At 46.7% G+C, this 60,948-nt stretch overlaps 2 protein-coding genes and 1 long non-coding RNA gene across 3 annotated transcripts; 2 read left to right on the top strand and 1 right to left on the bottom strand.

The window, feature by feature from the left end:
• Positions 1–205: 205 nt before the first annotated feature.
• On the bottom strand, positions 206–23,424 carry LOC8043745 (Meckel syndrome type 1 protein). The gene is made up of 9 exons (XM_042290947.1): positions 23,374–23,424; positions 23,211–23,273; positions 20,794–20,858; positions 14,090–14,156; positions 10,679–10,789; positions 10,194–10,330; positions 4,948–5,030; positions 940–990; positions 206–776 (listed from the first exon to the last, which is right to left on the bottom strand). The coding sequence occupies exons 4-9, from the start codon at positions 14,121–14,123 to the stop codon at positions 680–682; spliced, it is 513 nt and encodes a 170-aa protein (XP_042146881.1). The 5' UTR covers positions 14,124–14,156; positions 20,794–20,858; positions 23,211–23,273; positions 23,374–23,424; the 3' UTR covers positions 206–679.
• Positions 23,425–36,794: 13,370 nt separating this feature from the next.
• LOC121836153 lies at positions 36,795–38,840 on the top strand. The gene is made up of 3 exons (XR_006077806.1): positions 36,795–36,930; positions 37,889–38,089; positions 38,820–38,840. It is a non-coding gene; the product is annotated as an uncharacterized LOC121836153 (long non-coding RNA).
• Positions 38,841–51,275: 12,435 nt separating this feature from the next.
• Positions 51,276–51,977, top strand: LOC121836152 (the record flags this gene model as incomplete). The annotated part of the gene is made up of 1 exon (XM_042290946.1): positions 51,276–51,977. A coding segment is annotated over one exon (702 nt), but the record flags the coding sequence as incomplete, so codon positions are not given.
• Between the last annotated feature and the right edge of the window lie 8,971 nt (positions 51,978–60,948).

The raw sequence follows: 60,948 nt of genomic DNA, 5'->3' as shown, positions 1-60,948 counted from the left end.
ATGTCACCACTGAAGCAGAAGCGCGCGTGTGTACGAAGGCACTCTAGGCGGCACGGCGGCGGCACGGATACACAGTGCCATCTGGCGGCAATCTTTAAAACTGACGCGCACCGCGGCCAGTGGGCCTCGTCGCCGCGCGCCAGCCAATGGGACCTTTGAGATCAGGGAAACTAGGTGCCGTTTTCGCGCTTCAAACTGATGACGTCGGCTCGCTCCATGAGACAGTTAATGCTTTCGCACTATAAATGACAATGGGCCAAAGGCGATTGTTTGGATGGTTTCTAAATACAACAAAGAAACATAGACCAAGTCGAGTACCCAAGCATCTTTGGCACCTCCTAAAGCAGGTCAGACTTGCTGACCACCGAAGTACGGCATGTTTCACAATATTCGTTAAGTTGCCAGCGTTTTGGGAGGTCTTTACTGCTACACAGTTTTATTAGCAATCACCATTATTTCGGTACAGAGGTGTGCTGCACAGATTATAGAGTGACGGAAACAATGAGCATCGTCAAGCAGTACTTGTGCCATCAGAATTTCATACGTATAGGTGAGCCCCAATAGGGGAGAGTACAGGAATTGGTACTACTTGAAGGAGACGATAAAGCTGCGAGGTTTGTTCCACTTGAGTGATGATGCTGAAGTTTCAGTGATAATTACGACCTTGCACACGATGCCGTTAGACTTGATGACCGGCCCTTGCTGCCAACATCCGACTTCTGGCACGGTGGAAGGAGGCCAAGACAGCGGTGATACTCGACTGCGTCGCTCGTTTTCTGGATAGTAGAAACGGTATCTCTGCATTGGCGCCTTGCACAACAAATCAAGTTAAATTCTGAATTGAAAGCACGCGAATATTGTTTTCACATCTGTTCAGTTTCTGCCTTTTAGATGCAATCAACGTTTACCTAGTTTTTACTTCGTTGCACGGTTACTTACCCAATTGTTCCCAAGAACCGGCGAATGGTCTCGTGTTCTTGGGATTTGGACCTGCAATGACACGTGATACTTTTGTACTATGTCCATCCTGAAGTTGCGCGATTTTATGAAGCTTTTTTCCTGCGTGAGCGCATGTGCAAACAAGGTATTTTTGATAGCTATACTTGCGCGCGTGTTCCTATAATCTTCACTGAACAAGGTTTGTGAAATAGTAGATGTCTGGTGCTGGCCTAGAGGTACAGTTTTATTGATCCGTCATTTCCTATTTCGGGCTATGGAGTAGTGAAAGATTATGAACATGAAAGCCACACCTGCAGGCGAGGGATCTCTCGTTATGTCCAAGTGTCTTAATTACCATGGAAATGTGTACATAGTAGGACACTTAGGTATCCATAGTGGGATACCTAAATATCCTGCTATACAGGTCTGTACATGTCTGCCCTCGTGCCTCCTTTGTGTTTAGCTTTTGTATTCTTGGTTACTACGTAGACACGCTCGTCGGAAAATTATGTATTTGGACTAGTCGTTAAAGTTAAGTTTTTTTTTCTTCGCGCATACAGCGATGCGATTGTTACGTCATTTCGGCATACTGCATACTAAATTACTTACCCGGATCCATTCTTCTACATTTCACAAAGATGTAAGGATTTCGATCCAAAGTTGTACCGAAGTGTAATTCCACTTTTTCAAAGCTAAAACCACTTGCCACAACATGTCCTAGTGCGAATTTTCATTGCTTTCGATTGTCGCTTTGAATAAACTGCTATTCTATATATATGTAATCTTAGTACCGAGCGGCGAGCATTGACACTATCCAGAAGTTCATAATATTACTCGTCGTTCGCCGTTGGCTCTCTCGGGACAGCCAAGTTCGCTCCGTTGAGTTTCCTTCTCCCCACGCACTGGCGCTATGTAGAGAAGCGACAGTCGCAGAGTAGACATTGCGATATCGCAATATGCGATATCATTGCATTCGCTGGCGGCCATAGGCGTGCTTACGGCGAGCTTCCACAGTTACTTTGCAACGTGCATTCCGCACCATCAAGATTGCCGGTCATATGAGCATGCGCTCTGAACATCGCCCTTGAGCGCTTCCCTGCAGCGCAGCCACGGCCGCTTGAAAGTTGATGCCAAGATTGAGTGGTCTTGGCACAGTCGCATACTCGGGTGAAAATCACTCCTCCAGAGCAGGATAGTGCGCGCGCACGTTTAATAATAACAATAACAATAATAAATCATGGTGAATGTTGCTGTTTTGTGTTCACTTTGCCACAGTGCAGCAAATTTTTCATAATAAAATCGCGGGAAGTGTATATTATAGACGGCGGGATCCTAATTAGTTCCTTGCATTAATGGTATTTTCTTTTTTTTGTCAAAAAGACTGACCTCACAGGAGGCAGCCGGCAGTAAACGAAACGGCTCATGCTGTCTCGTGCTTTGGACGGGCAGAGCTCCAGCGTGCTTGTCGCACGTACAAAAATATTACAGTTCCCTCGCTACATCTCGGTAGTGGTGGCATTGCCACACTGGCTGGTGAAATCGGTTTATACGGGAGGACTTGAGTGTAACGAGATCATTTCTAATTAACCTTGGGTGGGAGGCTTTGCGGGTTTTAATTTTGTATGTCAGGTACCTCGTTTAGTTTTCATCCATATACAGGGTGTTTCAAGAAACGCCGGCCCAATCGTTCCTGCGAAAACTACGCATCGCACAGAAAATTTTTTTATGCATTGGTCCGTGTCATAGGGTCTATTGAGGAAATCAATGGCGTTCGGTGTAATTAGGTCAATTATAGCTGTCCAGTAATTCACTTTTTTTATATTGAATTTAAAGCTACGGTCTCAATTAGAAGCGTTCTGGGTCCCATCGAAAACGACTCCAGATCAGTCCACTTTGCAAAAAATATAAGGCATGCGCGGTACTTTACGGCAATCTGGAAAACATTATATTTGAACCCGTTTTTAACTTTCGGTTTCCTATAAGAACGCAACGCTGCGCCAGAGCGGTCCTACTCCCCGGGGCCAAAGCGCGCAACTACCGCAACTACTGAGAAGGAAGTGATAAGCCAGCCGGCGAATTGAAACGCTGTGCTGTTTGAATGACATTGCAAAAATAAACTGGTTCTTGTGGTCACCTTCCTCCCTTCCCCGGTCCCCTCCTCCTGCAAAGAGCGTATGGTGGCGCAATGTTTAGTTTCGCGCATTGGCCACAGGGAGCAGGACCGCTGGTGCAAAGATGTAGAGAGCCTAGATTCAAGAGAAGCTCCATCTCCAACCACGGGGAGCGTTTGCGGTTTAATGGCGAGCCCCTCCCGCAGGTGCGCATGCGCTGCGTTTTCGAGGGGCGAGGAAGAAAGCGGGCGGAGACGTTAGCAGACGGTCAATACTTTCGGTACCTCCTTGCAGCTCGTATGCCGAACGTATACGTTCTGCATCTTTTGCAGGAGTTGCGATGACGTCAGAAAAACGCCGAGCTCTGATTGGCTATGATTGAAGGATAGTGGGTAGACCTCGAAGCAAGCTGCCTTGAGGTCTACCCACTATCCTTCATTCAGAGCCAATCAGAGCTCGGCGTTTTTCTGACGTCATCGCAACTCCTGCACAAGAAGCAGACGAATTTCCGCTCCGCATTGCATTGACGCGGCCCATAAGCCACATGACCACGATCGAGCAGTTGGAAACTCTCTGCAATACGGGCTTCCTACACTGATGCGCTCGGACAGAAAACCGAAACCCACGATCCGAACGAGCCAATCAAGCAGCGCCGAAATTGCATCGTCGCAGCGCGCGTCGTCTTCGTGCGTCTGCTATCAACGTTATTGATTTTCTTGAATAGGCCCTTTGGCAAAAACCAATATGACATATACTTTTTTTAATTCTTTTTGCGTAGTGTTTGCATGAACGATTCTTCGGCTGTTCGGCGCAGTATATAATGTTTAAATTGGAACCAGATAAGCTTTTAACAGTCGTTAGTGAAGCGTGTCTTTAAGGCATAATTATCCCCCGCATGCTGACTTTGCATTATCTATAACTATACAAATCTTTTTTAATATATATAAATATATAACAAAATTAGGGACGGCATGGTTTTATTGCAACCTTCAGAACTTCAACAAAACAATCAATTTCTACTAGAGCGTATTATATGAATTTCAGTATAATACTATTCGGACTACCTTTAATTCCTTGCACTCATATGTCCGCGCTATGTTCCCCATCGATTAGTCGGTTTCAAATTGCTGTCGCGCTCCAGAAAGATTTTTTGAACCAATCATATCTTTCGAGACAACTAATGAGTATTTTCTTCTCCTACTCTACTATGACTCGGGCAAACGTGACAGTTCAAATTTTGTAGTTTCTGCTTACTTCTACGCAATGCGGAGGTAGTTAGCTTTATTCCAATTAAAACCTACGAACGTGTCCGTAGCTCGCCTGTGGGTTTACTTTTCCTCCGAGCATGTGATCAACTTTCGTTTCCCCGTACGCCACGCTGCTTCCGTTTCCGTTTTCCTGTACGCCACACTTTGCACGTGACGTCACACTCCGCGAGTCACTTCGGCTAACCAAAAGGTAACGTGACCATCATTGAGCTCTGGATGGATTCCTGTGGTACCGGTGCCTCGTAGCGTCCGCATCCGCGTCGCCTCCTCTCCTTTCACAAAACACCATCACAGTGTGAGCGCGCTAACTCTGACCCGGCCTCCGATGCGCTGATTGAACACGAGCCCCAGCCGAACACTGACCCAGCACTCGTGCCCAATCTCGGGCTTCGATCGATCTGACTGTGATCACGGTGCAAAGGGCTTCCGCTTTTCTGGGTGGTGTCAACGGTGGTGTTGACTGAACACGCGGTTCTGACGTCACGCCCCTGCGGTGGCGCTGCTGTCGGCACGGCACATGCGCAGACGACACTTCACCTCACGCGAATCCGGATTCGGAGCACGCTCACTGTCCACACCTGGTGAGGGAAAACACGGGCGTGCTTGCATACAGCCTGGAGAAGACTTACGTGGTCTGGCGAACGACGTTCAGGACGACAGTTACGGTGCCGCTGGTTTCTGTCACGATGCCGTACTTGCTCAACCGCTTCCCCTGGACAAGGGAGCAAGACCTTGAGCTGAGCATGCACGACGCAGCATTTCGATAGCTGGAAAAGCGCCACTATACGGCATGTAGGGCATGTCTCAAAAATCATGTTTGTCGATTTTTTATTTTACCTAATACAAATAGTTGGGTATAATAAGAATTTTTCAATTTGCGGGCGAAATTGAGACCGTACTCCTGTGTGATGATTATGATAGCGCTTGTACCCAACTATTGTTTTATTTGGTGTGCGTTTGGGTATGGTTAGTGGGCACGGTGGAGGAAACACGTGATATCTGACGCGGCGGCCTCATTATGTTCGGCGCACCGAGCGCTTCACTCGCACAGGGATATATGGCGCCCAAGTCCCTCCCAAACCGACCGCTCCGATTGTTTCTCCGGTGGTCCCGCATTTCCTGGCTCACCGCTTCTTGTTGTTCCTCACTGCCGCCACACCACCACCAAGTCGTCAGAGTCCGTAAATTTGTGATATCTTCCTTTTCTTCTTATTCGGGTTAAGGCTCACCTTTGTGCACGATGGTGGCACCTGTGATCGACACAGCACCAAAGCAAAGCACGAGGCTAGCCACTGGCCGCACATCACCACCACATCATTGCACCGCGAAAAAGGCGAGCACGCTACGCCGCCGACACCGTGGCCGCCGAGGAGGGACCTCATACCGCAGCGCCCTCCGCGGCGGCCCAGAACTAACTACTCCTGGTTCGAGGCTAGCTCCGAACACGATCTGGTCGCTCGCTCCCCGCGGGAACAGCGGCCGGAACTATGGCTCATCACCACCTAAATATGTTTCTTCCACCGTGATCACGGGTTAGTATGGTGCCTGGAACTATGGCTTGAACGATTCTCCGACTTTTCCCCATGACGTCACAGAAGTGTGAGACGCCGCCAGTCGCGATCCTGGTGGCGTCTCAATAGCTATAATTCACGTTGGCTGTGGTGTATATGTGGCAGATGCCTGTTCTGCTGCAGGTCGTTCCAGTGTGGCAGTCCACGGAAGCTTCGTCAGCCAGAAACTGAGACACCGTGACGATCGCTTCACTCGCGTTCGATAGAGCTACTCGTAGTTTCTGATTAGCATTTCTACGACCAACCGCCAGGATCGCGACATGCAACGGTATGACACTTCGGCTTCTGTGACGTCATTTGTTGCAACTTCGGGACTCCTTTTGATGCATGGGCTATGGGCAGCATAGGACGCTAAACACACCAGTCGATGACGCGCTCCAGGCACCATAGTTAAAGTTAACTAAACTTTACCATAGTTTTCAGTTTGCTTGACCTCAGTGTTGCCTCACAGGGCACACTAGTGAGGTACAAACGCTATCATTGTCATCCAAAAGTGGTACAGTTTCGGTTTCGCCCGCAAATCCGAAAATTCGTATTGCAACATACACAGGGTGTTTCAGAAAATGCAGGCCAAATCGTTCCTGCGAAAACTAAGCATCGCACAGAAAAAAGATTGATGCCATTTGGGTGTCAGCCAAAGAGCCCATTTAGAGAAGAATAATAACGTTTAGAAAAAAAATAGTTTTTTAAAAGCTTTTTAGAAAGTAACTTTTTATTTGTTCATTTGAACGCCATAGTTTCATTTAGAAACTTACTGGGCATCATCAATAACCCTTCTATCAATTCTTTTTAGACAAGTATAAAGCATGCCGAGCATTTTACAACGTTTTGGAAAACCCTTCAATTCTGACGCGTACTTTGGTTTGGGATTTTTATCCAAGCGCATCTTGGCGGCAGCTGTCCTGCCTTCCGACGGCTGAAGCGCGGAACCAAGGTCAGCGCAAAAGTCAAAGCTAAATCTTGCAATGTCATGCTCTTTCGAACAGTGAGGCGTTCCTTATCGCCTGGCCACGCGCGCGCGCTACAGTTCTTTTCTTTTTTTTTTCGAGAGAGAGGGAAGGGAGGCGGGCAGGCGGGCGGCGAGCGCGGGCGATGGTATGAGCCGAAGGGCCAATCAAACAGCGCAAAAAGCGCAACGTCATGGCGTGCTCTTTGCGCTTGGTAAGACTAGCCGGCGGAGGAGCACACACAGAGAGACGGCGAATACCGGCTAGCCCTATCAACTGCAGCGAAAGAGGCAGAACGCCATGACGTTTGTCTCTTTCGCTGTTTGATTGGCCCTTCGGCTCATAACATCGGCCAAAGTATAGCGAATTATCGCCTGGCGCGCGCGTAGCCAGGCGATAAGGAACGCCCCGCTGTTCGAAAGAGCATGACATTGCAAGATTGAGCTTTGACTTTTAAGTTTTGCGCCGGCCTTGGTTCCGCGCGTCGCCCGTCGGAGGGCAGGACAGCTGCCGCCAAGACGCGCTTGGATAAGAACAGTGGCGTACCAACTTGGCTTTGAGGGGGGAGGGGGGGGGGGGGGGGGGGAAGGCGGGAATCAAACCAGACACCCCCCCCCCCCTCGGGGCCGGGAGGCGGTGCCCTTGGTATCCCTTGGTCACCGCCGGACAGTGTTTGCCCTGCCGTAGCGGCTGTTTCGGGGAGGGTGAGGGGCGGGGGGGGGGGGGGGGGGGGGGGGGGGGGGGTGCAAAACACATGCCTTTCCCGTAACTCTGAAAATTGGGGGGGCAAGCGACCCCCCTCGGGTTGGTACGTACGCCCATGGATAAGAATCCGAAACCAGAGTACGCGTCAGAATTGGAGGGTTTTTCAAAACATGGTAAAAGGCTCGGCATGCTTTATACTTGTCGAAAAAGGATTGATATAGGAGTTATTGATGATGCCCGGTAAGTTTCTAATTGAATCTATGGCCTTAAAATGAACAAATAAAAAGTTAGTTTCTAAAAAAAATCTATTTTTTTTTAGACGTTATTATATTTCCTAAATAGGCTCTTGGGCAGAAACCAACACGGCATGAACCTTTTTTTTTCTGTGCGATGCCTAGTTTTCGCAGGAGCGATTTGGCCTGTGTTCTCTGAAACACCCTGTATACATACATACATATATATATATATATATATATATATATATATATATATATATATATATATATATATATATATATATATACATGACCCATGACTTTGATTATCTTTGGTGGCTGTGTCTAAACAATAGAAAACGGCACGTGACACACGGAGAAGAGAGTGAGCGCGACTCAAACCGGCCAGCTCTCGATCGGCGGTTTTCGGGTGGAAAGAAAACGAATTTTGAGTCGCAAATTGTGTTCTGGGAAGTTGGGCTCTCATATGTCATGTACAAATAGAAACCTTTGTCATCATAAATACCCTGGGTACTCGCCGTTTTCTTCATAGTCCCCGTTTTGCCTAAAAACTTGCTAAAAACTCCAACACACATCGCTGAACTAGTAACCCAAATATTTGGACAAAATAACTTTTTTTTCGCGAAGTTACAGAATTTACAATTTTGGCCCTGTTTTTCGAAGTGAAAAGCACTACTGGCAACATTGAAAAAGTGACGTCATAGGTAGGCAGGGGTTCACTCTTTGGGCTGTAGACTTTGTCCCCAACTGGTTACAAACAGTTTTATGGTGCTTTTATGGTGTCAAATGAATGCTTTGGAAAGTCGCTCCAGCTCCCGCGCAGCAGCTCGATACAAATGCTCGGCATAGTTCATTCTTAGACTGCCCGCTCGAACCGCAAGCCGGCCCACCCGTGACGTCACGGCAACGAAAAGAGCGGGTATATTCGAATCTGCGTTTCGGCGTCATTTTCATTTGCCGATTTCACAATAACTATTCTGAATTTCGCGATACTAAATAGCATACCGGAAAGGCGAACAGGCACCTTAGACGGCCCGCAAAAAACAGTTTCTGAACGCATCGCGCTGTAATTTATTGCACAGAAGTGCAAGCAGGTGGTGGAAGTTTACAGTAATAAAATGAAAAAATAAACTTACCTCGTTAAGAAAAAAAAAAAAAAAAAAATTGCATTGCAAACGTTTTAGCATCAAGCACCACAACAATTCAGAATCCTATTTAGCAGGGATTCTGAATTGTTGTGTAGGTCACGAGACGTTAATTTTCCTGCTAAATTTAGCGGGGAAATTGACGTCACGTGACCTATACATCAGTTCAACTTCCCCGCCGAATTCAGCGGAGAAATTGAATTGGTGTTTAGGTCTGTGACGTCCCATAATGCAACACTGCGCGCGTTGTGTTATGGGGCGTTACAGGCCACGGCCTCACGAAATGTGGCTTCACGAAATGCGGAAAAACTAGCCAAAGAACGTTTCACGTTAAAATTGAAACCTGTTTTGGGTAATCCGCCGCCACTTCGCAGACGATGTGCGCGCAAGGATAAGTGCTGCCGACAGATGGCGTACGCCGCGTCGACGGAACGCATGCCGATTCGGGTTCTTTTTGCGGGATTATTTACTATCATAACCCAAATCGTCCGGCCGTCCCTCGACGCATCGCACGCGATCTGTGCGCAGCACTTACCCCTACGCGCGCATCGCCTGCGAAGTGGCGGCGTAAATTGCCCAAAACAAACTTTTGTCTTGTATTTTTTTTTTTTTTTTGAAGAGGTAAGTTTTTTTTTGTCATTTATTTATTTAACTTATTTTTAATTATAAAAGTCGACCACTTGCCTGCACCCCTTTATTTATTTATTTATTGATACTGCAATTCCTGAAAGGGATTCTAGCAGGTGGGTATGCATTTGATTAACAAGACATGCAGGCATACAAAATAGCAAACATGTCGCAGAAACAAAAGAACAAGTGTTTTACAAAAAGACAGAATTAATTTAGGAGGGATTCAAAACCGTAGTAAACCGTAGCGAGATATGTTGAGAAATCGACTTTTGCGGGTCGTCTAAGTGACGACGCTTGAGCCATATCTTGGCGCTTCAAATTATTGTGGCCAGTTATCATCTGAAATATCGTAAGAAACGGCTTTCCGTCGTCTATAATAGAAATGATGCCGCGACGAAGCAAAACGATGTCGCCCGAGATTTTCTAATCGTAACGATCGCCAATCGGCTACGACCGGTTCTGTACCTAGCGTTCCCGGCAGTCCTTTCGGCGCCGTGGACGGGACTGTACGCTTCTTTGCAGAAGGTCTGCTCTGCAGGAGGCGACAAAGAATGGCGGCGCTCACGAGAATAGAGTGTCGATGCGTAGTAATTCTCTAGGTGTCACGGAGGGTGCTATGTTCGGAGAGGGAGCGAGCTTACCGGAGCAGCGTCCGCTGGCACGGCGGTGTTGCTCAGGTCCCTCAGTTGGGGATCGCCGCCGGTGAAGAACCGCCGCATCCTGGAGTCGAGGCGCGTGGACACTGGACGCCACGTCTTCAGCGACATTGACGTCCGCCCTGGAAGACATCGGTGGTCGTGTGGGCGTCGCAATCGTCATGCGAGACCAGACGACCCTCCCAATATACGGCTCTGCTCTCGTCGTAAACGGTCATCAGCGCTGGTTAATTAACGCAGTCGATGACACTCGAACGCATATGTGTGAACCAGCGCCTTTACACGCATTCGTGCTTCCCTTTTCCCTTTTTTTTTTTCTGTTTCTTCCTTTTTTTTTTTTCATATATCTTTTGGCGTCTGTCGTCTTGTACCTCGCACGGATTATAGGGTATATCCCCGCCCCCGCTTTTTGACGGAACACACCACCGTGCTCCACCACCATTCGTGAGTTGTACAGCCTGTACGCTCACCGGGGTTATTGGAGACGTCGCAGTATGCGTAACCTTCCACGTGAAACCTGCTCCAGAAGTCCTGAGAGATCACCTCGAGGTAGAGCTGGGCCACGCTGTCTAAGTCGCCATCTGTGGGCGGGAAGAGCACAGTGACCGCTTTTATATGATCGTGTCAGCGCGAGTAGGCATGCATTATTAGGAAATTTTCGTAGATGGTTTCCGCTGTCTCGCAACATTCTCCGCAACCCTCTACGACATCTGGAACTCTGCAGGCAAGGCTAGCGCCGCGCATGCGCAGTTGTGGCGTCTTCGTTCCGGAGAGCGTAGCGGAGGTGGGAAAACGGTCTGCGAAAACTCCCATTACGACCACCTTTAAAAGCCACGTCGCGACGTCTCTTTACCGACACACTGGGTAGCCTACGCACAGAGAACGAGCCTCCGCGTCTGCCGCAGGCGTTTACGCAAGAGGTAGAGGTATTTAAAATGATCCACTCCGGGCAATGCAGTCACAACATCTCGCAGAGTGAGACGGCCGCACTTATAGAAAATGGGTAGCAAGCGTGCAGGGCTAAGCGTTTTCGTTAAAGACCGAAGAAACCATAATTTGACTTGTCCTTGATTAAGGGAGTACACTACCTGGGAATGTCAACTTTTAAACCGCTCACTCAATCGGCGTGATATTTTCAGGTGGTGTTTGTAGCCATGTAGAAGAAGGGCAGGCAAAGCTTCAGCCCTGTGAACCAAAGGCAAAGCTTCAGCCCTGTGAACCCCAGAACAAAGTAAAGCATAGCTTTGAACAGTGGCGTACCAACCTGTTTTTGAGTGGGGAGGTGGTGGGGGGGGGGGGGGGGTGAGGCAAACCAGACCCCCCCCCCCCCCCCCTCACAGGGCCGGGGTGCGGTGCCCTTGGTATCCCTTGGACGTCGCCGGCCAGTGTTTGCCCTGCCCAGTCGCGGCTGTTTCGGGGGGGGGGGGGAGCGGGAACAAAACACATGCCTCACCCCCCCCGCCCCCCCCCCCCCCCCCCCCCGGTTGGTACGCCCACGGCTTTGAATGAAATCTGCTCAATAAATCTATCGTCGAGAAATGGTGTTGATAACCACGTATTTGTCTGGTGGTATGCGTACTGGCATACCTGTTGCTGGTTACTATAAAAAGAAATTTCAGAAAATATGCATTTTCAGGTAAGAAAAAAGTATGAAAAAACATTTGTTTTTGTCACTTACCAAGTTTTGCAATTGACAATTTTTCATAATAAAGGAACATGAAAATGCAAAATCAAAGTTCCCCATAGTAACCGGCTTCATAAATTTCGGCATAGAAGCCGCAAATATTAAGTCTCTCGATAGGTTCATACTCAAACGATAGTTTACTAAGCTGCGATTTATGCCAAAAGGTGGATTCGAGAAAAACGCAATCAAAGTGCTCAAACCTCACTCAGCCTTTGCTTTAGCATTAATGAACTGAAAATAATTAACAATAAAAAACTAAATAACTATGCACTGTATACAAATGAAACTTTCTGGGAACATGTTGGCGGATGTAAATATGGCATTTTTCAAAATCAACTTTTTTGCAGAATTTCTTTTTCTGGGTCGTGTCACCCCTTAAAAAAAGACAAGGTTTTCAAAAATAAATATTATATCTACAGCTTCTTTTCCCCTTTTTTTTTTTTTTTTTGTTATTCCGTAAACACAGCTTGTACTGAACTGTTCGCGAGGAAACATTCTTCTTCAGGAACCGCCTACCTTGTCACGTTTGCTATGCTTGGTAGAGGGACGTTTCCCACGTATTCGGGTCACGCCACTATATGTTGAGGCTGGAGTGTCTCACAAGTATGCCCTGTTCTCTTTTTTTTTTTTTTCCATCGTAAGCTTTGATAAACGCCGACTTTTTTTCCCCGACAACGATAATAGACACCGAAAAAAATGCATGGCAAATCGCTAGGCCAATCGTGTTGCATACGTAAAACGTTCTACCATCAGAAACGTTTAGCGATACTCAGAGTTTTCAGACACCAGGCGCCTACGTTTACGATGCCCGTCATCAGTTTTTTTTTTTTTTTTTTTTTTTTTTTCTAAAATGAAGCCATAGTACCGCTAATCGGGCTCATAAACCTGCTTCCAGGGCCTTCCATATTTTCAAGAGCTTTCCCTCAGCGCGCACAGGAAGTCGAGGTTTTCCTCGCCTACTTTTCTGCAGTGGTCACATGACCTCCTCGTTGACCAATCAGTGTCGAGCATCTCACCTCCCCTCTCCCACCCGTCAACCAATCAGTGTCGAGCCTCGCGGCCACGCTTTTATCTGGGCTTCATTTTTATCTGGGCTTCACGAAATGCCGAACACCTAAACAAAAAACGTTTCAGGTTAAAATACCGATTCCGTGAAAGGGGGGGGGGGGGGGGGGCGGATGAGCCTGGAAAAAACACCCCCGAATACTAAGAAAAATAAACCTCCCGGAACCCTAGCTTGTGGTTTCTATTTATCCCTTTTCTTTGTAAACGAACGCAAAATTAATTATCGTGCACCGAAGGGAAGCCATTAGCAATCTAATTATGCGGTATAATGTCTGGTCGTTTATCGCGTGTCCAGGCGAGAGAGCTTAATTAGCTAGTAATGACCGGGTCATGGCTCTTTCTGAACCGGCGCAGTTAATTTTTCTGCGCCCCACAGCTCAATTAACTACCTGGATTCGGGAAGACCGAAACGACTGAAAAGAGTCCTTCCCGCTGCAGCATATAAATAATAGCAGATTGAACTAGAGATTTAATCATCTCTCTTTTCGATTCAGAAATAGCTGATTTGATTCCAATTTTGTTTTTGTCGACTATCATCGACGGTCTTCTTAGATTTAACTCAGAGATCAGACCAGGAAACTATGAAAAATATTTTCACAATAAATTATTTTTGTAAAACGAACGACTTTTTTTTTTTTACCTTTGCACTTTTTACTTACTGCGTCTGTTTTTTTTTTGTTTTTTTTTTGTTTTTTGTTTTTGTTTATTTTTTATTTTTGTGGATGAACTTTAAGTAACAGTTTCCCATCCTCCTTTTCCATTCTGTATAACTTAACAGCAATGTCATTGCACAATAAAAGCATGCGATGAAAGGTAAATAGCCAAATGATCGAATTAAGCGAAAGGACTCCGTCTTACCCAGGGCAAGTGGACATCACCTTTTAAGGATGCAGCTGGCTCTCATTTCTCTCGCTCTGTCTCTGTTTTCTTTCTTTTTATTTTTTTGATAGATTTATACTAACAAATATCCAACGCTGTCTTCTGAATAACCAAAGATTAAAAAGCGCAAAAGTTGTGTCGATATAATTTTTCCCTCCCAATCCATTTTCGACGCCTGCCATTCATTCTGACGCTCGCTTCGTTCCTCCACAATCTGAAAGAGAGCATACGCCAAGATAAAAGCGGGACTCGCCTTCTCGATTCGGGCCGGTCCAAGTCAAGTCCATTTGGAACGGATGAGAAAAGTGAGCGACCTCCGCCTGAAATGCGTGGCGAAGAGTTAAACGTGTACAATTTTAATTCCAACCAAAACAAAAAAGAACAGTGGTGAGAGTTACACGAATCCCGTCTCCGCCATGTCTTTATCGGGCTCGGCGGACAACTATTTATTCATTTATTTATTGCGCACACCCTCAATCGCCGAAGCATTGTAGAGAGGAGGGGTAAAGCAAACAAAAATAAAACAAAATGACAAAACAAAAAACACGCGGCGGCAAAAAAAAAAAAAAAAAAATCAAAAATACACTTGGATTGGCAAAAGCTGTAAGCAACATCTGTTACGAACAAAAGAAACAAAATAAAATGACTCATGTCGGCTCATCAAACAGAAGTGTAAACAAAGATTGGCGAAAAAGAAAATAATCGGGTATAGTTGCGATATCTGCTGGAAGGTGGTTCCAGTCGTTTGATGTATGCGGGATAAATGAATAAAAAAAAAAATAGGTGTTTGTTTGGCAACGTGTTAATCCAAATTTACTCTGATGGTCCAGACGGGAAGAGTACTAATTAGGCAATGTAAAGAAATGGTCTCGCAGCGACTGATGATGATACACTTTATGAAACAGGCAAAGTTGAAAAAAAAAAAAAGAAACTTTTTACGCAATGACAAAGAGGGTAACAACAAACTGGACTTTATTGATAATATGCTGGCTGTTCGATTATAATTAGACAGAATGAAACGAACGGCGTTATTTTGAACTAGTCCGAGAGCTTTATGTAGAAAGACGTGGTTATAGGATCCCAAGCAGAGGCTGCGTATTCCGATTTTGACCGTACAAGAGTGTTTTAAAGAAGAAGTTTTAAGTTAACTGGGGCCGTTCTGAAGTTTCGTCGTAGGTACCCCACATGCGGTTAGCGTTGGCGATTATTATATTGATACGAGGTTTCCAGGTTGAAGTCGATAATATAGTAACACCCAGATAACGGTACGAGCTTACAGATTGAAGTTGCATGTCGCTTAGTATATATGCTGAAGGGCGCGCGCCTTGCCGGGAAACCCGCGTTAGTTTGCATTTGTTAGGGTTTAGTTCCATACGCCAATTTTCGCACCAAAGAGTAATAATATTTAAATCAGATAGCAAAAGGCGTTCATGATAATCATCATGAACTTCCCGATAAATTACACAGTCATCCGCGTATAAAAGCATGGAGGAAGAAACACAACTTGGTAAATCATTAATGAGTATTAGTAAAAGAAGCGGGCCTAAAACCGAACCTTGGGGCACGCCCGATACCACATCAGTCAGGGATGAATTATTCCCATTTAAAGTTACATATTGGGAGCGGTTGGTAAGAAAGCATTCCAGCCAGGTTAACACATTAGGGTCTAGGTTTAATGAAGAAAGTTTAAGCATTAGTAACTTATTATTAACCTTGTCGAATGCCTTAGAAAAATCAAGAAAAATGCAGTCAGCCTGATAGTTTTTGTCCAGTGTAGAATGCAAAGAATGGGTGAAATGAAGCAGCTGGGCGTTTCACAAGAAAATTCACAAGAAAAACAATTATAGTGAGGGTTGGTCACGGTAAACTGGCTAATAAAATAAAATCGGTTAATCAACTTTTTAAATATGGTTTTATGGGTCAAGTTTCACTTGCAGTAATGACGGCAATCACCAATAAACGACAAACCAATTTTAAAAAAAGTAATGTTTTTTTTATATTTTTTTATTAGGTTTTTCGTTCTTTCGCGCAATAGACCGTTTTCAAAAATCCACCAAGCAACATTTGCGTTGGCCATTTGTTGGGCACGAAGCGCGCGACTGCATCCGAGGGCACGCCGAACGCTGACCAAGGCCCCGTGTCCAATACGTGCTCAGAGTGTGTGAGCAAGAAAAGGCGGACAGGCGTTGGCGCCGACTTCGGAAAAAGGGTCTGGAGCGCGCAAAAAGAGCGCCGCCGCAAGCCTTGTCCAGAATGACGCTTAGAAGAGTGACGCGTTTCAGCGGCACGTCATCACTTACGTCGTCCACCAAGGACGCGCTGCCACGACTCGGTTGAAATGACTGCGTCACTCTTCTAAGCGTCATTGTGGGCAGGGCCTGCGGTGCTCTGGTCACGCGCAATCTTGAAATCAGTCGATAGAAACGCAAAAACTGATAAATTAAAAAAAAAAAAAAGAAAACTGTTGCAGTGATGTGATTACTGAATCATTCGCTCCAAACTGCGCCCAAGTGCTTAGCCCGCTACATTTGGCCAAACTATGAAAAATTGGCGCTAAACATTGCGCCACAAGTTGACTTGTGTTAGTACTGAATTAATCTTTTAAAGTTCGCTTCTAGAAATTTTCAGAACTTTCTATTATTTCTTTTTTTAGATCTTATTTGATTTCATATATTTACCAAACGCTGCCAGTACTCGGAAGTTACGCAGTGCTTCTCACTGTTTGTTGTCTGTTCGGGCAGGTTAATTAGCTCCATTGGGGTGCAGACCCGAATCCCACTACACCGACAAACAGAAACGACAGACACCGACAAGTTTCGTGCACGTCCAGCATGAACGCGAACGGGAAGGTTTGCAGTCTCTTTAATACTTTGAAGTATAGGGAGTATTCACTGGCGGCCATAACTGTGTGCGCGAATGCTAAGCGCGTGCTGATGGCGAGCTTCCACAGTTCATTTGCAACGTGCATGTCGCACCATCAAGGGTGTCGGTCTTAGCAGCCTATTAATGTGAGCTCGTTCTGAGCATGCGCTCTAAACAGCACCCACAAATATGGCGGCCAGTGAATACTCCCTATTAGCGGCGAGATGTTTTGGTGGCGCCCTCCTGGTTCCCCCTTGTGACGTCATTACCTTGCGAACAACAAGTTCGATGGTGTTTGTAAATAGCATGGTGGAAGCCTGAAATCATTGCGCTCTCAAAGCAACACTGCCAACACCGTCGAAATTAAAGTTCTTTCATTCCTCTTATTTCCGTCGATGGTATACCCTTTCCGACGTCATAAGTCAGCTTTTGGGCCAATCGTGGAAGGCCGACCACAGCGACGCTTTCGGTCGCGCACGTCGCCAATAAGCACGAGTAATTGCCCGCTTGCCAAAGACACCTTCGCGTGCATGCTGCATGTGCACGAAATCGCCTGTCCGTGTCCGTCATTTTTGTTTGTCGCCCTAGGGCATTATAACTCCGTCCACCCAAGGCCACAACCACGATAGCTCGAGGTCGCTGCTTTGAAGCGTTCTTCGCAGAATGAACACTCGCGCTAGAAATGTATGTCTTAAAGCCAGGAGCGCGGGCTAGCTCGCGTTTGTTGCTTTGGGTGCAGTCTCGGCTTAAAGGTCCCTACGCACAGTTGCGTTTGAGAGCGTTTGAGTGCGTTTGACTGCTTTGCGGCTGCGAGAAACCAGGACATCCCCGCTTGGATTCCACGCTTCATACGAAGCACAGGTGTGCCGGTGACTCGCTTTCGGTTCTCGACGCAACGCAGTCAATTGCTTTGAAACGTAAATGTGCGCAGGGGGAAAGTATAGTGCGTGCCTCTGCACTGCAGAGAAGCGTCATATGCGAAATAGACATCGCGGCTCTGCGTGTCTCGCTTCGCCGCAGCGCGCCCGCGTGAAAAAAGAGAGAGAAAAAAAAAAAAAAAAAAAAAAAAAAACAGTCCAAAGCGAAAGTGCACACTCGTAAAAGTTTTTTTTTTTTTTTTAATGAAGTTTGTGAACGTTGACGTAACATCGTACACTTCCCATTAAAACTTTCAAAATGAAATCCTGGCTATATTTGATAAACTGCGATATCCTGACACGATGTGCCATCCCTGACCTTTTTTATTTATATATTTATTCTATTTAAATTTAAGATTTAAGGAAGGTTCTGGGTAAAGCGATAGAATGTATATGGGCTAAGTTATAAGACTGTTCTTACTTCAAATCCGTGATTTAGTTATCACATCTAAATGCCTCCACCTATTCGTAGGCACAGTAAATCAAGTATTTGTGATGTATTTGTTTTTTTTTAATTTCAATTAATTATTGAGCCGATTTACTGCTACCTTTAAAGGGATACTTCAACAAAATTTGAAATATACCCGTCGTGTTCAAAAATAAGTTGAATATGATCCACAATGTCTGTAAATGGCAATCGCACGTTTGTATTTTGAGCTTGGTGGCTGTATTTTTCGTTATAAACGGCCCACTTTGGCAAGTGCTCGGAGAACAGCCAGCGGAGACCACGTGACATCCAACGCAAGCGTGAAGTAGGTCGTCTCGGGACGAGCAAAGCTACGGCGATGCTGACGTCGAGAGGATGACCTAGTTGTTCCAGCCACCGAAGCTGCTGCTTTTGTACGGATTTTGAGTGACGGTTTAATCTTCTATAACCTTGTAGAGGGACAATAGCGAGCGACTTCTGGGACGCATAAAAGGGATTCTCGGGAAGAGGGGAGTTCCTCCTTCCCCTCTTCTTGCGTCGTGGCCGGAGGCGAGACAACCTCCGTCACTAGCTGTCAAGGTTCTTAGGGCATTACAAAGGAGGCGTTAGCGACAACCACCAGGTGCTCTTTGCTAATCGTTTAATTCGGTTTAAAATTCATTTTCGTGTCTTTGTTAACATTGGTGTGTCTGATGTGATAATGCTTCTTTAAAAAGGTCTAGACGAAAAAATAAGCGCCGAAATTCCGTTGCAGTATCCCTTTAAACCTTGAACAAAGATAATTTTGGTACTCAAAATTCTAATGTACTTTTTTGTTTTCATCTTACCACAATATTTGCGGTGGAATGAAGGGGATATGGAGCGTATGCTTGTGCTCCATGAGTTCTTTTGACTGCTCCGAAGGTGCACCAATGACTCGAGCCAATCACATCACTGCTATTGCCGTTTTTTTTTTTCATTGTCATTGGCTTTAACAGTAATTGTCACAAATACTGCAATTGCGACATGACCCGTAAAACCAATACGTGAAAAGTTAATGAATCAATCTTACTTAATTAGCCAAATTACCTTGACAGTTATTCCCTCATTTAATTTTCGCCGAGCCCGATAAAAACAAGGTGAGGACAACACCCTCGTAATTCTCACCCCTGTTTTTTTTTTTTTTTTTTTTGCTTAAATTAAAATTAAACGTTTTCTATATTTAGGATTGATTAAGTCCAGCGTGTTGAAATTTTGATACTTAAAATTGAAAGAATAAAACGAAAGAGTGTTGTTGTCTCGCCGTCGTCCTTCCTGCTTTAATTCTTTTAATTTTAAGTATGTATATCTAAGATCCTGCGCGCCCTTGGTATTTACCGAAAAAAACAAAACAAAACAACTGCTAATCACAGTTTTCTTTTCTCAAACTTGATCTTTTTTTATTGCGAATCATGTAAATGGTTAACGTCAGGAGTCTCAAATGAAATTTTACAAGAAATCCGATCATTCGGAGTTCATTCTCGGTCACTTTTCGGGGACGAGGGCGAAGTTTCGAAATCAAATCAGGGCAAACCCGCACAAGGCAGGAAGGGGACTGAGCCAGAAGTGTTTCTGCTAAATGGCATTTCGAGATCAGAGTAACGAACCTATAGACAGGTGAGCCTCGCCAGCTTCTGGAGAGCCTTTACTCTTTTCGGCAGCAACATTTGCTGGCTTTCATTGCCCCCCCCCCCCCCTCCAAAGGTCAAAAAAACAATGCCGGAAAGGTTTTCTTGTGATCTGCCTTATAGGGCTTTGGAACGGAACGATGTCCGAGTGAGCAATTTTGGCGTCGACGCCATGCATAACCGAGCAGACGAGTCACACTGTCACGTACAGAGAGAGGATGGCGTGACCGACGGCACTGCGGCTTAGAAGCTGTTTATTAAGGCAAAAGCCTTATATGTGTCATGTTCAGTCGACCTTCAAAGTCCTTGAGCGAAAACACGTCGGCGACACGAAAGGTACCAAAACGAAAGCTTCCAATGAAACGGCGCCGAAAGTGTGTCGTCAGAGAGCGCGCTGTCTTCGGAGGTTCGCTATCACGTTTACATCGGCGTTTGGGCTTTCGCTTTCAAATCGTCTTAAGGATAACATAAGGGACCCTGGGAATTTTCGTTTTGTTTTGTTTACTGCGAATACAAACAGCTCTCCGCTTTAGTAGTGCTTTCATCACACAAAAACTTAAAGCAAAAAGAAAAAGCACAACTTATACTTTTTTAAATAAACTAAAACAGCGAGAGATGCACTTCGGCGACGATTACAGCTATTCCTGGTTAGTTGTTCAACGAAGGGTTTTTAGCACTTACTCAAGGAGGGCATTGGCCAATGGATCTCAGTGGCAGTCACTGATAGAATTAGAACGAGGGGGAGGACCTTCAGTTGCCACGCTTTCGGCGCCAGCTTCCTACCTTCGGCGACACTTCGATGTCTCGCGAGCCTCGAGCGCATGCGCGCGCAACCAAGCGCGGCGGAAGGCACCAAGCACGGCGGAAGGCACTGCGCATGGGCAAACTAGTTTCTGCACACGGGCAGTGCCCACACCTGGAGTGGGCAAACGGTCGCTTGTTTTCTAAACAACGGCTTGGTCTCTAAAAAAAACACGATTTTTTTTTTTTTGCGATTTGTGCAGGTGAGTTGTACGACAAGGGGGACACGATATATAGAGGTCATTTATGCACTGATGCACGCGCGTACGAGTATGCTTAATATACTAGTCAAATGTGTACTCACTCGTCCAGTGCCTCTGGTTCGTGAGCAGTGAGTTACGCCGAAGAGCGGGCACGAGGAGGTCCAGCCTGCGAGAGACGACGGCAGTAACAATGACGGGGACGATCTTCCGAGCCATTGAGCCTCGTCGGAAGAAAGAGCAGGCTCGCAGAAGCAGAAGAGCTCTTAGCCCGAGAGTCGCTTGTAGGAGGCCATAAATAAGGACGGCGGCCTCCTAACAATGAGGGAGATCGGTGGTACCCTTTTTTATGTTCTGTTGTCGGGGGCTAGAAACGGTGTTCCCAAATTATTGCAATGGGTCTGCCCGGCATGCCAACTCGTCCACTCGAATAGCCCGTCGGAAAGCGATGGCATTTATGGAAATCAATACCGTGTTTTCGGGGTTACAGTCCACACCCAGTGCTGTATTCAGAGAGGGTTGTGGAGTGAAGTCAACAGGTCGATTTCGGAGCTCTAATTCGGGCCTTTCTGCATCGTCACAAACACGCCTATGATTCACACGCTAGCCGGCTCCCAGATTTGAAAAATATACGAAAGAGTCAGACAAAGAGGACGGACAGGAAGAAAATTAGGGAGGCGGCTAAAGGCTAAGCAGAAACAGTACGCACAGGTAACCGCTTGAACTTGAGCCCAAAAAGAGCACAACACGTAACAAATGCGGCAATAGTTGAGGCCACATACGTTCGAAAACACCGGCGTCGACGAGGTAAACAAACACGAAGTCACAAGTGTGTTTGCCGCCTCGAAGCCACGGCTGCGACGTCGCCGAATGTGACATCCGACTACATTGTCACCACAGTTACGGATAACACCCCACTCGCGCAATGAACTTCCGCTGCGCCCACCGACCGTGCCGACGTCCGTCTCCCTGATTCAGCGGCGGGTCGCAGAATCGCCACCGGCATGCAATGCGCGCTATAGGAAGGCACATGCACACAGAGATGGGCTTCCGAATTCGGGGACATCGGCGGAACGGGATTGGGCGATCCGAATCGAGGTCTGGGGGTCTGGAGTCTGCGCCGCTTCAAAACAACGAGCGAAAGACATTCGTGTTGGTCCCAAACGCCCAGTGGAGGACGCGTGCCCCCAGGAACTAAAAAGCGTTGTGAATGAAGATGGAAAGGGGGGGGGGGGGGGGGGGGGGGGGGGGGGGGGGGGGACAATAGTGTATGCGCGCTGGGCGCTTTTGTCACTCTAGATCCCGGAGCGCAAGCCAAAACTTCGAGTTCTGGGATTCGCCATGAGGAAAGTTTGCCCGCCCTCCTCTTTCCTCCCGCAAACCAGACGATCTCACGTTAAAAAAGAAACGCGCCAATCAGAATGCCGAAGTTGTCCCGTTGACTAGCTCAACAGGCTTCTCCGATTACGCAAGGTTTGACTGAAAAAACGGTTTTTCTTTGGATAGTTTCCACCTAACGCCACTGCGTAAAAAAAAAAAAAAAAATCGTTTATAACACATTTTGACAAATGCCTACTTCATTCGCTCGCAAAAAAAAAAAAAAGAAAAAAAAGCTTGCAATATACGTAAAGCATACTCGTTCATCCTCTCAATCTGTCACGTATCGTCATAATGAACAATCTTATAGTCCGCACAGTGTTACATTTCAACTTTAAAACCCATATAGTCCACGCACTGTAGTCCGCAAAATACAAAATTATTGTTGTTATTATATTTTTTTAATCTTTCCGTTGATACACCAGCTTTGATGTACGCATAGGCAACGTAAGCTGCTGACGTGTGAACACCTCGACATGATCGTCACGGTTTCATCGTCACGCACGGTCACAAGACTTCTCCCGATGTCGCAATTGTCTTTTAAACGTCCATGGCTATTAACTCCTAGGTCCAGTTTCGTGCGATGCAACAACAGTGTGCGCACTTATTTTTCCCGTGCTATATGCCATATACTAATTAAAAATAAAAACCCACAGGTGCCAACTGGACTCTCTGACGTCAGGCCAACGCGACGGGGCTGCTGTCGGTGCGTGTGCAGACGCTTCATCTCACGCGACTTTGATTTCTGCGCACGCCCAGTGCCCGTACCTGACCGGACGTGGGCTTGTTTGTATAAACTGCGTGTGTTATTCGCGTATTCGAGTCTTGTAGGCTTACGAGAGACTCGATACATACATACATACATACATGCATACACACACGCGCGCACACGCGCACACACACTCACGCGCGCGCGTACGCATAATAGATGCACGCCGCCCATATTTGTACGTGCGGCGTGTATACGTATGTATGTGTATGCGGCGTGTGTGTATGTATGTACGTACGCATGTATGTATGCATGCGCGTGTGTGTGTGTGTTTGCGTGCGTGTGTGCGTGGGTCTTGCTATTATTTTTGCCTGACTCTCGCGAAGCACTTAGAACGGGGAAACGGGCAATACATGAATGCGTAAAACCACTCACCTTCGGAAAGGTGAAAAAAGTAGTGAACAAAAAGGTCCTCCTTCTCGAAATCCTGGGCAGCCACTGAAACAACGGCGTAAAGAAGCATGCCACACCTTTTCGCTTCCACCGTTTGTTTGTGGATACGACTTTGATACCTTATCAAACTACTTTTTTACAATACCTCGCCTTTTCTGGGACGCTCTAGATGTCGTATACTCATTAATGGCAGGTCTTCTTCTTTGGGGGTTTGAGAAAATACTTTACTGTAGGAGAATACATTCTACGCTCATTTGTATTAGACAGCGTGTACCAGATCCTTCCCTATCTGCGTGGACAGACCGAGCTAACGCATGCACATCGCGCTCCATGTCCACGCCGTCGCCCTTCCGTGCTGCGCCGAGGGTGAGGGCTGACGTCTAAGCACCGAGATAACAGATTCGTCCAGACGGCAGAGGCTGCTGTCCCCGTTGCCTTCAAGCCTGTCTGCGACCATAGATGGCGGCAGCCATCTATCGTCGTGAAACCCCTGACACTGCGCCGTATCCATTCATTCCAACTACACAAGAACTGTCGGCTCCAAGGTGTAGTCCCCAGGGACGTATTTCGTCTGAACCTCTTACTGTCTTTCTCATATCCCTAGCTACTGGCCTAAAAGTTTACTGGCCTAAAAGTTTGTGCTTGTATACTGTTAAGGCGATGAACCATTTGTTTTCTTTCCCTTCTGTTGAGTTCCGCATAAAAAGGACTCCAATCAGTGTATCAATTTAGTTTTACATACTTCCGATTTGTTAAATTCATCCCATGCTGGACTGTAAGTACTCACGCACAAGCACGCAAGTGCTTTTGTGAGACTAAGTATATTGTATGTATGCTTTCTTTGTGAATAAACTTATTATTATTATTACTGCAATGAGTGTCGCTGTTAGTCTTGAGCCATTTCTCGCGTGCATGGTACGAAATAATTATCATACCACTCCACGGTACTTCGAAACGTTGAGTACACATAAAATAACAAATAAACAATAAATTACCGGCTTGTTTTCGGCTTCCTGCGCCGTACGGGTATAGGGTGTTTCCACATTACGTCAATCCGCCATTTTGTTGTTAGAGTGAGTGAATAAGAAATGTTTTATTTATCGGAAGATAAAAAGAAAAAAGAGGCGTGATGTGACTTATAAGCTTTTGTGCACTAGCGATTTAAGGGTGTAGATGGTTGAGCGTGTTGGTTTCTAATTTACGATAAGGAAAGAAGGACATTGAAGACAAACAGACAAGACAGGCTTGCCTGTTTGTCTTCAATGTCCCTCTTTCTTTATCGTACATTTAGGGGTGTCGTGTGAATCTTCAGAATGCTCGCTTTTATCACGCGTCAGACAGCTCATGAAAACAAAATGGTGAACGAAATTACGTCAGTGAAAACAGCCTGCTATATAGTTGTAAGAGAGGGGGAGCGAGGCACTGGTGCAGCGTAAAGTCACAGGATCCTAGGGAAACTACCAACAAGCTCCCCGTGTGTTCGCCATTTTGGCCCATGGAATGAGCAATTTCGCCTCGGTTATACCTCGGTGGACCGATGAGCCGCCTCGGTGGCTCCGAGGCGAGAGCGCCGGCCTACGGATCCCCAGGTGGCGGGTTCGAATCCCGACCGGGGTGCCGCAATACGATGGAGGCTTATTGCGGAGAAGGCGCCGTGTAACCGAGCTCTCGGTTGCAGGTCAAAAGATCCCCAGATGGTCGAAATTAATCCTCAGTCCTCCGCTGGGGCGTGCTAGATGCCAGTTGTAGGTTTGGCACGTAAAACCCCCAAATTTGACTTTGGTGGACAGATTTGGACTCTCGGTGACGGGGTAAAGGCCCTTCTCACATACCCAGATTTTGTTAACCACACACCGGCAAACAAGCGTACATCGTCGCACCGCCATCACATCACATGCGGCATCGGTGCTTTGCGGTATTGAAAAATAATTCCCTGTCTTGAAATGTGCAAGAACAACAATGTCATTGTTGGAATCTGTGGATATAACCATGACTGATACGTTGATTGCACACAGCGTCAAAAAAAGCTTATAATGACGAGGAACACTTTCAGTACAATGACGTTCCATAGCGATCTTGGTGCGACTGGTTTGGAGCGACCGTTTCGAAGCTTCAAATGTTTGATGGGACCGAAATGGCGACTACCATGGCAACAGATACAAATTAGCCAATTTTGGTCATTTGCAAGTTAATATCTGTTTGTGTCCTGCTAGCAGGCAGGGAGAGAGAAAAATTTGTTTGTTGAAAGACCGAAGAGATTAACCAATTAATTGCAAAACGAGCGTGTTGGTAACACTACTTAAACTTGAGGAAGATACACAGAAAGATTGCTACTTCGTGCTCGGGAAGGGGGGAAGAAGGATAAAGAAAGTACAGATATGTATAGAAAGAAACTTAAAAAACAATCATATACACACGAAAAATAATATGATATAAAAATACGAAAGTCAAACATAAAATCAATCATAAAAAATTAGTCAGAGCATATGCGTCCCATAGAAAAAAACAGGGACAAAAAGGAAATAGGCACATAAGCTATGTTAACTTTTTTTAGTTAATATTTAGTGAATTGGTAGCCACATCGACTTATTGGCAGGTTTGCCATGGGCAAGAGCCATTGAAAAGACAATGGTTGACCGGAAAGATTTGCTGCTTGATCCTAGCTCGTTCCTTGTCATGCATGCTGCACTGACATAAGAGATGATGTTTGTCTTCAACCGATGAGCCCGTTTGACAGAGTGGTGATGGCGTCCTGCCGATCACGTGAAGGAACTTCTCGGTGTACCCGACACGAAGGCATATGCGGTGGAGTGTGGTTTGAGTACGTCGGTTGAGTCCTCGCGGTACACGAAATTGGAGAGGGTGTCGATGCCATAAAGCCGCTTGTATAGTGACACTGTGAGTTAGACCGAAAAGAAGAGCGAATGGGGTCTCCGATGTGATTTGCCAATCGCCTGGCATCTTGTCTTGAGTACGGAATAATGATTATAGATTCGGAAGTCTTCCATTTTTGATTACAATACCTGCAGACTCGTTACCGGCGATTCCGCAATGGTTAATCGAAAACTATTAGAAGACAACCGTATGTCCAAATCAGATCGCCTCATGACGAAGATGGCCTATGTCCTGTATTAGCTGCCAAATTAATTTTTTTTTTTTTTTTTTTGCGTTTGAATTTAATAAGTTTTGAAGTGCTGAGTTCGAATCAGTACATATTGTCCACTGCGTTGATGCTGTTTGAATGATGAAATGTAGAGCTTTCCGAATCCTGGTTAGTTCAGCCGCGGTAGAAGATGTAGCGTGGCTTAGTCGTGCTTGAAGGGTAAAGTTAATAGATTGAACGTGTAGTCCTATGCCTTGTTATCTGACATATAGTGGATCCATCGGTAAACATGTGTCGGTGACTAGAATAGCTGATCCCTAGAATGTCGTGATAAATATTAAATCCCGAATATGGGCGTCGGAAACGACCTGAAAGATGCAAATGGCGTGGGTAGCCCACCACTGAGGATGTTTAAAACTTGAGCAAAACTAGGAACTTTTCTAGTGTAGCCCATTGTGGCGAGATGATGTGCCTTATGAGTTATGGCGTGTGCGATGTCGCAGATCCTTGCGTATTGGTTCCTGAGTCCTAATGACAACGAAGAGTTGTCTCTGGCTTCTGCAACGTTTCCAACGTTAAGGCCCGTTCACGCACTTGCAACCGAGTAGGACTGATTGAAGGGCGATTCAGACACTTGCGTTGAGTCCGACCGACTGCGAGGGTTGCAAGGCAACAGCTGCGTCGGCTTCAATAAAACAGGTTTTTACCTCGTTTTGTTGGAGCCGACGCAGCTGTAGCCATAGCCACCCTCGCAGTCGGTCGGAATCAACGCAAGTCTGTGAATCACCCTTGAGACAAGACCAGTTTTAAGCCTCTTGCGACGGCTTAGGATCGGATGTGCTGCTGCGGACCTAGTCCTAAGTAGAGATGCCGCGAACTTTCTACGAACCCAAGGTTCGAAGATTGAACCAATCGAAAGATTCGCGAAGTTTCGAAATGTCAAACATATTACATAAAAAAATTCGACGAGTTTCGAACTTTCGAATTCTTCGCGCTCAGATATTCTATTGTTTTCAAACTTCTGATTTTCCGCGATATGAAATTCAAAATTTTCAAACTTTAGAATTTACCACGCTAAGAAAGTCTACGATTTTCGAACTTTTGACCTTTTCAGGTTCAAAAGTCCGACGAAGTTCAAACCTCTGAACAAAAGTTTGACGAATTTCGAACCAAGTTCACCCCCATAGGTTCAGAGCTACAAATATAAGTAACACAAGATATCACCAATGTGTGAACGGTGGTGAAAATTGCACTTAGCTGATGGCGCATCAAACGACTCGCTTCTAAAGCGCTGAATGATCGCTTTGGAGTGGCCTCGGCCTCGTACCTTTTGCAGCGATAGCTGTTATGGGCTCTTTCCACCCCTGGGCTATTATTCTTACCGTTGTTGATGTTGTAGTTGTTGTTGCAGTTGGCGTCATAGGGCAACCTTCGCCGATGTTGCCAAATCCTTAAAAAAGAACGCCAAAAGCCCGCGGGATCGAACCTAGGTCCGCTGCGTGCGAAGTGAAAGCGTTACCACTGAGCTACTCCACAGCTTTTTGACGTAGAACTACGTCTTTCTCCTCGCTTAGAAGAAGTTGCAAAGTTGGGAGATCGATGTCACGAAAACGAAAACAGATAACACCGAAGGTCCGACCGATTGGCATCGCCGTGCTCCCTGACGGCGCGCCGTGCCCGCTGCCGAGAACCGCGCAGTGCGCACGCGCGTCCTTTAGCTGCGATATCATTCTTGAGCTACCTGTCCCCCCCTCCCCCCTCCCCTACACGGATTTCTTGGAGTTTCTGGCCTCGTGCAGTAGACCATTTCAGCTCACATTCTCACACTCCTTCACATTCGCACCCTCTCCGAAGGACCTGACGACCTTGACGTCGTCGGTCGTCCTAGACGTCGTCCTCGACATCGTCCTCTTAGACGTTGTTCTCGACGTCGTCTTTGAGATCGACCTAGAGGTGGTCCTTGAGGTTGTCCCAGAGGTTGTAGACGTCGTCCTCGGCGTAATTTTAGACGCCGTCCTTGAGGTCACCCTAGAGGTCGTCCTTGAGATCGCCCTAGAGGTCGCTATAGAGGTCGTCTTAGACTTCGTCACTGATGTTGTCCTCGACGTATTCCTAGACAAATGCGATTGCAATTCATAGACAACCAACAATAGTCGTTTCTGCAGAAATTTCTTATCTGCTGGCTTGTTCGTTTGCTCGCTTCAACGCGACGCGCTACTGTCTGATTGAAATGGCGATAGACGCCGCCCCGGCAGCCGTGATTCCACAATCTTCGCTCATCGCTCTGGAGAATGGCCGAACGGCCGAGCTCACGTCCTCTACGGCACGGGCAGTTTACGCGACTCTCAAGCGCGACTCGGCCGCAAGCGTTTGCTCCCCCCCCCCCCCCCTCCTCTCTCATTTCTTGTGCCATCCGCATGTAGTTCTACGGATATTCATGCAGCATAGAACACCTATGCCCCGACCAATTATTAGTTTTGCGGAATTTCTGACCCACAATCGCTTAATTGGTATCTTCAAAATTACGTTTGTTGCCTTCAAAACCAAAAGTTTCTAGCCACTAACAAAATAAAAGTAAAATTAAGAAAAAAGCAGTGTTGCCATTTTTTGGCATACCCTCAAACTAAGCCATGTGTGAGCATGATTCGTCCAAAGTGATTGAGTGCGTGAACCGGGAAAAGCAAGCGAGCTATACTCGTCCAGAACGGTTTGGGGACGGTTCCCCGTTGACGAGCTATGCTCGTTCAAAACGGTTAATTAAGGGGTTAAGCACGCTATTGGAAACGGAATCTCAGTCTGATATTACAAACGAAGAATTCGTAAATGCTTTCAAAAATGCAAATTCTGGCTTGACAAAAAAATACTACACATCATGTAAAAAGACCTGCAGCCATCAATGGTGATTATGAGCGATTGTGTGCGCACCGTCGCCAATCAGAACGATGGGCCAGAAGAAAACGAAGATTATCGATGAGATTCGTTAGGCACGACGGCTTCAAAAAGGATCCAACGTTACTTTGGTAAACTTTTTTGGATACGCTGGACAACACTTTGTGGAACTCTTGACCCTCGGAAACGTCTCTCGATGGTTTGGATTATTGCTTGTGACAGCTCCTCATCAGTTGCACCTTTTCCTAGCGCTAACATTAAGACGTAGCCAGCCGGAGATTACCATAGCTGAGGAATACTATACAAAAGACTGACATGTAACTCAGCGAGCACAACTTTCAAAGCTCGAAAATCCACATGTTCTTAAAATAGCACTATTTTTTTTTTTTAATGAATCGTTTAGCCTAGAGCCACTAAATGAGCTGCGCTTAGAGTATCGGCACTTCATTCCCGGACATTGTTGTGGGCGCCGCCATTTTGGTGCTTGTGCAGAGCAGACGCAACTGCCGATCATCACGATTCAAAAGTGCGACAGTATCAAAAATGCTGACATTGACGAGAAATTTTAAAAGTGATATGACAGCACTTTGTGCTCTATAAGGCGCTTGTTTAGGGTGATCCAGGTGTTCGCTCAGACATTGTTGGGACGTCTCGCGCTCAACGTTCAAAGAACCTCCAGAAAAAAAAAAAAGAAAAAAAAAAACGTAGAGCTGCCGTCGAATAATGTCGATGACGTCAAGGTGTTGCTGAGGACATTGTTGGGACGTCTCGTGCTCGACGTTCAAATAACTTCCCGGAGAAAACGTAGAACTGACGTCTATTATTGCCAATGACGTCAAGGTGTTGCTCAGACATTGTTGGGACGTCTTGCGCTCAACATTAGAAGAACCTCCCGAAAAAAACGTAGAAATGACGTGAAATATTGCCGATGACGTCAAGGTGTTGCTCAGGACATTGTTAGGACGCCTCGTGCTCCACGTTCAAAGAACTTCCCGGAGAAAACGTAGAACTGACGTCTATTATTGCCAATGGCGTCAAGGTGTTGCTCCGGCATTGTTGGGACGTCTCGCGCTCAACGTTCGAATAACTTCCCGGAAAAACGTAGGACTGCCGTCGAATAATGTCGATGACGTCGAGTTGCTGAGGACATTGTTGGGACGTCTCGTGCTCGACGTTCAAATAACTTCCCGGAGAAAACGTAGAACTGACGTCAATTAATGTCGAAGACGTCAAGGTGTTGCTCAGGACATTTTTATAACGTCTCGTACTCGACGTTTAAAGAGTTTCTCATACAAGACGTCGAACAGACGTCGATTACTGTTGAAGACGTCGAGGTGAAGCTTATGACGTCGTCACTACGTCGCGTGTTTGACGTTGTCGGAACTTCTCATGTGGACGTATCAATGCCGTCGATAAAAAGTTTGTTAAGGACTTCGACGTCGCTTAACGTCTAGGACCTTATTTCGACGCCATCTTGACGTCTTGTGCTGCCTGGAGTCCCTCGTTGGCGTACGAGGGGTGTCAGCCGCAGGTTAAAGAATTAAAAGACGGAGCCAAGAAACCAGATCTTCTAAATCACCTCGTCGTCTCCATCCTCCTCAGGCAGGGAAAGCAATGGCGCTATTATTCCAGGACCAAGTGACTTTAGTGTGCTGCCTGAGTGCTCGAGCAACCGAGGCATTTTTGTCTGCACCTTTGACAAAAGGATGAGAACGGCACCTTTGGTGACGCTCGGGCGTCTCGCGAGCCTCGGGCGTGCACGCGCTGACAAAGCATGCTGGAAGGCGACGAGTGCGTGGAGGCCGGGCATTCCAAAGAAACGCACTGCCGTTCTTATCCTGTCACTGACCATGGGACGATCAAATGTAGTCTATATGGCCCCTTCATAAACAAACATTTTTTTTTTTTTAAATTACAATTGATGAAGCCCGACACAGTTGCGTTGATTCAATTTCTTGGGGTGAAGTTGAAGTTGAGAACTTTACGGCATCTGTACGATTTACTTCTTATGTTATCATTTTGACTCTTGAACAAAACTCAGACCTCATGCGGCGCATGTACGATCTTACCAATGCCCCCGAAGAGCAGGATCTTGACTGGAGCAGTCCTCGGGGCCTGGAAGAAACACGCGAGGATAAATTATTAACAATTTATCTGTTGAGTTGTCTACAAACAGGAACATTCAAATAGCTCAACAGCTTAAGCATATACTAAAATGGCACCGCAAATCATCAACTTATATATATATATATATATATATATATATATATATATATATTAACACAAGTAATCAAAGCGCAAAAAATCAGTATTTTTATGTAAATTTGATTTATATTATTTAAATCAGATTAATTTGGTTTAAATCACTGAAGCTGCAAAATAGTGATTTTTTCCACTAAATGTATTTCTCAACATGGCAGATTGGTTGTTTGATCAATTCGTCCAATCACTTATTATAGTGCGGAATAAAAAAAATAACTGCAGATGTAAAGTACAGTATAATTAACTATTTTTATCGATGTAATCCCCAACATATACCAGAGAAAAAAACTGCATGATTTCCTTAGTTAAAAGTTTGATTGGGGTTTTCCTTCTTGTTTTGATTGCATTTCTAGTTGCCGTGTTTGTTTGTTTTTCTCTCGTTCTGATTTTGTTGCAGTCGGATGTTACGTAGCTGACGAACGACGTGGAAGAGAGAAATCAAGATCAACGCTCCGTTTACTTTTTGTTCGTGTTCAGCCTTATATAAATCTTTTTCGATTGACGATTCTTTCATTTAAATACAAAACAAATGCACATAACAAGCATAAAATAATAAACAAACGGTAAATAAAAAATATTTTTTGGTCTCGTTTTTGCGGGAAAGATTCAAATAAATCATCGTAGTAAAACTGATATAATTTAAATCACGATTTAAATCGTGCTTCAATTAAATCGCAATTTAAATCGTATCGATTTTTATTCTTTACCCTGGGCCAGCAGTTCAAGATGAACGAGCGAGTAGTGGAGACCAAAGAAAACACGCCGCACCTGCTAAAACTTTTTTACGCCCTTAAAGGGATACTACAACGAAACTTCGGCGCTCATTTTTTGGTCTATATGTGTTAAAAGGAGCAGTATCACATCGAACATGCCAATATCTTGTTAAAAAAGTCTAAAAAAAATTTCAAAACGAATTAAACGATTAGCAAAGAGCACCTGGTAGATGTCCTTAACGCCTCGCTTGTAATGCCTGTCTAGGAACCTTGACAGCTAGTGACGGAGATTGTCTCGCCTCCGGCCACGACGAAAGAAGAGGGGAAGGAGGAACTCCCCTCTCCTCCCGAGAATGGCTTTTGTGTGTTCCAGAAGTCGCTATTGTCCCCCTCCAAGATTATAGAAGATGAACCCGTCACTCCAAATTCGTACAAAAGCAGCCGCTTCGGTGGCTGGAACGATAGGCCATCCTCTCGACGTCAGCATCGCCGTAGCTTTGCTCGTCCCGAGACGACCTACGTCACGATTGCGTTGGATATGTCACGTGGTCTCCGCCGGGTTCTCCGAGCGCTTGCCCAGAGCGGGCCGTTTATAACAAAAAATACAGCCACCAGGCTCAAAATACAAACGTGCGATTGTCATTTACGGATACTGTGGATCATATTCAACCTATATTTGAACACGACGGGAATATTTCAAATTTCGTTGAAGTATCCCTCAAAGGAATGCTGAACCGAAATCCAGATTCCACAAAACATGGCGGCAAAAGCGTGCAATGGGATGCTATAAACACCAAAACATCACCGTAATTTTTCACAAAAAGAAAAAAAAAAAGAAAAGGAGGCGCATTGGACAGATATGTTCACGTCTTGTTTCTCCGAGAAGGAGAGGGAACGGCCTCGCGTCTTCTCCGCCTCGGCGCCTTGAGGGGGCGAAGCGAAGAGAGTAGGAAACGAGATATCTTGACGTCACGCGCCTCGTCGGCCTCGTTCAATCTCGACCTCTTTTTCCAAAAATACGGCCGTCCATTCGAGGAATATCGCCTTACGAGTGGTGTTGTATGGATTGTAGCGTCCCCGCCCACAGCTCCTGCATTGTTTTCTGAAATCCAAATTTCGGTTCACCATTTCTTTAAGGGTGTAAATTACGCCCTAAAAAGGGCCTAGCACACATGATACAAAAAACACGGCCGTTTACATATGACATAAGTATATCTTGTGACACGTCTCAAGCAGGTTTGACGAGCATGTTTGCTTTTTCACACATATGTGTACACTCCAAACATATCTGCAAAAAAATTTTTTTTTTTTTTTATATATATACGTCTAATGCGATAGGACAAGGTGTCCCGAAAGAAACACGCCTGAGACACTCCAGAGTTTCAGGGAACCGTTTTTGCGCATCCGATACGGTATACGATGGGCCCTCCGGTAAGAACTGCGCATATGCGAGTCTTTTTCGGTAGCGCATGCGCAGTTCGTACCGGAGGGCCCATCGTATACCGTATCGAATGTGCAAAAACGGTTCCCCGAAACTCCCTATATTATCTGCAGGCCGTCTTTGGTACGATGTATTAACGGTGGGACTGTAGGGTGCGTGGATACTCCTGTCTCGTCCCAGGGGCGCCCGTCCCAGGTGTCCAAGCTCAACCCTAATGACGTGTTTCACTCCTTAAGGGTGTTACTTACAACAACACCTCTGAGGATGCGGGGGAACACCCTAAAAATGGGTGGCTGCAGAGATCTTATCAGCTTCCTGGTGCTACTTGTCGTTTTACGAGAAACTAGTTTTCGAGCAAACAAGCAGCATACGCGTGTCTCACGTGCACAGAAAAAACCGATACGGAGGCAATGAATCCCACGCCAGAACCAGTCGATTTTTCTCGTAAATAAATCACTGTATTGATTGCCTTCCAGATATTAACTGGAATTTTTCGTTTCTCCACTCGGGATAACAGAAGGATATGTTCGAACATAAAAGTAGACTTACGGCCGTATTCATAAACGGGCCTCGACTCGACACTCCACCTCGACTCACTGGAGTGGAGGAAAGCAGCTCGCCTCCACTCGAGGAGCCATCGGGCTTCACACACGCCCCTCGGCGTTTCCTCGGCTGAGGAGCTCCTCGAGAACACTTCCTCCACTCGAGGAAACTCGAGGAGACGTGAAAGGCGTCTGGTTACGAGGTTGTAGTAAAAAACGAAGTTGAAAACAATATTGTGGTGTGAATTATGAGCATATTAGTTCATTTTATGTGAAGAGACACATTTTACTAACATTGAATTGGGAGTCTGCAAGATTTCTGCTTCGCAGCGCGCATGTTTTATGCGTTGCGGCCGGTTTTCGGACAAACAGCCACAAGCGTTCTCCAGTCTGGCAACGGTGGCGGCCGCTCTCCAGCTTTTGCCGCTTTTGCGTCGTAGAGGCAGCCAGGCAGCTGCAATGTACATATAGGCTCCTTGCACATGACGTCATTTCCGATACCCTCCAGAGAAGAGGGGGAGAAGGAGCTCCCCTCTTATCAGGACCCTCCTTTGTGCCTTCCGGATTTGCACAGGCGTCGCTATTCTCCTCCCAGAAGATTATAGAAGATTAACCCTTCACTCAAAATTCTTACAAAAGCAGCTTCCCTCTCCTCCTTTTACTTGGTGTGCAAATGTGTGCGATGTGACGTCAATGCAAGGAGCCTATACACCAACTCAACTCTCCCACGTCACGCCGCGGTGGTGGCGCGCCGGACGCACTTCCGGTCTGGGGCGGTGGGCAGAAGTCGCCGTGCCAGACATGCATTCCTGTGTTCCCTTGGAAGAAACGAGACAAAAAACCTGACTTCTCGTCAAAATGCTGCGACGGGGGTTGTACGAAGAGAGTCTGGAAAGGTTTGAAGACCAGTTTTCATGTGTTTTTGCACCCTCCGTTCGTCCGAGGACGTGGATAGCAGCCGTGAAAAGGGCAAACCAGACGCCGTCGGACTACGGTTGCGTGTGCGGGCCATAATTTGTGGTCGCCAGATGTATTTGGTTTGTTCCAACATGAACGAGAGAAAACCCCCAAGTTGTCCGGACTACCCACGGATCCAGTGCGTCTTCAAATTCAAACGGCCGCCTGATCGTTCGAACTTTCGTCTGCTCTTTCAAACTTGTCTGCTTTTTGTCGTCTGCTCGTTCAAACAAACGCGGCCCGCAGACCAAACTTTGACCCGGTAATTGCAATAAGAAGTAATTGCAGGCCTCAAAAGACTTAAGTAGGCTCGGTGTAAACAGTAGATACAAGATGTTAATTATTGGTACCGGTGGCCATCGCCTACTTGTTACTCTTGGTCTGTTCCCGCTTCCGATTTTCAGTATCGACGTCGATCATCGCCGCTACCTTTTACACTTTTACAGCACGAGCGACGTCGCGACCGAAAATAGCTACAAGAATCTCATCATGGTTTTGGCGTCCATTCTGCAGCGTTCATGCGAATGAATCGCCGCACGTCAAATTATTTACGGAAAGTTTAGCGGCGTAACGAGCCTTGATAATTTCGCTCAGGCGATTGAAGTGGTAAGACATTGCGATGAGGACGTAGAATCGACAACTCCAACGCGAAAAAGAGCATGCAGACTCACACAGACGCCGACAACGTGACATTCGAATGGTTTGTTTACGCGGGACGCGGTGCTTCTTGCCCGTACTCCATTGCGCGTGCGTTCGAACTGTCGTCTGCTCTTTCAAACTTGGCTGCTTTTTGTCGTCAGTTCGTTCAAACGACAGCGGCCCGTAAACCAAACGTTGACCCGGCAATTGCGATAAGAACTAAGTGCAGGCCTCAAAACACTTTTGAAGGTTGGTTGGGGTAAGTCGGCTAAGTGGAAACAGATACAAGAAGTTGTTGATCATTGTTACCAGTGGCCATCACCGACTTGTAATGCCCGATTCTACTTGCGGTTTTCAGTATCGATGTCCACCATCTCAGCTACGGTCCACGCTTTTGCAGTCCGAGCGACGTCGCGACTGAAAATAGCAAGCAGAATCTCATCGTGGGAATCAGGCTTTAGCGCCCATTCTGCGGCGTCCACGTGAAATGAATCGCCGCAAGTCACATTATTCACGCAAAGGTTTGCCTCGATAGTTTTGCTGAAGCCGTTCAAGTAGTCAGACATTGTCAGTAGGACGTAGAATCAACAATTCCAACGCGAAAGAGAGCGCGGGGACTCCCGCCGACGCCGACAACAACGCAATTCAATGGTTTGTTTATGGGCGACGGCGGGCTTCTTGCCCACCATCCACCGCGCATGCGCGGCGCCGGTGGCGTCCGCTAGGGGCGCTCCGGTTTGTTTGTAAACATGAGTTGGTGTATACCTTGGCAGCTGTAGCTCGCTACCGTCGTTCGTCTCTGCGTCTCGCCCGTTCTTCGCCGTCTCACCTCGTCTCACCGCTTATCTGCTTCGCTGTCACCGCCTAGAACGAGCATTTTCACCCTTCCTCTTTCTTCAGAGTCCTACTAGAGTGCCTTGCCCAACAACGATGTCATTCAACGAAGGTGACAAGAAGGGGCGAGTGGTTCCACGAAGGAGGGGAGCTTCTTCGTCGTTCTACTAACAACTCCCCGAAAGAAGCTAAAATTGACGCGTAGAAGAGTCTGCACCAAGTATAAGCGCCAGCCGCATGTCCGCCCACGAGTGTTGGGACAACGGTAAACCCAAGTGGAAGAAAACAGACTCCGAGAAGAATCGGGGCATCCACGCAACAGGTGTGTAAGCAATTTTTATATTTGGGCAGAATAACGCAACGGGTTCGCAAAATCACATGACAGGACGTATGTACTAGATAACTCTGGAAGCGACTTTGCTGTGGCCACCTGCAGCTAGTCAAGCACGTTACTGTCGAGGCCGTAGGTGGGCAGTGACGGTGAATTGGCGCTATCTTTGGTGATTCTTGTGCCGACTTGGACAACTTACTTTGCGTGTTGTGCTATATCCAAGCGAAAATTACGCTGCGAACATTCTGGTTGCGCCACACTACCTTAGCCTCCGGCCCCTTTCTTGAGATTAGAGAGGCAACCTGGACGTATAAAAAAAAAAAAAAAAAAAAAAAAAAAAAAAAACGCGACGCACGAAACTGACACTAGTGCACGTAGAAGTTACGCTAAGTAGGAGTTTCCACTATGTCAATTGGACCTAGCACCTCATCTCCTTGTGTGCTAATCTTTTGAAGAAAAAAAAAATCTTGTGCAGGTTTAATTGACTACCAGCTCTCATTTCTTAATTTTAACCTCCGAAAAAAATGCCATTATGCGTACATGAGATGTGCTGGAGTCCAGTTGTTGACAGATGCCTTTTTTCAGGTGTCCATGTTAGTGTGCAACCATTGTCATTTATTTCCTAGGTTAACCAGCGCATTGTACTGGCATGATTAAGCTGGCACAAATTTAATATGGGTAGAAGTATACATTATTGATTTGAAAAGTTGTGTCTACAGTATAACTGTTGTCGATGATCACATTAAGCTACTCCAGTATTTTCCATGCATATCAAGAAACAGCACAGGTATGACATCACTTGTTTCGCATTTATTTCTTGCAGTTAAGTGTCGAACAACAAATTGTACCGCATAAGTTGCAGTACGATTTGTTTTTCTTTCTGCGTTGTGCTTTGTACATCTCAACTCATGGATGCTGTCACAGGATATTCTTTGGCCTTTCATTGCAGGAGGGGGCACTGGTATCGCACCCGCTGAACAATGGGCCCGTCCCACCATCTTGTGGGGGCACTGGTGTCCCACATGGCAATGCGGCTGCCAAGCCCGTACAACAGTGGCAGCGCCCGCGCTGGTTGGCCGGTGCTCTCAATGCTGCCAGCCGCCTTTCCCGAAGCCACAGTGGACGAGCATGACGACTGGCATGATGCCTGGTAAAAGTTTTCGATTGCATTTGCTACGTACCCATGGAGGTTGGTTGCTACTTGATCACACAGCTTCCAATGTTTATTTATAAAAAAATCTGTCTATGCTGTTCCGTTTATTATTTCGATTTTGGCATACTATCTCGTAGGAACGCTAAAAACTGTGACAATGAGCCACAATTTCATGAATGCGACTTGTTAGGGGTGCCACGTAGGAACACGGTAAATTCCTTGGGTCTGGATAATGACATGCTTATTGACAAATACACCACACTTGTGCCCGAGGGCCAACAAGGTCCGAGATAACAGCGCTGTTTCTTTTGACGGTATCACCATTTGGACTAAGATATTGAGGTGTGCTAGTTGGATATGCATGATGTAAAAATTAAATAGCGCAAAGGTTAGACAAAGGACAGATCATGTAGACAGGACTAGCGCTTGTCCTGTCTACATGTTCTGTCCTTTGTCTAACCTTTGCACTATTTAATTTTTACATTACCATTTGGAGTCTGCCCTGCCGCTACTGACAGTATCACGGAAAGGAAAGGGGAGTCTGCCCTGCCGCTACTGACAGTATCACGGAAAGGAAAGGGTCAGAACAAGGAAGGAAAAATTTCATGTTTACCAACAGTTGGCATTTAACATTTCTGTAATGGGGTTGTTGTAACAGTTTCTACCAGTTCTCCGGTGTCTTCACCGTGCCTGTAACACTTGGCGTCAATGTGTTGTGCTTGCCTAGATTCACCTGCCTCACCGCTGCTGAACTGGGGTGGCATCATGGAGGTTGCGGTTGCTGCGTCACCAACCAAGCCCCACCTCCTCTACCTCCTCAGCCGCCACGTGTGATTGTCCGAGTGAAGACAACTAAAGGTTGCACCGACTGGAGGAGCTACACCTGCTGCAGGTGGAGCTACGTCAGTGTCAGGTTGCCTATTAACAGACGCAGGCCCAGGTCGAGCTTGAGCTACTTCAGCTCAACAAACTAATCACGCTGCAACAACTGCTTGTTCTCGGGGCCCAGCCACAACAGTAGGCTGATTTATTAGATTTGTTTCATCTTCCTCTTTAGTAATTACCATTCTCTTTTGTGTTTAAGAATGCTTTTTTAAGGTCTGTAACTTGCTTCATTTTATCTCTGACCTGAAGTTGTTACAAGTATTGACCGTATCTCGTTTGTTAAAGCCTAGCATTTTTTTAACTTGTTTCTCGATTTGCTATTTGTAGTGAACATTTTATGCAGAAGGGCAGTTACGTCAGCTTTAAATCTATTCCTTTGAAACTTAGAAAGTAACAGAGTATTTTTTTTCTTACTAATTACATTGTTTGTATGTTTAGACAACGGGAAGTTAGTCAGCCCCAGTGAGCAACTTATCTCCACTGTAGACGAGATATTCAGCCAGTGTCGTACCACAGCTATCCTGGGGTCTTTAACTTAAATCACAGTAGTGATACACAACTGCATGCTGTTACAATGTTCATCCACATCGATACAGGCAGTAGCAGAGATTGAACTCAAGATTCCTATGTTCAGCTGTGCGAGCTTTCACTCCACGTGCTCCAAGCTGTGATCCGTTAATGCAGTCGACCACCGATCCCCTTGATGGATATTAGGAATCTGTTTGAATGTACAGCCAGGTGTTTCCTAAACATTGCCACTATTATTTATGTAATGTCTCTTTTATTAGTGTGTAGTCCATGTGCAGCCTCGTTCATTAAATGCTGTTGTCATTGAGTTTTGCCATAGTTTTCATTGAGTTAAGACGTCTCATTTCCTGTCCAGGGGTTTGTGCCTCGCAATCCTCAGTGAACTTGTACCGCCTACCAGAGTAAAGTCGACACCACATTGACGAGGCTTGCCCACTGCCTTTTCATTGCGGAGGTGGCGCCGTGTCACAGAGCTTTTGGTTGCTTGTCCAAAGATCCCCAGGTGGTCAAAATTAACCCTCAGTTCTCTGCTGGGGCGTGCCAGATGCCTGTCGTTGGTTTGGCACGTAAAACCCCCAAATTTGACTTCACTGCCTTTTCACTGCACACTACTACAGTGCCGACGTAGCAATTGGGCCCAAGTTTGCAGCTGGCCACACAGTGATACAGTAATTGAGCAGCGGTTCCAGCTAAACCCTGGTACGGTGCTCACCTCATTCATGCTCGCATTCAGTAATACGTAGTGTGATGCCATCAGTTTGAGTGCATGGGCTCCGCATGCTTGTGTAAGTAACTGTTAGGTAGGACACCCTTGACTGCCTAACATCCGAAGGTGTCCTCACAAGGAATTGCTGCGCTATTGTAATATTTATTCTAACCGAAAACTTTTCATGTGGTTGCTATACACAACTAGCCCAAGTATCCACCATTTTGATTTTCATGTGGGGTCGCAGCTGCAAGACGTCATTTCAGACATTCTCATGTATAAGTTTATTTCGAACAAATGTGCACTGAACAGCTCGCTGAAAAGTCTCGAGTCTGAACACTGCAAAATTTTGAGTTATTTTAATGTAATTGCCTGAAGCTTCTCACTTTCTTTGTATCCTGCTTTGTGTGATGACAAATATTGAATTGTTCTCGAGCAAAATGTTTCCACAACAAAGAGGGCAAGTTGGTCTTGCTTCTTTTGGAGGATTGATAAAACAGCAACCACCAGCATAGTTTCAAACACTGTCGTCCAGCGGGAACCTGAGTAGAACAAAGACATTGCAACAATTTCTGGTGACCAACTAGCTGAGAAACCGGCAAATTTGTTTCGGTTCAAATTAGAAAGTGTGTGGCCATAGTATAAGGTTGATTTGTTTCTGGCCCGATTGCATTTTGAGCTTTAACATGGCCAGTGACTTGATTCTTCGGTGACTTAAGCTAAAAAGGACATGCTCTGCATTCAGTTCCTACTGGAAACACCACACAACGAGTTGAGCCCGCACCCATGCCCCGTTGAATGTGTCCACGTGGTCTGGTGTCGATGGGAGATGAGACTGCCTTCAGCATCGTCAGTGGGGGGTGGGACTGGTAAAGCGGAAAGTGGCTCGTTCTGCAGGTGGGCCAAGTTTTGCAGTGCAAGTCCACCAGTGATCATCACAGCTGATCATTCAGGCTTGTGCTGTTAGCACATGTCGAGGCACGGAAAGTGCCTAGGCCCGCTGCACTGAGTTCCTAGTCCAGAAGTGGGCCTTTTGGTACCTACATAAGACAAAAATGAAGAACAATACAGCACAATTATTGTTTGAATAGAAAATGTAGGACTAGTTTGTGGAGTAGTGTATGTCCGATTAATGCTCGGACTACTGTTTTCGATGAAAGTGCTGTGTATGATAACACTCTTCTTCAGATGTACATACACAGCTTTTTGTCGTGAGTGGATAATGTCCCTTCGCACACATCTTAAGCTTCAGAAAGTCTCTTTTAGATGGCTGCAGGCATCAGTCCGGTTCAGGTGGTATGCTGTATGATATGGACTTGGTACTAGTTGTATTTTCAGTACACTCTGCTGCTTGCCGAAGGATGTCAATCTGCGAATGGTGTGGTATCGGCGCATGTTTCCTACATTCTTGTATATTTCTGTGGACTCGTAAGCCACGGTCTCATTTAAGCAACAAATGCCAAGAACCAACCTCAATAAACAACAAATGCTATTGAGCAGTGCGTGTTCGCCGTGCAGTTTGGTTTACACGACACAAGCACATGCAGACACAAAAAGTGTTTACATATGGAACTGTTGTGGTTACCAATTGCACAGACAACTTAGTGAAGACAACTTAGTGAATGCCACCAAATGAATGCTTTCATGTGTATGTAGAAAGTAAACATTCGCTCATCATTTTCAATTTTAATTTTATTTTATTTTAAGTTTTCATGTCTGAGAATCTGACGATCAAAAAGGTTCATCTGGGATGAGACTGTGTTGCAAGACACATCGTCTCATCCCTCATTCACTGGAAATGTGCTTTGGTCATGATCATTCTTGCAAGGAGGGTGCGCTCAGGCCGCTACTATCATTGTGCTCGGTAACCCGATCGGGAGTTCGTTTTATTTTAACGTATTTCTGTGCTCTCACAAGAGTCGGCAACCATTTAATGACATTTTTTTTTTCTTCATAAGAACGGGAGTACGTTCACGCTCGGTCGTGCAAACTGTCGCCGGATACAGATTTGTTTTAAAGTTTTGATTGATATCGTTACGTCAGAGTTTAGACCTACGATATCGCATCTCAGCGTACAGTTTGATTAATTAAGTTTGGCACTCCTAACGCAAACAACAGGGGTGAACTTACCTGCACGTTGATGGAGCAGTATCCATTTCTGTTTCGAGAACACTTCCACATCGGGACCGCCGGGTCCTCTTATCAATGCACCCAGTCGCCCCTGGAAACTTCATTCCGCAGCAGCCCCGCACGAACGCATTAAAGTTTGCTGCGCCCTGCGGGAGCTTCACCGAGCGGGTGAAAATGGTCCGTGCGAGGAGCCGCGAAACTCGCTCCGCAATCCGGCACACAGTCGGCTGCGGCATGTTCACATGGTTCCCGTAACAACTTGGAACGTCCTGGCACCATAAAAGCTCAAAACAACGAGGAGCTGCAGCATCGCTGAGGGCGGTAGGCCCTGAGTACTCGCGCTCCTGGCAGAGACAGCAGAGTGCTCGTCGGTGGCCTTCGTGAAGCGGCACCGCACAGGAGATCCGCAGTCACTGAAATGTTCCAGCGGGTTCAGGCGTTCTCTGAAACTTCGTCTAGTCACACGTCTCTATTCGCTGTCGCCTACGTCGTCGACTCGCCGGCCGCCATGACACCCCAAACTCAAGTCGAGGAGCGGCTCGAGGAAGCGCCGGACCTACCTTGAGATTCTCGAGGAAAGAGTCGAGTATTTCCTCGAGTCGAGGAGCGTTTGGAGTGGAGGTCGGTTTATGAAGCGCAAAACCGGCCTCGAGGGGAGTTTCGAGTCGAGTTTGAGTCGAGTTCGAGTCGAGGCCCGTTTATGAATTCGGCTGTTAATCTTAACCAAGCACCCTGAATACATCTCCTCTCTGTCTGGTTTCGACTGCCCCAAAGCGCGGTGTATTATCGACCTGGGATTCCAAGCGCCAAAACCTGCCCGAGATATTAAAAAAAAAAGAAAAAAAAAGGAGAGAGATTATATAACGAAGGAAATTATTAAGTGATTAACGTGGACCTTTCGAATTACTTTTCGGTTTTTTGTTGATTACGTTGATAGTATATAGATGTGAGCGAAAATTGGCGTTATTTCAGGAAACAGATTGAGACACATGTTCCGAGCATCCCACTATAAGCTCCCAGTCTTCTAACCCATGGTACTCGCGCTCACTGAAAACACTCAGCAATAAGAAGAAAAACAAAACAAAAAAACGTCCTTTCCAGACAGCTAGAAGTAAAAACACAATTGAATCTTGAGATAGGTATAATGAATGTGCAATTGGGTACAAAGGTATGCTTGAGCAACAGAAACCTATTTTTCGCCAGGAAACCGATCCATTTCCGCTTCTACTAATAACCCACGTCAATTTCGGCAAGTTGTCATTCATGTTCCGCGTTCGCCGCTTACACTTACTGATGAGTTTAAAAATCTCATAAAATATAGCCGGTGTGCTTTAGTCCTAAATGATAAATGTTCTGCCCAGTAGTCCTCTTGCGTTGCTACCACCCGTTGCCTCCAACCTTCCTTGTATATGGACCCGATATGTCTTGACCTTGAAGGTGTTCTCGTTGTCAAAACTATTCAATCCATGAAACCGTCCTCATTGTGTGGCATCAATAAAATCAACTCTAAAATATTATAGTGCACAAAATATTCCTCCAGCCTTTCTTTTTTTTTTTTTTTTTTTTCTCATTCTAAGAAAGTAGTTTGGCCGCGACAAAGCATCTCAATTACAGCTCTTCTCCCCGACGCAATTGTGGACTGGAATGAACTTGCCGAAGACATCACTACCATCGACGTCCGAACAGGTCGATGTCCGAAATCCAATTAGGCTTTTATTCTAATCCTTTCGCGTTTCGACCTTCTCTCCTTTCACTAGAGATGTCATAGTAGCGCGTGACCACAGACCCCATCAGATTTCATGATACCATGTTATACCATTGTGCTTTAACACTTACTACTCCCCTCTCTAATGCCTCATGACCTTGACGGTAATGTAAATGAATAAATAAAATAGAAAGCATAATATAAATGTTAAACGAATCTCCAAGTGAAAAGTACTGGCAGAGGCGATAATTATTTGACATGGTCACACACTACTATAACCTCCCCTAAAGTTGTCTGAAGCGGTGTCCGTGCGGCGAACACCTTTCAGAGAGGGTGTTCGCCTCACTCTGTCCTACGTATCACCTTTTCCTACACCCTCCTCAACTTCCTCTAAGCGCACACGGGATACGTTTTCTGCCTGTTGCCCCAACCGACTCTGTACCGTATGATTTACTTATGGTTATTGGCTTACACAGTATCTGGAAGAGCCGCATGGCAGTGCGGCATGCTGATGTGGATGCTCGACCAGTATGTCACTATTTTACTCAGAGCATTAGTCAGATTAGAGAAGTGTATAAGGTTTTGGGAGAAGGGCCTGATTGGTTGCCAGTTCTAGACGGACTGGTCAGTTTAAGATAATGTTAATCAGAGTGCGTCAGTCGTAAGTCAGCTTGACCTTTTTCAGAAGTGCTTCTGAGGGTGTATTTTGTGAATGAATAAAGCATGGCAATAAAGAAAAAAAAAGTGGAGTGGTGTAGTGGTTAGCACACCCGACCGGACATTGGGAGGCCCAGAGTTCAAATCCTGGCTCCGCCAATTTTTGGCTTTCGGCGGGTTCCTGGAAACTTTAATTCTTTGATTCATTGGATTAAGTACGGTTCACTCATCTGCACATATTCGTTCATATCCTCCTCGGAGACCACGTACGATGGTGTGAAGTGCCCGTGTGTATACTCAATAACGTGGCTCTTGATTCTCGCAGATGATGATGATACCGTGTCTCTAAAAGCTCATAAACAAAGAATACTACATGTACACGGGGCGAGACAAACAGTGGGAGGATTTCTGGAGCACAAACGAGCACGTACCACGTGACACTAAGCGTCGTACCGCGTTCCACGCGGCGGCGTGTGTTTCCAGAACACCTCCGATTGGATACATTTCGTTTCTTGTGCATTAATAAGACAGGTAGGAACGCCAGAAAGCCAAGGTGGAGTGGTGTAGTCGACCCAATTTCGAACGTCGTCGAAAGCGCACGCGGAATCATGAGCTCCGTTGGAGCTGAGCAAGCGTCCCTGCTTGGACGCGGTGATATGGCTTTGGATCTTCCTGCTGACTATCGGTTTATTCTGCCGACGCTACCGGCGAATGACTTATCGAAATGCACGGCATTTCTGCACGCTGACATCGGAGTGCGGCCCTACCGCATTGAAGATTTCAGGGAACCTTTGCGGCAACTTGGCGTCCTGAGCGACGTGACCGGTATGGGGGTGTTCCAGATGGGGCACGTTTGGATTGTCCGCCTCAAGTCGACTGCCGCCAAGGAGAAACTGATGATGTCTGGCAAGTTCAAGGTGAAAGGAGGTTGGTGTGTGCCGATGGACCCTGATCGACGAGAGGTCCGACTCAAGCTTCACTGGGTGCCTTTCGACGTGCCCAACGAAGCCCTGAAAAGGGCACTGGAGGAGTTTGGCGTGGTGAGAGAGATAATCCGAGAAAAATGGCACATCGACGGGTTTGACGGCGTCGAGTCGTCGACCCGGGTGGCGCGGCTGTCACTGAAGGAAGGCATGACGCTGGAACGCTTGCCTCACCAGCTTCGGTTCACCGGCGGCCCTGTACTTGTGGTTGTTCCAGGACGTGCACCAATGTGCCTGCGGTGCAAACGGTCTGGACACATTCGCCGTGATTGTAGGGCGCCTCGCTGTAGTGAGTGCCGTGGATATGGTCACGAACGCCAAGACTGCGTTCGATCCTACGCTCGTGTCGCAGGAGGACGCCAGGCCGAGGAAGACACGAACGAGCTTGTGATGGACGAACAAGAGGCGGAACAGGCGGCGGCGCCCTCAACGCAAGCGTCTGTAGCGTCGGCGACTTCAAAGGCAACAGTAACCGCTAGCAAGGAGTGTGAAGGGAAACCTGACGGAGAAAAGGAGCCTTTTGTGGTCACAGCGCCAACCGAGATGCCGACCACGAAGCTCCAGGACACCACGGGGGATTTCGAGCACTCAGCCGGTTCGGATGCAGCTACAGTAGAGGAAGCAGCGGAGAATACGGCTACGTGTAAGGAAAAGGAAGTGGCACCGGAGAACAGCCCCAGCGAGGAAATGTCCCTGGACGCGATCACTTCGAAGCGGCGACTGGAGGACTTGGGTGCACGCAGTGCTGCTGCCAGCGAGCAGGCACTGCGACGCCTGGAATATCAGTGGAAGCTCGCCGGGAAAAAAGGACGCTATACGACACGCAGCCGCTCGCCGTCGAGGGCTCGTGAAGACCGGCTGTCACAGTAAGCTGGTTCCCCGCTACCCCCTGATTGGCAAGTGTCTGATAGCTGGCGCAAGGTCATAAGCTCCTAAGTTTTTAAAGCTATGAAACAGCTCGAGGTCGCACTGCGTATAGCTACCCTGAACGTAAGAGGACTGTCTGCAAGGCGAAGGCAGTGCCAGCTCAGAAGGTTGTTCTTGGAAAACGACCTCGACGTGATAGCGGTCCAGGAAACCAAGATTGAGAGCGAGGAGCAGACCGAGCAGATGGTGCGCCAATTTGAGTCGCGATACGATGTATGCGTAAGCCATGCGGTAGGGAGGTCGGGAGGTGTATGCATCTTTTTGAAAAATGCTTTAGGTATTATTGTTGAGAATGTTGCTTCGCGTGAAGATGGGAGAGTCGTGTATTGTGATATTTGCTTTTCAGATCAAAAGTTTCGTATAATCTGTATCTACGCATCGACTGTAGAGACGGAACGATGCCATTTTTTTGAAAGTATAGCGGAACATTTAAAGTGCGAACGACTGCTTGTGGTGGTGGGGGATTTTAACAGTACATGTGCTCCAGAAGACAGGACCCCTCATAGTCGCCGGAGGGATAGCAGTGCCGATGTCTGGAATGAACTGGTAAATGAGCATTACTTGGAGGACGTGGCACATTGCGGAAAGGGCACGAAGGGCGTGCAGTTCACACATTTCCAAGGAAGTAGCCAAGCACGGCTAGACAGAGCATACGTGTCAGTTGAGCTAGTTCCGCTGTGTGGACACTATAGTGTCGAGCAGGTGTGCTTTAGCGACCACTGCCTCGTGACTTTCGGGTTAGGATCAAAAAGAAAAGAACGACACCGATTTGATTGGCACAACTGGAAAATGAATTACAAGCTCCTTGACGACGAGGTGTTTAACGACAGGATAAATGCAAGGATTGAAAATTTTAGGAACATCTGCGGGAGCGAGATGACCGGAGAATGGGAAGAATTTAAACGAGTAGTTAAAATGGACGCCATAGAAAGATCAACCATTCTAAAGTACGAGAAAGAGAAAGAGGAAAAGCAGCTGCGCTCAACTTTAAAGGAGCTTGTTCTAGAAGAGTGTAAATCCCCCGGGTTATTTATAGATGACATTAATAAAATAAAAAACAAGCTACAGCTCATAGATACTGAGCACTACAGAGGTGCAATAATACGTGCCCGGGCAGAACAGTTTCTCGCGGGTGAAGCACCAACAAAACGAGCGTTAGCCACAGAAAAGAGATACGCACGCGCCAATGAAATAACTGAAATTGATTATCAGGGTACCACGACGCGTGACTCTAGCATAATTGAGGGAGCCTTTCTTGAATTCTACGAAAACTTACTGAGCCACAAAGCCCCAAAAGAAGAAGGTTTCACAGAAAATTTTTTGCCCCTTCTGCCAAAGATAGGTAGTGAAATAAAAGAATGGTTAGAACAGCCGATAGGTCTGTCCGAAGTAGAAAGAGCCATTGATGATTTGCAAAGCGGAAAATCACCGGGCCCTGATGGTTTGGGTGCTGCCTTTTATAAAAAGTATAAAAAAGATTTAGCTTGTATTTTGTTACAAGTGTACCGCGAATGTTATGAAAACCAAGTTTTTCCCCCTTCCTTTTTATTTACCCACACAGTCCTTATCCCCAAAAGTGAAGACACTAATAAACTTCGTAATGTAGCCAATTACCGGCCCATTACACTAGCTAATACGGACTATAAGATTCTAATGAAAATCCTTGCGAGACGAATGCAATCGGTTATTGGAGATGTGGTGGGAGAACATCAAACGTGCGGTATCAAGGGACGTACGATTATGAGTAACATTCATGTTGCGCGTAGTGTGTTGGAACTATGTGATGCTAATTTCCGGAAAGTTGCTCTGTTGCAAGTCGATCTTGAAAAAGCTTTTGATCGAGTGTCCCATGATGTTCTTTTTTGCATTCTAAACCATGTTGGCGTGGGTAAAATTATTTTTGATGGAGTAAAGATGGCCTATAGTAACTGCACGACTAGTCTTGTAATTAACAAACAAGTAACTAAACGCATATCTGTGTTATCCTCTGTTCGGCAAGGGTGCCCACTTTCGCCGTTGTTGTTCGCCATATTTCTTGAGCCCTACTGCCTAAGTGTCATAAAGAGTGGGAACATACGTGGTTTTTCTTTAAATGCATGTGATGTTAAAATATTAGCGTACGCAGATGATGTTGCGATTTTTTGTAGTGATAGAGAAAGCGTCTCAGCGGCTGTTCAACTCACGAGATCATATTGCGCCCAGACAGCGTGTGCTGTGAACTGGGCGAAATGCTTGGGGATCTGGCACGGCCACTGGGACGTGACTCCGCGTGTGTTTGAATCTATTCAGTGGTCTACAGAGCCCGGCGTATACTTGGGAGTGCCTTTGAACAATTACCGTGAAAGCAACGAGCTCTGGCGTAACAAAACAGAGGAGATGAGTCTTAAAGCCGCGAAGTGGGGTGGCAAGGAATTTTCTATCTTCGCACGGGCAACAGTGTGTAATTTATTTTTTGTTGCAAAGATTTGGTACCTGTTACAGGTTCTGCACTGCTCTCGTGTGCATTTGCAACGCATGCACCGGGTGATGGCCGTGTACATATGGAAGTCTACCTGGGAAAGGACTAGACGAGATAACCTTTTTCGCCGCGTGAAGTCGGGTGGGCTTAGTTTGTCGCATTTGTTCATACGACAGCTGGTATCGAGGTTTTTCTTTTTGCGAGACCAGGCTGACCCGTTTCTGAGAACTGTCATTCAAGTACGGTTGTTCAGAGAGTTACCCGAGTTCATTGTTTCGACGTGTGACACATGTGAAGGCCAAGTAACGGGCTTTCTTAGAGAGGTTGTTTCTGCGTACCAATTTCTTAGTGTGCGATTTTCAAGAGAGTACTTAAACTTTGTCACACGAAAGCGTCTGAAGCGAGATCTTGTTGAATGCCTGTTTCCCGTCCCATTGTATCGCTCTTTGTTCTCCGACAGTACTGACCGTGATGTGCTTTCCCGCGTGAAAAGAATGCTAGTTCCCGGATCTGTGAAAACCTTTTATTTTAAACTACATACCAACACGCTTCCAGTAAAGACATGGTTAGCAAAAAAGGGCATGTTTGTACCATGGAGCGAGGATTGTATTTTGTGCAAGAAACCGGAGACCGTGGAGCACGTGTTCCTGGACTGCTGGGATGCTATCCTGTTCTGGGACGTGCTCCAACGCACTCTTAAAAAAGACCTACCGCTCACGGCTCGGGGAATACGCTTTTTGTCTGTGGAAGGGACGCCTTTCCCATATGATCTCGTATTTTTACTGGGCCTGCATGCTATTTGGAGATGTAGGATGGCAGTTCGTCACGCGGATCTGGATGCCCGTCCAGTACGGTATTATTTCATGGAAAATATAAACTTGATAGCAGCTGTCTACGAGAAAGTATGTCTGGAACTGGAGTGGTTGCCTGCATTTTTGAAGCTGTCGATGATGAGAGAATTTTAACAATTCTCACCGCCTCTCCAAACCTTACAGGCGACGTTCTATCGTCGCCTTCACTAGCGTCGTCAATATAATATTGCACATGTTCAAGTGAAATTTATCGTGCATTGTGAATCTTTGTTCACTGTCAAAATCTTGCAATAAAGAAAAAAAAAAAGTGGAGTGGTGTAGTGGTTAGCACACCCGACCGGACATTGGGAGGCCCAGAGTTCGAATCCTGGCTCCGCCAATTTTTGGCTTTCGGCGGGTTCCTGGAAACTTTAATTCTTTGATTCATTGGATTAAGTACGGTTCATTCATCTGCACATATTCGTTCATATCCTCCTCGGAGACCACGTACGATGGTGTGAAGTGCCCGTGTTGTATACTCAATAACGTGGCTCTTGATTCTCGCAGATGATGATGATACCGTGTCTCTAAAAGCTCATAAACAAAGAATACTACATGTACACGGGGCGAGACAAACAGTGGGAGGATTTCTGAGCACAAACGAGCACGTACCACGTGACACTAAGCGTCGTACCGCGTTCCACGCGGCGGCGTGTGTTTCCAGAACACCTCCGATTGGATACATTTCGTTTCTTGTGCATTAATAAGACAGGTAGGAACGCCAGAAAGCCAAGGTGGAGTGGTGTAGTGGTTAGCACACCCGACCGGACATTGGGAGGCCCAGAGTTCGAATCCTGGCTCCGCCAATTTTTGGCTTTCGGCGGGTTCCTGGAAACTTTAATTCTTTGATTCATTGGATTAAGTACGGTTCATTCATCTGCACGTATTCGTTCATATCCTCCTCGGAGACCACGTACGATGGTGTGAAGTGCCCGTGTTGTATACTCAATAACGTGGCTCTTGATTCTCGCAGATGATGATGATACCGTGTCTCTAAAAGCTCATAAACAAAGAATACTACATGTACACGGGGCGAGACAAACAGTGGGAGGATTTCTGAGCACAAACGAGCACGTACCACGTGACACTAAGCGTCGTACCGCGTTCCACGCGGCGGCGTGTGTTTCCAGAACACCTCCGATTGGATACATTTCGTTTCTTGTGCATTAATAAGACAGGTAGGAACGCCAGAAAGCCAAGGTGGAGTGGTGGAGTGATTCCAGTTTCGAACGCGGTAGTGTACGTGGAATGGATCGCTCCGCTGTGAGCTCGATGACGGCGGCTCTGAGCCGCGGTGATGCCGTACGCGGCGATGTTCCCAATGACTACGCAGTGATATTGCCTACTCTGCCGACAGGAGAAGCCATGAAATGCAGACTTGTGCTGCACGCTGATACCCGGGGGCGGCCGTACCGTGCTGAAGACTTCGTAGGGCCTCTGAACCAGGTGGGAGTTCGCGAAGACGTAGCAGGGCTTGGCGCGTTTCAAATGGGGCACGTCTGGCTGCTGAAGCTGCACACCGCCTCCGCCAAAGAGAAGCTTCTGCGAGAGGGGACCATGCTGGTGAAGGGGCGACCATGCCTGGTCATTGATCCAGAAAAACGAGAGCTGAAGGTAAAAGTCCACTGGGTGGCATTCGACGTAACTGCAGACGCCCTTCGACGGGCCTTCGAGACATACGGGGAGGTCAAGGGTGTCACCCGAGAGAAGTGGAGAATCGAGGGCCTGGCAGACGTGGATTCCACTACCGTCATCGTCCGCATGGTGCTCCGCGAAGGCGTAACACCGGAGTCCCTGCCGCATCAGCTCCGCCTCTACGGAGGCCCGCTCCTGGTTGTCGTCCCCGGACGGGCGCCGGTGTGCCTCCGCTGTCGACGCACGGGACATATACGGCGCGACTGCAGAGTGCCGAGGTGCGAGGAGTGTCGAGCCTTCGGGCATGAGGCCTCGGATTGCGTACGGTCGTATGCTCGAGCTGTTGCCAGCAAGATTACCGACAGCCAGGACAGAAACCTCGTAATGGACGAGGAGGAGGCCGAGGCGGCGGCGACTCCAACCGCGAGGATTTCTTCGCAAGACCGTCAAGAGTCCGGTGAGCAGGAACACGAGCTGACGGCGATGCCAAAAGGCCAGGTCTCCACCGTAACGTTGACGGCAGAAGACACTGTCGGTAAAAATGAGCCTAACGCGAAGAAGACCAGTGAAACGACACCGGCAGCTAAGGACGCGACTGGCGCACTGAACGCCGGAAATGGTACAGCAATGGACTTCGCGACCGAGGCGATCAAGCGGCGGCTCAGCGACCCGGAGCAGGGAACCGACCAGACGCTCCAGCAGACTGAGGGACCCTGGTTCATAGTGACGAGCAAGAGGGGACGACGCGCTGGCCGCAGCCGTTCTTCGTCTCTTCCCAGGTAGGGCGAGAGGTGACCCAAGCGTACGAGGTCTGAGACTCGCTTTCCGATGGTTTCCCTGGAAAACGCCTTGCGCGTGGCTACGTTGAACGTTCGCGGACTTGCAGCCAGACGACGGCAGCAACAGCTCTACCGGCTGTTCACCGAGCATGACCTGGACATTGTCGCTATTCAGGAAACCAAAGTCGAGAGCGAGGACCAGACCGACTGCATGGTGCGGCCTCTTCTGGCGCGGTATGAAGTCTGCGTGAGTCATGCTGTTGGTTTCTCGGCTGGCTGCTGCCTGTTCCTCAGAAAATCTCTAGGTGCTGCCGTGCAAACCGTCACGACCTGCCCATCTGGGAGGTTTGTCATGTGTGATTTTTCTGTTATGGGAAATGAATGGCGTGTCATTTGTGTTTATGCACCTAATGAGGCTGAGGAGCGCCGGGTTTTTTTCCAAAACGTTTACCAACATTGCCAGTCCGATCGTTTTCTGATCATTTTGGGTGACTTCAATTGTGTCTGCCGAGCTGAAGACAGGTCCAACCGAACGCGCTATAGGGATGCCAGTACCCTAGAATTAAATAACATTATTGAAGATTTTGTTCTGGAAGACGTCGCATGTTGTGTGCCTCGGTCAAACTGTATGCCTTTCACGCACTTTCAGGGTGTCAGTCACGCGAGACTGGACCGGGCGTATATTGCATCGGATCTGGTATATTTGTGTCGGAGTTATTCTGTAGACCACGTTGCTTTTAGCGATCACTGCCTTGTCACATTCCAATTAGGTAAAAAGAAAGAGGGGGCCAGTTTCTCATGGGAATTATGGAAAATGAATGCAAAACTTTTAAAGGATGAACCGTTCCTTTCCTGTATTAAGACAATCTGGAGGGACGCTCAACTGAAAGGAGGCAGTGCAAGCGAACGCTGGGAAACATTTAAACAGGAGGTGAAATTAACTGCACTTGAAAGGACATGTCTCCTAAAGAATCAGGAGAAGATTCAAGAATTGGAGTACCGAAAAAACTTAGACAAGCTGCTACAGGAAGAATGCCGGGCACCCGGCGTTTTCATTGAGGATATTAACCACTTGAAAGCCAAACTCGAAAATCTCGATCGCGACCGATACAGGGGGGCGGCAATACGGGCTCGTTCAGAGCGTTTTTTGGTGGGAGAGCAGCCGACAAAAAGAATGGTGGCGGCGGAAAAGAAATACGCGCGAGCTAATGATGTAGTTGAAATAGAACACTTAGGAGTTTTGTCCAGCGACAAAAGTCATATCGAAGAGGCGTTTGTTCAGCACTATAAAAAGCTGTTTAGTTGTAGCGCCCCACCACTGTCAGAATTTAAAGACGACTTTCTGCCTCTACTGCCGAAGGTTGACGGAAACGATAAGGACTTTTTAGAGGAACCAATTAGCTTGTCAGAGGTAACAAAAGCGATAGATGACTTAAAACCCGGAAAATCGCCTGGGCCAGATGGCTTAATTGCTGGTTTTTACAAAACATTTAAACATGAAATTTCATCCGTGTTACTCGAAGTTTTCACCGAGGCATATGAAAGAAAAGCTCCCCCCCCCCCCCCTCCTTTTCACGCACACACACAGTGTTAATCCCAAAGTGTGACGATCCCGTTAAGCTTCGCAGTGTTAACTCCTACCGTCCAATAAGCCTTACTAATGTTGACTATAAAATACTAATGAAAGTCCTCGCTCGCCGCTTGCAGCGTGTGATAACGAGTGTTGTTGGGCCTCATCAGACATGCGGCATACAGGGTCGGACTATTTTGACCAACATTCATGTTGCGCGCAGTATCTTGGAGTGTTGTGACGGTGAGCTGCGCAAAGTCGCCATGTTACAAATTGACTTGGAAAAGGCCTTCGATCGGGTGTCTCATGACGTTTTAAGCCAAATTTTGAAGCATATCGATATAGGACCTATTATTCTTGAAGGTGTGCAAATGGCATATTATAATTGTACAACGAGTCTTATTGTTAATAAGCGAGTCAGTGAACGCATTCCTGTAAAATCTTCTGTTAGACAAGGCTGTCCGCTCTCGCCATTACTGTTTGCGTTGTATATTGAACCATACTGCTTAAGTATCATTCGGGAGTGAACATGTTCGCGGTTTTACCTTGAATGCGCGCGGGGTACGCATTTTGGCTTATGCGGACGACATTGCTATTTTTTGCACAGATAGCGAGAGTATTGAAAAAGCCATCGAAATCACCAAAACTTTTTGTACTCGGACCGGATGTTCAGTGAACTGGTCGAAATGTTCGGGGTTTTGGCACGACCGATGGGCATCGAAGCCAAACTTTCTCGCTCAAATTGCCTGGTCAACCCTTCCCACCCGTTATCTTGGCGTACCATTGGAATACTATCGTGACAGCGCGGGTCTGTGGAGCGAAGAGACAAATAGGCTGCGCGAGAAAGCGGCCCCCAGTGCAGGGCGCCATTTGTCTATTTTCGCGAGAGCTACAGTGTGTAACTCATTTTTTGTCGCTAAGCTGTGGTATCTTCTACAGGTCTTGCATTGTTCTCGATTTCACATTCAGAAGTTGCATCGTGTATTCGCTGTATATGTGTGGGCGTCCAGCTGGGAGCGCGTCAGCCGGATGAATTTGTTTCGGCGCGTACGGCATGGTGGTCTTTCTTTATCACATCTTTTTATGCGCCAAATTGTTAACCGTTTTCTTTTCCTGCGTGATCAAGAGGATCCCTTTCTGCGTACTGTTCTGCAGGTTCAATTGTCGGGTGTCTTACCCAATTTCATCGTTTCATCCAGTGATGGTGCTACGGGACCACTGAGTGCTTATTTGAAGGAAGTTGTCGGTGCATACAAATTTTTAACCACGCGTTTCTCTTTAGAATATCTCAGTACTGTCTCTCGAAAGCGACTTACAAGAAATCTAATAGAAACGTCATTTCCAACCCCTTTGTATCGAGCTATTTACAGCGAGACTTCAGGACAGGATGTACTTCGACGCGTTAAGAAAATGCTGGTCCCGGCCACAATGAAAACCTTTTTCTTTCAACTTCACAGCGGAACGCTTCCGGTTAAAACATGGCTGGACGAAAAGGGCATATTTGTTCCCTGGACTGTGAACTGTATCTTGTGCAAAAAGCCCGAGTCGATAGAGCATGTGTTTTTAGATTGTTGGGACGCAGTGTTCTACTGGGATGTACTGCAGCGAACTCTGAAAAAGGAACTTCCTCTAAGCGCACACGGGATACGTTTTCTGCCTGTTGCCCCAACCGACTCTGTACCGTATGATTTACTTATGGTTATTGGCTTACACAGTATCTGGAAGAGCCGCATGGCAGTGCGGCATGCTGATGTGGATGCTCGACCAGTATGTCACTATTTTACTCAGAGCATTAGTCAGATTAGAGAAGTGTATAAGGTTTTGGGAGAAGGGCCTGATTGGTTGCCAGTTCTAGACGGACTGGTCAGTTTAAGATAATGTTAATCAGAGTGCGTCAGTCGTAAGTCAGCTTGACCTTTTTCAGAAGTGCTTCTGAGGGTGTATTTTGTGAATGAATAAAGCATGGCAATAAAGAAAAAAAAAAAAAAAAGTGGAGTGGTGTAGTGGTTAGCACACCCGACCGGACATTGGGAGGCCCAGAGTTCGAATCCTGGCTCCGCCAATTTTTGGCTTTCGGCGGGTTCCTGGAAACTTTAATTCTTTGATTCATTGGATTAAGTACGGTTCATTCATCTGCACATATTCGTTCATATCCTCCTCGGAGACCACGTACGATGGTGTGAAGTGCCCGTGTTGTATACTCAATAACGTGGCTCTTGATTCTCGCAGATGATGATGATACCGTGTCTCTAAAAGCTCATAAACAAAGAATACTACATGTACACGGGGCGAGACAAACAGTGGGAGGATTTCTGAGCACAAACGAGCACGTACCACGTGACACTAAGCGTCGTACCGCGTTCCACGCGGCGGCGTGTGTTTCCAGAACACCTCCGATTGGATACATTTCGTTTCTTGTGCATTAATAAGACAGGTAGGAACGCCAGAAAGCCAAGGTGGAGTGGTGAGGGGGAAGAAGAAGAGGCCGTTTGGAACGGCTGCGAAAAAATGAGCTCTGGTGGAAACACCGCATCGGCCTCTGGCCGAGGTAATATTGAATCGTCGAATGTCAACTCAAGTGAGTACAGGATCACGCTTCCTCGTCTGCCAACCGGTAACCTCGTTCTGAATTCTCTATTTCTTCACGCCGACATGACCGCTAGGCCTTACACGGCACCGGACTTCCGTGATGCTCTGAAAGAAGTTATAGACCTAAAAGACATAAAAGCTACCGGACAATTCCAGATGGGCCATGTATGGATGGTCACCTGCGTCAACGCTCTCGCCAAAGAAAAGCTTTGCCGCCGTGGCGAGCTGCTCGTTAAAGGCAAGAAATGCCTGGTGATCGACCCAAACACACGGGACCTCAAGATGAAGCTCCTGTGGCTTCCGGACCATCTCGAAGACGGGCGCGTCGTCGAAGCTATGACGCCTTTCGGCACAGTATACGTAGCGTTCATCGAGAGAAGTGGCGCTGCCCAGGAATGGAGCACATGGACACCCTGAACAGGGAGGTAAACATCACCCTGCACGAAGGAACGTCGACAGAAAAGATTCCTCACCTACTTCAGGTGTACGGCATGCAGACGCTCGTCATCGTACCAGGAAGACCTCCTTTGTGCCTCAGGTGCAACAGGGTCGGACACATTCGACGGCAGTGCAGAACACCGCGCTGCTACAAATGCGGTATCTACGGACACATCGCGGATGCTTGCGTCACATCTTACGCAAGCAAGCTTCGTGGCAAAATGTCCCGTGAGACGGAAGAGCAGTCGGAACTCCTGATGGACGCCTCCGAGGTCGTCGACGCTTCGGGTCACGCCCCGCCGGCCGAAACGTTCGCCAAGTACATCGAACAAGAGCCTCCAAGCAAAGTTCCCGGTACCAGTGAACGCAAAGACGACCCTGGTGGCCTCCCTGAGCCACCTCCACCGCCAGACGAAGACGACGCTTCGTCTATGACATCAGACTCAACGATAGTCGAGGAAGATGCTACAAGGCGAGAGCAGGACACCGCTGAGATCGGTGCAAAGCCCGAAGTCACCGAACCGCCCGTTGAGGCACCTCAGCCAGCTCAAGTGCCAGACGTTGCTGCCATGGGTGGACCGACCAACAGTCCGTCTGCTGATGGGCTCCCTCCAACGCGAGCCATGAAAGAACGCAAGCAGGCTGGAACCCGACTCAAGCCATACGCCAAACCGCCGGCAAACCTCAAGGTGACCGAGGACAGCCTAAGCGGTGACTTGAGTACGCCCTAAACTTCCCAATGTCTGCCGCCCTTCCTTTACATTTCACGACCTTAAATGTAAGAGGTCTGAGCTCTAAAAGGAAACAGTATCAGCTGCTGCGCCTTTTTAAAGAGGAGAAAGTTGACGTCGCAGCGGTACAGGAGACGAAGCTATCTTCAGATGAGAGTATTGCTGAAGCGTTAGAACCCTTTATGAAGGATTATGAAATTTGCGTTAGTCAAGCTTCAGGTCTCTCCGCTGGGTGTTTTCTCTTCTTTCGTAAAGAGCTTGATTTGTCATCAGTTTCCGTTTTGACTGACCTCGAAGGGCGTCTTATTTCTTGTGACCTTAGCTTTAGACAGATAAATTGGCGCTTCATTTGTCTTTACGCTCCCAATAGCCCGAAGGAAAGAACATCATTCTTTGAAATTTTACCATCGCTTTTTGAGACTAATAGAGCGTTAGTTACAATGGGAGACTTTAATTGTGTTTGTAGTGCAGACGATCGATCGGTATCGCAGACTAGGTATGATAGAAGTGCAACGGCTCTTCAGAGCATGCTTCAAGAGCATAACCTCGTTGATGTGGCTTATAGAAAAGGTGAACCAATACGTTACACTCATTTCCAAGGAATCTCTCACGCTCGGTTAGACAGAATTTATGTCTCGGGCTTTATAATTGACTCAATGAGCGACTACCACGTTAAACCGGTGTTCTTTTCTGATCATTGCTTGGTATCAACTTGTTTTGGTCCGCAGAGACACCGATGTGTTTGTCAACAATGGGACTTCTGGAAGTTAAACCTGAAACTTCTAAGCGATGATTCTTTCTCAAAAAAGATTCCCATAGTTTTGTCGGACATACAAAAAAACGTTGGCATGCATGTATTTGCTAAATGGGATTTCTTTAAACAGGAGGTGAAAAACCACGCAATCGAGCGTTCCACGATCTTATCCTACATCAACAAACAGGAACAACGTGAACTCTTTAAGAATTTAACGACTCTATACGAACTGGAATGCCTTAACCCAGGCGTATATAGTGACGATGTCAATGTGGTTCGAGCTCAACTACAAAAGTATGAAACAGAAAGGTATCGAGGGGCCATAATTCGCTCTCGAAAGAAACGTTTCCTCCTTGGTGAACAACCTACAAAGAGGTCTCTGGACGACGAAAGGCGATATGCTCTGTCAAAAGAAATCGTAGAGATAAATAGCAATGGGTCAATGCATACCGACACAGCGGACATTGTGAAATCATTCCACCAATTTTACACAAATATTTTTGGAAAATTAATACCTACAAAAGAGAAGGCTGAAGTTGAACAGCTGTTATCGCGTATGCCGATACTAGACGAGACAGACCGGAAGTTAATCGACGGTCCTATAACCTTGGATGAAACCAAAGCCGCCATCAAATCCCTCCCTAATGGTAAAACGCCTGGGCCTGATGGACTAAGTGGAGGATTTTATAAAAAATACGCAGACATTATTTCTCCTGTTCTACTCGCCGTATTTCAGGAAGCCTATGTCCAGCGAGCGCTTCCGCCTTCCTTTTACCGTGGACACACGGTACTAATACCAAAAACGAAAAACTTGGAAATGTTGAAAAACATGGAAAATTATAGACCTATTTCCCTCTGCAACGTTGACTATAAAATTTATGCAAAAGTGCTCAATGAAAGGCTACAAAGTGTAATCGAAAAGCTAGTAGGTGAACACCAAACCTGCGGGATACGTGGCAGAGCTATTCAAACGAATGCACATGTTGCCCGTTCAGTACTGGAGTGTGCGTCTGACAACAGTGACCAGGTTGCATTTGTACAGATAGATCTCACAAAGGCTTTTGACCGCGTGAGTCACTCATTTTTATTTGCGTTGCTTAAGCATGTCAACGTGGGGGCGACACTCTTAGATGGAATCCAGCTATGCTATTTCAATTGTTCTACAAGGCTCATCGTAAATGGTATACTATCTGACGAGATTAAAATACAATCTTCCGTTAGGCAGGGCTGCCCTCTATCCCCGCTTCTTTTCGCCCTGTACTTAGAGCCGTTGTGCCTTAGCGTCCTTAGGAGCGACGATGTTCAAGGATACTTGCTGGCCAATGTTAAGGTTAAAGTCCTCGCCTACGCAGACGATGTTGCATTTTTCTGTTCGGACAAGAGAAGCGTAGAGAAGGCACTTGATCTCACAGCGCATTATTGCGCGGTAACAGGAGCCTCAGTAAACCCATCGAAATGCAACGGTTACTGGTATGGTTCCTGGGCCACGAAACCCCGTTTTTTTGCTGGGATAGCGTGGAACAGGAGTCCCCTTACCTATCTCGGAGTACCGCTCGCACAAATTCGTAGTAGCGTAACCTACTGGTCTTCCCTGGCAACCACATTGAAAAGAAAAACAGACGCGTGGAAAGGAAGAGACATTTCAATTTTCGCTAGAGCCAGCGTTTGTAATATATTTCTGGCTTCAAAACTTATGTACGTGCTCCAGGTACTTCATTGCTCTCGAACCAACATCCAAAAAATTCGTCGAATATTTGCTACGTTTATATGGTGTTCAACTTGGGAACCCATAAAAAGGGATAACCTTTTCCTTCCCCTTGAATATGGCGGTTTAGGATTGTGCCATGTATTTGTCCGTCAGTTGGTCTCCCGATTTTTTTTCTTTAAGAATGCCAATCACGATTTCCTCAGAGTAATGCTCCAACGACGTCTTGCTGAGAGTTTAAATTATCTGGTTGTTTCAAGTGGCGAAATTTTCCAAGGTAGGCCTTGGGGCTTTCTAAAGGAGGTGGTAGACACATTTAGCTTTCTCAAAGCGAGGTTTTCACTGGAATATCTGTTCAGTGTGTCCAGAAAGGAATTGTCAAGAAGCATTACCGAAAGCCTGTTTTCTCTTCCACTTTATCGTACCCGCTTCACGCTGGAACCCATCAGTGACGTATTTAAAAGAGTAAAGAAAATGGGAGTGCCTCCGTCAACCAAGACGTTTTTCTTTAAACTCCATACGTCCACTTTGCCCGTAAAAACTTATCTCCAAAAAAGGGGAATATTTGTTCCCTGGACAGTTAATTGCAGATTATGTGATAAGCCAGAGACGATAGAGCACTGTTTTATATACTGCAATGACGCGTTTTTATTTTGGGACGTGCTACAACGCACGCTAAAAAAAGACTTAGTCCTCAACGATTACAGCCTTCGCTTCCTACCGTTTTCAGAAAACGAGACCGTCCCGTATGACATGTTCGCGCTTCTGGGATTACATAGTCTCTGAAAGTGTCGTATGATAGATAGGCATGCGGAGAAACCACGC

The sequence above is a fragment of the Ixodes scapularis genome, unplaced genomic scaffold (genome assembly GCF_016920785.2).
Source record: "Ixodes scapularis isolate PalLabHiFi unplaced genomic scaffold, ASM1692078v2 PGA_scaffold1__304_contigs__length_218370807, whole genome shotgun sequence".
Classification (NCBI taxonomy): domain Eukaryota; kingdom Metazoa; phylum Arthropoda; class Arachnida; order Ixodida; family Ixodidae; genus Ixodes; species Ixodes scapularis.
This window is presented reverse-complemented; position numbering and strand designations above follow the sequence as displayed.

Coding starts and splice junctions, on each gene's coding strand:
- LOC8043745 (XM_042290947.1), bottom strand. CDS start 14,123: ATGGACTTGACTTGGACCGGCCCGAATCGAGAAG. Junction 10,331..10,678: donor CGACGTCTCCAATAACCCCG/GTGAGCGTACAG, acceptor GATGTCTTCCAG/GGCGGACGTCAATGTCGCTG. Junction 991..4,947: donor AACGTCGTTCGCCAGACCAC/GTAAGTCTTCTC, acceptor GTGTCATTGCAG/GTCCAAATCCCAAGAACACG.